The 72,089-nt window shown below is 38.4% G+C and overlaps 1 protein-coding gene across 1 annotated transcript; it reads right to left on the bottom strand.

Annotated features, from left to right (window-relative positions):
- Positions 1 to 28,691: 28,691 nt before the first annotated feature.
- EMC2 (ER membrane protein complex subunit 2) lies at positions 28,692 to 65,584 on the bottom strand. The gene is made up of 11 exons (XM_058832235.1): positions 65,473 to 65,584; positions 58,799 to 58,912; positions 58,083 to 58,147; positions 53,649 to 53,734; positions 50,811 to 50,868; positions 39,898 to 39,983; positions 39,670 to 39,729; positions 37,132 to 37,213; positions 35,875 to 35,985; positions 34,884 to 34,988; positions 28,692 to 29,100 (listed from the first exon to the last, which is right to left on the bottom strand). The coding sequence occupies exons 1-11, from the start codon at positions 65,558 to 65,560 to the stop codon at positions 29,014 to 29,016; spliced, it is 942 nt and encodes a 313-aa protein (XP_058688218.1). The 5' UTR covers positions 65,561 to 65,584; the 3' UTR covers positions 28,692 to 29,013.
- Between the last annotated feature and the right edge of the window lie 6,505 nt (positions 65,585 to 72,089).

Here is a 72,089-nt window from a genome sequence, read left to right as displayed (position 1 = left end):
AAAAATGCAGTGAAGAGACGGCTGGTGATTTGAGTCTGGGTTTAAACAGACAGTGTAAAAAAATAATCCCTGTTTCTTTAAAAAAATTATGTTTGAATTGTCTGGATCTGGCTTTCACACTGTTTCTGAGCCCAGGCGTGACCACTGGAGTTCAGCTGGTTTTTTATGTCATTTCCCACAAATGCACACAGATCTGTGCTACAAAGGCCACCACTGCACTCCTGCCCTGTGCTGCTCTGCTGATACCTATGGAAAAGGTTCTTTCTCAGGTAAATTAACAGAATGAAATCATTAAGGAAAGAGGATGAAGGCTTGATGTGTACCCCGCAACAGACACAAGTTAGAATTCTCCAGAGTATGCTTGGGGGTTGGATCTGACACCCAGGAAGTTAAGGGAAAGACTCTCACATTATTTTAATTAGTTCCACACTAGATCCATAATTGCAATGCTATAAACAGAGACACTTTGCACGGATCAGATGTCAGACCAAAATGGGGAATAGAATCTATGTTTCCTGACTGTACTCTGAACCACCAGAAAATTCTGTTTTTCCTGTGCTGAGTCTCATAGCTCCTTCACCTAGGGACTTGATGGGAGCTCCAGATTTTCCTTAACCATGCCAAGCTGCCATAGGTGGGGCCTTCAATCACAACCCAACATATAGCACTGCTTGCCTAACCGACCTGGGAAAATCTTGCTTCAATTTATGGAGTTATGTGATCCGGCTACACTAGAACTAGGAATTCTAGAAGAACATTGAGGTGTTTGATGTCTCATTTTCCTGCCAACACCAAGAACAATTTATCCACTCATAATTGTTTCATAGCTAGGCTGATAACTGTAAAAAAATAAAAAAAGGTGTGTGTTACTAGTACTGTGTTTTTCCTAAGGTTGTATGAATTTAGGCCAGAATTACAGAAAAAATATTTTAACTTAATTTTGAAAAAAGAAAAAAAAAATTAAAGGGAAAAATGCCTTTTTTATGAACTACTACGAAGTGTAGTTTTCCACAATGTCCACTGGCATTTTTCTCAGCAATTCATTTTAATAGTACACGCTTTCTGGCAGTAAAAAGGGAGATAGCAACTAATATAATTAAGACTGCAAAACAACCTCTAAACTGCAATGTGTCTCTCGGCAGAACAAGCATAGGATTGCTCATTACAGTGCTCTCCAGGAATAACAAAAACAATTCCCAAAAATGCATTATTAATGGACATTCCCAGAATTAATGATAAAACAAACCAGATGTTCCCTTGCATTTGCCTCATAAATGCAAAGTCAATATGCCAAACCCAAAACCCATCTTTGGAAAGCTGTAGGCTATTTATGAAGGTACTTTAACTGTATTTGTCTTTACTATAAGAGACAGAATTCCTTATCTATAGTCTAAAATGACCTAGCTATGATACTATATCTATTAATGAAGAAAGGGCTCATGCCTAAGAGAAAAGTAGGAGAAATGTACAATTTTACATAGCCTGCATTTACTATAGAGCTGTCCATTTTAAATGACACATTTTTTATAAAAGAAAAAAATCAAAATATTCTTACACAAAGAATACTTCACAATGAGAATCACAACTTCCTCCTATAACAAATATTTTCAAAATACGGCTTAAGACTAAAAAATCCTGCATCGAACAAGTTTTATCTATATTTGTAGGTAGCAGTTTGATATTTATCCATCATGAAACATGTTTACTCACATGGAATGTATTTCATCCCCCTGAATAAAGGTTGAAAAAGTCAACTGAAGCTGAAAGAAAATACTACTGATAAAGAAAAGTACAAATAAAATTATACATATGCTAATACCTTAATGTAATAATATCAAACATGGTGGGCCATCTGGTGTCAATCATCTGCTGAAGTCAATGGACCTGCAAAAATTTGCATCAGATTAAGTTCTTGGACTGGTGTACAATATTGCTGCGCACAATATTTCTTAAGAGAAGTTTTTAAGAAAAACATTATTAAGGAAAATTGCTTTTGAAAAGTTACAAGTGTGCATCAGGAGTAAAGAGTGAACAGTAATCAAGAGCAAGGGCTGATATCAGAAGTTTGGTACCTTTAGCTTGCAAATAAAATTAGAAGAAGGTGTAATATTTTCAAGTAAACATTAGGTTCCTATTTTATATAAATACTTGAGTCTAACCACTATTATTTTAAATTATTGAACAGTGTGTGGGTTTTGTTTTCAGTGGCACTTTCAGTTGCCAAGTGACATACAGAAAGAAATGGTAGCATTTGTGCTGAAGGATGCGGGATGCAGTAATGACAGGCTCTCCTGAAATACTGTGTGCAGGAAGACACAGAGCTGAAGCTCCCTTTTCCATTGAGAAAAAGGCAGAGGTGATTTTTACTTTGTGAACTTCACTAACATGCCATAGGTTGCTGAGATTTTTTTCCACAATGTCAATCTAGTCTCTGTCATGATCACGCAGTATGGCCAGGGTCTCATCCAAAGACTCACAGACTTTTAAAGTTCTTTGCATCTCTTGCAAAGCTGCCCTGCAATGAAATGTCATGTGCCCTTCTGCTCCACCTGGCTGAGGCATGGTGTCCCCTCTGTGCTGATACCCATATCAGCCTAACTCACACTGCACACTGACCCTCCCACTAACACTCCACTTGTCAGGTCTGTGGAATGAACCACTAGATAAAGCCTTTCATTACTCCTGGATTGCACTATTGCACCTGAGCAGAGGAACAATCTTCTGACCTTGCAGTGCCATAAATGACCATCTCCATTACCTCTGCTTTGCAGGCTTGGAGACCTAAACAGTTCCAAGCTACAGGGCAGCTCAAACTACATGCTTTTTACTGGGGGCTGAACACCACACAGCCTACTTTTGGGTCCCACTGCAACCAGGATCTAAATATACCATATTTGCTTTCCAGGCCACAGTCTTTCCTTCTAGCAGAGCTGGTTGCAGGAGAGGCACAGGAACATATTTGGGTCTTACCCTGACAAGGGACTGACCTGCTGCCAGATTCCATGCCTGGACTTAGTCATGCACCTATCCCATGGTCTATTGCTCCTCAGAAACCCAGTCTCTTCACTGCAGGCTGGGATAGGCTGCAGGGCAAATGGTCACTTCAGGAGTAGCAGATCCTGCCTAGTGGCTCTGACCTGACACCGAGGTCAGCTGGTTGTCTATTGCTACTGGAGAGGAGCAACATGCTGTGCTTCTGCCCTGCTTCTTTGGCCATGAGGACACACCAAGCACTGAGCCTGCTCAATTTCCCAAAGTATTGACAAGGTGAGGCTGAGGAACATCTGGGACTCCCTGAATACTTTGCAATTCCACTTTTTGAAATAAAACAACTGCAACACTAATGTTTAGCTCTGCAGATGATTAAGTCCTCTTGAACTTTTTTCCTAAGCCTTCTTAAGGTCATGGACCCTCCAACTCCTGTGTGGATCACAAGCAGGAGCTTTCCTAACAAACAGGTCATTTTCAGCCTTCCTCTCCCAAACACTACATGGTACTGTAGATACTCATAACATTCACATGGCCTTTATTCTTATGAGTGGGAACATGGATGGGAAGATGTTTGAAAGTTTGGAAGGACCTATGACAGTCACCTTGTCCAAATTCTTGCTCAGAGGAGGGATTATATATTGGGAAACATGAGTTGAATGTGAGTCTATTCTCCCACATTATAATTGACAGGAAAAGAGGAAACAGCCTCAAGTTGCACCAGAGGAGGTTTACATTGGATATTAGGAATCATTTCTTCACTGAAAGAGTGGTCAAGCTCTGGAACAGGCTGCCCAAGGAAGTAGTGGAATCATCATCACTGAAAGTGTTCAAAAAGCATGGAGATGTGGTGCTTAGGGGCATGGTTTTAGTGGTGGACCTGTCTCCATTAGGTTAATGGTTGGACTCAATGATTTTGTAGGTCTTTCCCAACCTTAATGACTCTATGATTCTCTGTTGATGTATTTTGCTTGCTTTAATAGCCTAATTCTCATTCTCCCAGCTGCATGATCTGTTCTCTCACAGGTGACATTATTCTGGTGCTTTACTTGAATCCCCCAGGCTTAGAGGTAATTAATAACAAATTATTTGGCGGAAGTCCAACTTTTGTGATTAAAAATTAAAATGTCTCAATGATTCTGTATTGAAAAATGTGTAGACAAAACACTTTTGAACAAAAATATGTATTATTCTCCTCAAAAATCTTTGTGAAGTATTTATGTTAATGCCCAGAGGTGCACTGAAGCCTTCCACTAAGCCTTCAATAAGGAAGATGATTTCCTCCTGAGATGAAGAGGGGGAGCAAGTAAGTCTTCATAGGAAGAGAAAATCCACCACAGCTGCTTTGGTGGCCACCACAGAAACCTGGTCTGATCCACAAACTGCCCAACTTCTCCACCTTGGTGAGAACACACAGTGCCCAGTCTAACCCACATGGGGAATGAGCTTCCATGCACTGCTGCCGTGTCCCACAGAGCTACCCAGTAAAGAATGCAATACTGTTTTTTTCTTGTGCTGTTGCTATCTGTAATTTGCGGGCGTAGGGAACTGCAGAAGTAGCGAGGTGTTATTTGTGCTACAGTGATTCCCAACAGCCTGATCAGACCTGCTCTGTCACCCACCTGAGATCCCCCACGATCCTGGCCGGTAGCCAGAGCCCCAGCCACGGCCTGGTCTGCGCCTCAGGAGAAGGGGCAGAGCTGCCTGGGCACCATGCACCCCGCAGTGAGCTCGCTGTCCTTCAGAACATGGGCACCCATTGCAGAGCAGCTGGGGTGGGAAGTCAGGCCCTGAGTCAGGCCCTGCTCCAGCACAGCCGCCTGGAGCTGACTGTGAGCACTGCCAGCTGGGCATCCGGCAGCACAGGCGCTGAGGACATGAGCCCTAGCGGCAGTGTTCGCTTCCCTGCTTTGGGTTACTTTCTAGCAAACACAGAAATCAAAGGTACTAGTTTGCACCTGGTTGGTTTTGAGGCACAGTTTTCATGGTCAGACTTCACATTTTCTGATTGCGGCCTGCCAGCGTATGTTTGATAAACATAGAAGTTGGGAACATTGTGGTTCCAGGGTCAAGCGTCACTGTTCTCTGTAGTGGGCAAACAGGGGCACAGTGGTTTTCAGGTGAAACTCTCTCTGGCCACAGGTAAACTGGAAACCCCTTTTCATCTTTACACAGAGATTACAAACAGAAATTTTGTCGTCTTGATACAGACTCCACTATTTTATCACTGTTGCATGCACTTAAATTCAAGTCTTCAGCATAACATTTGCACTGTCCTGAATATATGATTTCTTCCCCTCTAAAGTGTCAGATAATTCCTCAGTCTCAAGAGTCTGCACATATTACACAACCTTGGACTTTTCAGCTTGATAGAAGTAATCTCCATGCTCATCCAAATATTTCAGAGTTCTGTCAGCAAAGAAAGAGTAAACCTTCCCAGCTTCCATCACCCAGCCCCAAGGCATTAACAAAAGCTCCATCTGTACCTAAAATGGTAGAGCATTTACCAAGATTTCCATGGATTCTCTCCAGCCATTTGCAAACTTCCACTTGAAACATTGTCCCTGTGGCTGGGACTAAGGAGCAGGTATCAGGGACACCTGTCCCTTGGAGGAGGATGTATTCCATCCTGTCATGTCTGCCCCCAGGCCGGTGACACTCCGCTCATGCAGAGGGGTGGGCAGTGCAACACAAAACCCTAAACTGGCAGGAAGTTGCACCACTGGTTCATCCAGTGGCTCCCAGACCAAGCAGTGGCAGGAGGTGCCAGGGCAAGGGTACATGAATGGTGGTACACAGGGTCTACCTCATGTTTGTATTTCTGCTCCTCTCTCTGCCTTACCCTTTTAGTGTCTCATCAGGCACAGTTGGTGGCTGAGCATCTGTCAGGCAGATTGCACACATGGCACATTCCTGAACAACTTCAAACACCGTTCCCAAGCATCTGCAAGAGCTTCTGTGCCATTCCTGGCTGTTGCTGTATCACCCTAGGTGGGCTGCTCAGGGTCTCTCCACGGGTGTTTGGAGATGAAGCATATTCAAAGAAACATCTACATCTAATCTTTACTGCTTCTGTCCTCTTTTTTGTCTGATGCCAAAGACTAAAGAATGCAAAGACTGCAATATAGAAATTATATTTAAAATATCAAGGCATGTTCATGCAGCCATTTGATAAAGCCTGTGATCTGTTGCGGGTCAAAATTCAATAATGTGTATGTTTGCAAAGCAGCATCAGACACAGAAGACATATGACCAACATAGGAGGATACTAAGGGAATTAACAGAGTCAGAGAAACATAAGGGTTAAAATTACCTTCCAGTTTAGTGGCTGGAGATGTTACTTAGAACACTGGAATAAAAAAATTTATGTATCATCTCAAACATCTTAAAGTGTGCAGTTTATGATACAGAACTCCAGAAGGTAAGTAATTGCATGTAATGTGTTAATCTAGATGAGGAATTTTTCAGTACCCATAATTAATGAGAGTGATAGGATGCTAAATATCAGATAAGTAACCTCTGGCAGGGAAGCTTGTTCGTGGAACCTGAGGAACCCAGTGGTGATCCATCTTCTACACACTTTAAAAACAATAGATAGGCTTTAACTTTTCCAGATTCTTGTAATGAAATCTTGCATTACAAAAATTCTCCTTGCAGCATATCCTGCTTTAGCAAAAATCATATTTGTCAGTGCTTTGGAATGGGAGTTAGCACTAGAGTGACCAAAAGGAAGACATTTGAGTATGCAAAACCACTGTATTTGAATAAAACACCAAGGAGAAAAGGAATCTTCAGAAATACCAAAGATTTACCTAAATATTCTCTTTTAGAAGCAAAAAGAAGTGCTTCGGAAGGCTTCACAAAAAATGCCTCATGGCAAGCTGGGTTTTACTGTGTGATTCAAATCAGTCCAGAGGAGACTAAATTGTAATTAAGCTAAACTGAGCCGTAGTTTGATTTGGCTTGTTTTGGGGTTCAGCAGGTTGTCTCTGCAGATACCCCAACTTCTTCTGCAATTGGAGGGTGGGCAAGAATAAACGAGCGTGGGTTTTGGTCCCGAAAGTGGAAGAAGAACCCTAATTATTGCTGTGGATGATAAATGTGGTCCCTGGGGTGAGGTAAGTAGCGGCTAAAACTCTAAGGTAGAAACACTGAATCTTCCAGATGCTTTGCTGTCTGTGACTATCAGTGAATACTGTATATAATGTGATGGCTAATGATGCAAATGTGCCTGGGTGTGCTCTCTGGCAATGAGGCAATTCCACCAGCACCGTCGAATTCTGGGCTGTGCACTGGGAGTGATATCCAGCCTGTGACATCTCCTGCATCAGCTGAAGGGGCCCTCCAAAATTTTCTGAGGCAGGGGGAGCCCTGGCTGCAGCCTACTTCACTTGCATAGAGATACCTGTAGACACTGTGCTGCTCCAGAAACACAGTGTGGTTCCTCTTTGCAGGTGACAGTGGTGTGCACACAGGCACTCAGTGCTGGGCAGCCAAGCCATCCTTGCTCACCAGTGAGTTCCCTCACGGACATACTGGAGATCAGGGAAAACGAAGGCAGGATTTAAGGCAGCATCACATCAAGATTCACACCACAATCTGGGTGTCCACATGCTTTGTCTAAGCCAACAAGTACAATATGATTAAGCGATGTAAAGTATCACTTCAAAATGCGAGTGTCAGAAGACATGGGGCCAGCCAAGGAGCAGCGGAGAGGAGATGCATCACCCCTTCTGTTCCTTCCTCAGTCCTAAGCCCTGTCTCTGTGGGACCCAAAGCAAACACTCTCTACCTGGGGAAATTAAGTCGGGCCAGGAGTCAGGCTCAAGCTCCAGCAGGCAGTTGTCCATGCTGTTCAGCTGTTAGGCTGCTCCCACCCCATGCAGCACTTGCCCAGGCAACATTGGGTCACACTGCAGGGCCAAGGACTCGTCCCAGCAGGCAGGAGTGTGGGGCATGAAAAGAGTCTGCCTGGGCACAGCCTGGAACTCGTGTCTGCCCTTGGGCTTTGGCTTATGAATGTGCTGTGGGGATGGGAGTGCAAGGCACTGTTACAGCCCTGCAATCCTCCCGCCTCTGGGCCCTGAGCATCTTGCAAATCCAGCCCAGAGAAGAGAAAATGTTCATCTCAACATTTATAAGGAAGCTAACTGAATGTCTTCAAATGTTTAAAGCACTTCAACTTAGCTTTGCCAGTTGTGTAGTGCTGGCACAAGGCATTTTTTACAAAGAAACGTGGTTTTATAAAATAGCAATAACCCTATCCAAATTAGTCTTCTTATATTTATTAAGGCCGTTTTCTGAATAAATTGCATTTTAAGCATGACAGAATGTTGGATTTTGGGTGGAAAAATTTTAAATGAACCAAATACCTTGGAAAACCCAGTGATGAATTTTTTTTAGTCTTTGGGAGTAAAAACAACTAAAACCCTTTTCTCCCCTGTTATAAGCCAAAGTTCAAATATTGGAGCAAGGTCACTTTTAAACAGACACATTCCACCCAATCATTGTTTAGGTGAAACAAAATGTGAAAGTCTTTGTAGATTTATGCAGTAGCCACCACTGAAATTCTATTTGATATAAATCAAAGAAATTGGATCTATTCAGATTGATGGGGATAGGGGTCAGGGAAGCATGACCGTTCCTCAGCAGTCAAAGTGACAGATTGTGTAGGTTTTCCACAAATCTGACGTGGTTTCTTAATTAGAAACATAAAGGAAGCAGATATACAAATCCCAGTGGTATCCGGTGGAAATGAGAGGAGAATGCCAAATGATAAACCAATATTTATAGGGATTGTTTCCAAGAATTTATTACATTATTTTTCCATTTAATTACCTTGAACTGGTCCTATAGAAACACTATAAAAAATATAAATGTGCTCTTCTTTTAAAAAAATACCAAAGTCCAGTTTAAAATGAGCTAATTAGTCCTACTAAATATGTTTGAGATCTGCTGTGAAATCCTAAGGCTTAGTCTGCTCACAGCATAATCACCTTAGCTGACATCTCTCAATGAAAAAGTCTAAGCTTACAGGGCACTGGGAAAGACAATCTCATATATTATTCCAACATTTACAAATCTCTAAGGCAACTGGTTCCATTTTTAGCAAAATATCATATATATTGTATGATTTTTGGCTCATTATTTCCATTGAAAAAATTAATTGTAATTGCAAAAGAAGGAAGCAAGAAATCTATTTGCCACAAAAATCACCTTTTCTTTAAGTAACTTTTTCTAAAAGAAATTTTTCTATCAGCATTGAGATGTAAAAAAGAGAAAATATTTCCCCTCAGTCATATCCTTGAACCAGATTCTGGTTTGATTTTAACTTCAGAAAAGACTTCTTGGGAAATTGCTGGAATCAACACCTACTTTCATCAGTAGTAGTAGTCAAATAGTAGTCAAGTCCTTCTATTCCAGACCAACAAAAGTATAACAGCACATACAAAAAACAGACAAACACTGTGCGGCAGCAGAATATAGGTCAATTTCTTGCAGAATGAAGTAGGGTCAGGTATTTTTACAAGTACTATTATTTTTAAAAAATAATCTGTGCTACAGTAACACCTTAGAATATATTCCTAGACCTGTCTGATTTCAATAATATACCAACCCTCCTCTAGAAGAATTTGAACCCAAATTGAGAAAAAAATATAATCTTCATATGCCCTATTAAAATTTATAGTTCTGACAAAGTTAAACATATTTGCAAACCTCATTTTCTCAACCATTAATTTAAAGCCAAAGGCAATGGCTTGATATAGATTGGCAAGGCAGTATAACTATGAGCTATGGATAGTCAGTGCTATTTCACATTCATCTAGTTTTCCATAGGCAACAGGTAAAATGAAGATGTGCATATGGCTGTAAGGAATGGGGATGTGGATAGAGTCCTGCCCCTGCTGCAGTACAGCAAGAGAGAGAGCTTGGCCGTGTCTGGCTGGACACCTTTCACAGGGGTAATCCTTTTTCCTGAACAATGGGCAGTTTGGAAAGGTTTTACAAATTGAGAGAAAGGAGCTTATTTTTTAAATGATAGAGAGGGGCCAGGGAAGGGTTACAGAGACAAGTGTTACAGTCAAAGCAACAAGGCTGAAGGATGACCCATGCAGCAATATGCTCGATGGAAGCAAAGAGCAAGGCTGCATTCATCATACCTAGAAAAAGCGTGTGGATATCAAGACATGAGGTGGTGAAAGATACAGGGTGAGCTTTAGCCATGCAGTTAAATAGGACCAGTCATATCTTAGAGAGGCTAGGCATCTTCAATCCTTCTTTCTCTCTGAAAACTCAGTCCTTTTTCCAGGAGTGAAAACTTCGAAAGATGTGAGGAGGTGATGTGTTGGTTATATGGGTGACAGCCATAAGCTGCTGCTGTCTGCAGAGTGAGAGTCTCAGAGTGGTAGGCTGCTTCGTAGTATAAAGGGAACAAGATATCTCAGCTAAATAGTCTCAATGAACAGAATCAGGTTACAACCAGAAGACAATTTTTTGTCCCTAAATGCACACATATCTGTTGCTTATTTTATTGCATACAATGTGCCAGAGTGCTTTCTGACTTTGCACAGCACAGCCCATGTCAGTGCAGCTGTACCCTGCCCCTCTCTCCTTCCTCCCTCCTCTCATCCCTTCTGGCTTTTGGAATGGTTCCTTGGCTGCCCTGTTCCCCAGACTGTCGGGGATGTCCTTTCCATGGACATGCTTCCATGGAGAAACGATGGTTATCATAGCCCAGGTCGGGCTAGAAAGTGTACTTCCAGTTACACTGCATGACTGCACAGCTGTGTTGTGTCTTGTTTGGTTTACTAGGAGCTGTTCAGACTTATTTAGTTCTCCAAACTAGTGCTATCGTGCTAGAGCCAACCTGAAAGCAGCTCTATAGCTGGGGAGAGTGGAGGTGGTGGAAGGAAACGTGTAGAACAGGGACCTTGCAAAAGAAACCTGCTGAACAGATCCCAAGATTAACTAACATAATATCAAGAAAAGGTTCCCCCATGGCATATGTGCTCCCAGTTGAGAAAACTCTCTAAGAGCCAAGTTTCTGCATTAATCTGTGGGCCTGGATTTCCACCAACTGCAGGCTGGGGGGTTGACCAGATCCTTTTAACCTGTCCTATGACACTTTGTGCGCATTAATCAACCACCTCAGTACTAGGGAGACACATGCAAGCCCATCACCCATTTTACCAGTCAAATTAGGGCCGGCTTGCTTTGCAAAGCTCATTGCATGGGTCCCACCTTAAAGCTCTCCTGACTATTAGTATTTATTATCTGCACCACAGTTCAGCCTGTGCACCCCGAGCCTCAGCATATGAGGTGCTATATACAAAACCAGCACTAAAAGATGTTCCCATGCTCCAATGAGCTTATTCCGATCTGGCTGCTTAGCAATATTTAAATGTTTTGTTGAATATTAAGATTGAATAAGCAGACAAGGTATGTGGCATGTACTCAAATATTTTTTAATGAAAATTTCTGACCCAAATGACCTTTGAAAGGTAGAAGCTGTCATTCCAAGAAATACATAGGGGCAGGCGTCATTTTTTATGGTGCAGAATCTGACACGCTTTCAAAACGCTGGCACCAGAAGGGAGACTTGGGGACAACTTTTGGCATAAACATTAAGAAAAAGTGCCTAAATACTGGAAGAAATAGGAAAGCTCACACCTTTTTGAGAATTTAAACTAATCTATGGTGCTTCAGGGTATTTTCCCCTAGAATTAGTATTTTGTCTTCTATGGTTCTGTACAATACTTACAGCAGGGAATACCACTTTTGAGAAGAAAAATAAGCCTCATGACACAAATCCTGCTCACTGCACTTAAGCAAACATTCTTCATATTGAATCCAATAGGACAACTTATGAAAAGTAGAGGAGAGAATTTGGTCCATTATGTGGCTATCAGATTTAAATTACACCAATAACTGAGATGCATGGGGTATCAGTGACAGGAATACTGGACCCAGAGTGTATGATTACTCAATTACTTCAATGTCTGTTGGATGCTTAAAGGCTAAAACAATTTTGGGTTCCTTCCAGTCAGTGCATATCACTGTCAGCTCTTCAGACAGTTTACCTTTCCCAAGAAGCTTTTGCTTACCTTATCACCTTCCCAGATCTGCTGCCTGCATTCTCCAATTACTGCACTTAACTGCAAGCCACGTTTCATATACTTTACACTTCATCTTTATCTGTTCCATTTCGGTGATGTGATATTAGGCAAACATCTTAAACTTACAGCACTGGGCTTTAAGTCACTGACATCTTAGATTTATTTTTCCCAAAGCTTTCAGTTTTAGCAGGAGCTCAAATGGAGCACTGAGAAAGTGGAGCAGGGAGCTGTAGCCACAAATGTGAAGGCAGTTTGGGAAGTTAATGTATTCTTAAAGTGCAAGACAAAAAGAGGTAAAAATCTTCAGTACTCTGTAATTCTGACTAATGAAGGAGATCACAAAATTTAAAGTTGAAAAGAAAGTTAAAACAAGGTAATATGAATCAAGAAGGAGAAACATGTGAAGCAAGGGGTCTAATTAATGTAGGTTGTAAGAAATCTAAAAGATAATGTATTAGCTGGAAATATTTCTTATAACTGTTATTTCTATTTAAAAATCTTAAAGGAAATAAGCTATTCACAGAGTGAGACAGAAATATCTACTTCCTTCATTAACCATGTTTATTTGATTTAGCTTTACCCGGCAGCACCACTGCTTGAAATGTAATGGATCATTCAGGGAAATAACAGCCAAGACATAGATTACTTTATAAAAGGAACATGCTTAATACTTAATATCAAAATCAAATGTGTTTGTTTATTCTAATTCATCACATGGGTCTTGCATGTGTGCTGATAAAATTAATTCATAACCAAGTGACTGCTGTTTCCATTGATTACACATTTTGAGCATCAGTCATCGCTTTTTACAAATTCTCACTAATATTTTCCTTGGTTTGTTGTTTCTCTGAACTCTTTCTTGATCCAAAACTAAAGGAACAGTTGTGTAAGACAAATAAAAAAAATTCAGCAAAGACAAATGAGATAAATTTATCGCAGTCAATATATGCAGAAAATTCATACCAATAAAGGGAAATACTAAGAAAATCAGCAATGACTACAATATAACTGAACTATTAAACTTCCTATTTTTTTCATATTAAAATATGGTTGTAATATGAGATAATAATCAATACAATTGAAAATACAGTCCAAAGAAAGTGAGGCTCTCCACACAACTTCATATTTCTTATCCTTATGCTTCCAGGGCAAGGTCTGAGGTTTACAAAGCACATACATCCCACAACAGAGGGCTAGAAACCTAAATAGCTCTTTGGAGTCAGGATACAGTCAGAACCAGGGCTTTGAAAGAAACTTTACAGGCACTGAAGGCCCTCATTTAAAACCATCTTTGGGTTACTGACATCTTCAAGGAAGCACTTCAGCATTCATTTGATTATAAACAAATGATTAAACAGGGCTGACTCAAAAAATTTGAGAAACTTTCTTTCTTGAGAAGATTTCATCAGCACTGCCAATTGATTAGCAGGTCTGTAAGTCATATTTTTAAAGTATCAAATCTAAATCATACATGCATACCCCACCCATGTGTACATAAAACAAAATAATATAAATCCATGGACTGTCTTTCTCAATAAGGTCATATAAACACACTCCATTATTTACAATTTAAGAAAAAACCCTCTTTAGGTAATTATATTAATCACTGATTTGAACTTTGCATAATTCAGAGCTAGTAACCCAAAACCTGTCTCAAATTAGAAAAAAAAAAAAAAAATTATATGGTAGTAGTTAATGTTAAGGTGGAATTCTCCTGATTGAACTATATATCTGGTAGTGTTTCAGGTAATTAAACTGAGTTCTAAGTAATATGAAAGGGTACAGTTATGGTCAGTTTTTATCTTCTAGCACTGGAGAGCTGTTGGGACTTAAAAATTATATGCAGGCAGGTTTGGAATGGGTCCAAGGTAGACCACACTGGACTAAGTAACATCTGGTGTATATGGCTTAGGTTTTTCAAAAGTGTGTCTGGACAGCTGTAAAATAGAAATTACATACGTCTCTGACTAAAGGCTACATGTAAAGCTGGCAGAGCTAACTATGTGTTACTTGGAAAGGCACTGTTCTCTTCTCAGAGCTGGGTACAACCATCCTGGAACATGTGCAGAGACATTCCAGTTATGCTGTATTGAACTTATTTTACATCAAGTGTATGAGAAATACTTGTAAAACCTTCATCTTTGACTGACATTTCTCCTACCTCTCTTTCATGTTTAACAAGTTGAAAATAGAACAAAATCAAAACACTTCTAATAGCCTGGTCCAGCCTCAGGACATTACCAACATAGACAACATGCAGGTGACTTCACAAACTGTTTCTGTGGTATAAAGTGCTCCAGAAACTACATCAGCCATCCAGTGCCTTGGCTGTTACTGCAGTGACACTGTGTAAGCAGGAAAGAGCATCTCACCTGGCATAAGCCTAAAAAGGCTTCTCCATTTAAAAAGAGATGGAGGGAACCAAAGAGATGTATCTAAGAAATTAAAGAATTCATGTGTTTGAGTACAAGCCAGAATATTTTTTACATTTTTTTTAAGATAAAGTAAATGGCAGTTCATGATCTTAACAAAAACACCAAAAGCATTTTTCTATCATTTGACATGCAAATTTTTGTTGGGAAAAAAAAAATTTGGGCAGAAAAAATTTAATTGTTCTTCAGTGAAACAAGCAAAAAGCAGGAAAGCAATCATACATCTAAAATCTTAGTCTGTCTTTAAAACAAATTACGTATTCAGATTATTTTTACCAAAGAGGGCTGTTTGTTCTTGGGAGTGGCTGTAAGACATACGAGGTTGTAAGGGATAGCCTAAACTTCAGCTTTCCAAGATAACTTCCACATCCCTGTTCAATGTGCTGAAGCCTCAGACCTCACAACCACATGGTTGGTTGTGTTTGTTTTGTAGTAGAAGCAGCTGAAATGCCTATTGATCAAATTTACCTTGTCTGTGCCAGGATGGGGATCCTGGCTGCTTTGGAGTGACTGTAAGAGTGATGCTGGACTTTGATGGATGAGCTCTCACTCCACCAAATTCTAGTGTTTCAGCCACTTTGCTGCTGTGACTGGAGGTGTGAGCACAGCATGGGATTGAGCTCTTGAGGAGGGAGAGGTAGGGCAGTGTGGTTCACGCACAGGGCTCTACTTCTTCAGTTGTAGGGAAAGGAAAATACAAGAATTTCCTCTAAGGATCACCACAAAAATATGCTTTTTTTTATAATTAAGCTCATAGCTAACCCAAATGCATGTCTGAGACAGTAAGAATAATATATTGTGGGGAGCTCCTGTTGAAAGAAGACCTCCCCTACTAGTCTGGGTGCCCAGCAAAGCTTCAGTTATTGTAACTAAGTCCAGTCAATACTTAAATTAGTTTGGGCCACATACTTTCAACATGCCAAGCCATTATTTGTCCTTGCGCCTATAAGATCTAAATTATTTTTCTTCTTCTTTGTATACTTCAATAATACAACACATTTTTTCCCAAGGGATGTCTGAGTGCTGTCCCCTGCTGCAGCCACCCCCCAGCATGGTGGGCTGGGCAGGTTGGTCACACTCATCTGGGTGTCTGCAACACCAGCAGGTTCAGCTGTCACTCCTGGTTGGCTGGAAGCCACTTTATGAAGGTTTGTGACCTGTTGCTTTCACAAAGAGTCATACTGTAAAACTCCAAGAGACACCCCAGGACAAAGCACCTGCAAAATTCACTTACTCCAGAAATATATTTTTCAGCATCTGAAACCATTAAGTAAGAAAAAATAGTGTTTCTGAAAGTGAAAAAAAAATAAGCCAAACCATTTTCCTTCCAAAGTCTGAAATATAATTCCTAGGCTATGAGTATTGCCAATTTTTATCCCTCAATTGCATTTTTGCTCATTTTAAATCTTAATCTAATGCAAACTGCAACTGAAATTTCACAGTATATCACCTCCATATTTAAAATTCTGTCACTAATTCCAATATGCTGGATTTCTTGCAACAGGTAAAATGGACCTTTAAAAACAAGGGTTTATATTAAAATGGCTTAAATGCTAAGGAACTCTTTACAATATGAATGTTCATTGCAAAGGTAAAGCAGAGAGAAGTTAGAGTGCAAGAGTTATATCATCATGCAAGAAATAGCATGATTTTGTCTTCAGAGCAGAAGGCTGCCTATGCAAATATGCCACTGCCTAGCAAAATGTTTCAAGTGAACAAAGTAAAGGATGAGCAGAATTTTACTATCAGAAATGAGACCTGGTTACTGGTGGATACTGTGGATGCTGAAATGACATCTGAGCAGAGCCCCCTTAGAACCACAAGGGTTTTTTTTTCTTCATCTCTGTCCAAGAGATGAAGAAATGCAGAGACTTGAAGGACTGAAAACATGAAAGACTGGGCACACAAAACTTTTTCTGCAACAGTGTCACTTCAAGTTTTCTTCTGAAAACTCTGCCTTGCTTGAAGCCATGCTTCCACTTTATAAACTGTTTTGCAGCCCTTTCAGTGTAGGAGATGTTCACACCACAGCCACGTAGCTGTGTGAACTGACATGCTGCAGTTATTTGCTGGCATTTTACTCCTGCTTCACCACCTTGCATTGTGTGCTTATGCTTGATACTTTAAATTCAGCCTCAGATCAATCTTTAAGCAGACACAGCAAAATCCACCATGCTTCAGAGTTACCCACCTGCCTGTTGCTGCAGTGCCAGTGCCATAAAATAGCTCTGTTCAAGCTTCCTTGGAAATTGCTGCTGACCTGAGGGGGAAAGTGAATCCCTCCTCTGTGCTCCCCAGATATACACCATGTAAAAGAAGTCACGCTTTAAAATACTAACAGCTCAGTATTTCACTACTTTTCCACCTTCACATGGAAAATACTGTAACTTGCAAATTACTCTCAGGTTTTCTTCTGCATCTGAAAATATTCCTTCTGATTTAAAATACAGGGAGCACAGAAGAGGTCCAGCTGCAAGCTGAAATTCAGACAAGCTTCTAAGTAACACCATGGCCAGGGATGGCTTCACACTGACCTGTAACTCAGTAACAGTTTGATCAATTTTCATAAGGCTCAAATACCTAGAAGGTCAAGGAAAAGGCAAATATGTTTTTTATAATAAATTTTGGAAGTTTACCTACACCCACATTCCAGTGTGACCTATAAGTGGATTCACTCAGGAACTATGTGATACAGCTGTGGACTACTAGAGGGAAAACCAGCAGACCTCTGCAGCACAGGTCCAAGGCTATCTGAACCCACTCATCCACCTGAATTTGCCTCATGTCCATGCTGGGCAGACACAAGCTAAGAGGCAACTTTTGGTTTTGTGACTGAATGCCAGGAGCAAAACCCGGGGTAGTGTGGGTCTAAGCGTACACCAGCATGTACCCACCACACATGGAAACAGCATCAGGCAGGCACTTGTCCCATGCTTTGAGGATCCCTTCATTTGCTGCCCGTGGTAAGACATGTTTTAGATCATATCTCTAACCAGCTTGCATGGAGTAAATGGTTCTGTGTCTTGGTGTTTTTCCAGGGCCTTCCTTGCAGTTCTTGTCCCAGTGCTACTGTTATTCCACCTGACCAAATCTCCCTGTCTCACAAAGGAGAAGGCCAAACATGTTCCTCCTTGGTGGTCACCTGGCCAGAGCAGTACAGGGCAGAGTCCCTGTCATTACAAATTTACCCCTTCCCAAAAGACAAGGGATGGCTGTTGCTACTTCCTACAAGAGGGATTGTGACTACCTGTAGAAAGTTACAGAAGTCACAGCCAAGCACAGCTACCATTCCAGTGCAGACCTCCAGCCACACCGTGTGCTTAACCAAAACCCATTCCTAGTCAACATGAACTGAACTGAAACCCATGCAATAGTTTACTCAATGGAATTAGAGCAGATCAGATTTGATTTCCCACTTAGCTTACCGGCAAGTGCTCAGCACCACCAATACAGGCCCCTCCACTCATGAACAAAGCGCTTTGCTGCTGATTCTTTTCCCAGCACAGCTCTCTGTGTGCAGCTGTGGCTGGAGATTTTCTTAGCTGACATGGCTGCTATATGAACAATCTGACCAGATTACCAGGGTAGCTCTTTCAACACCTGTACTGACAGTGCTGAATAACTACATATAAATTGAAGTCTTGCATATGAGTGTTCAAAAAGCTTTTATTCTCTGCAAACCTGAGTATTATGTTTTCAAATGAGGCACATGGAAAAACCTTGCAGCAGGTGACACAATGATAACCCAGCAACATCTCTGACTGACTTTTGCAGAAATACTCTCCTTAGAATTGAAGCTTGCTATTCAATTCCTGCTAAAGCAATAATCCCAATAAAAAAGCACTGGAAAAGAGGAGGAAGGTAATACAACACCAGAAATAATGCATTGTAGAAACTTATGTTTGTAGCAATATCTACACAATATTCACAATGAGGTGGTGAAGCTTAGCCCAATTTCAGCTTGAAAAGCATTAGGCCTGTGCCACAGTCCTGTCGAGCCCCTCCAGTTCCCAGTGAATCCTCTGAGATACCACAAGCAGGCACAGAGAAACATCCCTAGCCCAGCATGCCATGTCCAGGCCACCACGTGTCCCATGTACTCTGACAGGACCTCTGGGGGACATTTCCCATTGGGTTTGAATGTGGCAGAAGGCTGGCAGTCAAAAGTATCCCCAGTCTCTGCATTTCTCAAATGCACGTGGGATTTGTCCCCCAGACAAAAATCTTCTGTACAGCCTGGCTCTGGGGAGGGCTCTCTCACAATGCAGGCACAGCAAGTTTGGATATATTTTACCTCATCAGGTAGATGGTTTATCAGGACTTAAGCCTGACTATACCTCATAAACATGTCCTTTCAAAGAGTCACTCATAAACTGGAAACAACACATCCTGCGAAGGAGAAAGTGGGGCTTACAGTTAACTTATTTATTCCTATCTAACATACTACAGACGTCCTGATTTTTACAGCATTACATGTTTTGAACCTTTTCAGTGAAGTGGAGGTTTCTCATTTCAGCCTAACTGCTGTTAATCTGTTCCAAATGTTAACATTGCAAATAAGGTCTGGTTACCATCTCTGCCCCAAGTCGATAATAGGAACAGAGCTGATCAGCATCTGGTTTAGTTCAGAGTACAACTTGCTGCCTAATGCTGCAGAATTTGGGTTGGAAGATTGTTGCATTTCATGAACACCACAAAAAAAATTAACTAACAACACTCACATACAGTCATGTGTCATTATTTATTGCTCTATAGGCTTGCTAAAGATGGAATATCACATTACCAATTTTGGCAAATTTCAGCACACATAAACAGGCCAAAACCTCTTAACATAAATTATACCAGAGTTGCCTAATGACAATCAAAAATTTAAAAAAAAAAAAAAAATCAGTCACTTATTTTCAGACTTGTGATGGAAAAATATTTTAAAAATAAGAGAAAAGTTTTGATCGGTTCCTTATTTTATCATGTACTTTAAACACTTGAATTGTCATGTGTCCCATTCATTACAAGGTATTTGGCAGTGCAGCACCTTCAATATAAAGAAACTTATGATTATAAATTAAAATGGTCTAAAAATTATTTATAAAAGTATAAATTAGTATTTTAATGGAATATAATATTTGATCTAAAACTCACAACATCAAGTTCACATTCAGATCAAAATAAAAACTCCTGCTGAGTTAAATCAGAGATGATCAAACTCTCAGTATACAGAATAATTAATTTCAGGACTAGCTGTAACCCCACAAACATTCAGAACCACTTCTCATTTTTTCTTCAATACCTTTTCATTCTTTATTCCACATGCGTTTACTGTGTGATCTATCATTTTTCACTTGATCCTATAAAAAATCTGCATACAACATATTTCAAATATACTTCTCTTGTTAATCTAAATGGCAGATTATCTTTTATATAGTCAATGAATACTACAGGATCAAAAGCTCTTGATAACTATTGAAAATAAACCATGGATAAATAATAAAATTTTTAGGTCAGCAAGACATGCTAATTTATATCCCTCAACCACTCATATTGAAGTTCAGCTTGAGCAGAAAAGCTAATAACCACCTCAAATATTAAAAGACCGTTTTTAAAAGTGAATGCATAGAATGCTTAAAACATCTGGAGCCAGTATAAAATGTACATGAATTCTGCCAAATTTACCCTACACTCTCCTGTCACTCGAAGCACTGACTGGAATGACCCACATGACATAAATTTCTTGTTACCTGTAAGAAATTACTTCTTTCCCCGGACAGATGTAGTTTGTTGATCAGCCAACTAGTAATACAACATTTATGAAGTTAAGCAGGATAAAACTGATAAACACTGTATTAATTTCATAGCAACACCTATGAGCAATGATTTTTTGGGGGACCAAAAGATTTCATTGATTGCATTTTACATTTGAGCAATCTGAAGGAGAAAAACCATAAATTACTGAATTGAGCCATGTTGCAGAGCCAAGTGAGTAACAAAACTCAGGAAGTGGGAGGTTGCCTCATGCTGGTTACAGAACTATACCATTACCCACAAGATCTTTGTCATTAAAAAATATAGAGTAATTCCCACTGCACGAGGGAAAAATAACTAATCAAAGATAATTTCCAGTGAAGTTACAATTTTCTGCATACAGATTTCTCAGAGATATTTTAAACTACCTAGGGAGGGTATAAAAAGGAATAACCCCACAGACTCGAGTGGTAAGACATTATTAATGTGACAAAGAACAGCATTTACAGATGTCTTTTATAGAAAGATCAGCATAATAAGGAACTTTATCTACTTAACCCTGCTAAAATCATACAAAAAATAAAAACCCATCATACTTAAGCAGGTAAGAAAAATGAAGTTATGTTTTAAGATCTGCCTTAGCAATGGCATGTACCTTGCTTGCCAGCACCAGTTATGTCACTTGAGGTCTGTGCCAAGCAATGTGCTAAGTTAAAGATTTGAAGATGCATCTGTATGTTTGAAAAACAATTTACTTTATTCAAGCTCAGTTAACACTTCAGTAGTTTGGTGATACATGAAGTTCACCATGAAAGGAAGGCAAAGTTTGTCTTTTCAAGCTGCCAAGAGAAGTTGTCTTATTACTGAGCTCTCCCTTTTTTCCAACCATCTCAGGGCCGGAGACTTGAATCCACACATGATGGATAGGTCACTTGCTGGGAATACAAGAAAAACAAGTTCAAAGTCTCTTGTAATCAGGTAGACAACATAAACCCTCACCTCCTACCACACAGGGAAATGACTCAGTCAGTAGGTTACTGGTAATCCAGTGTGGAGTAAACCTTGTGGGTATGGCTTTTTCAGTGGTGAAAAGGTTTCTGTTGGCTTTTTCTTTTTTTCTATTATGGAACAAAAGCAGTAGTCAAACCTCAATTTTATTGTAAAATGAAACTCTTGCATGCTAGCCAGTCCTCAGTAGTACAACTTCCCGTCTTCTTTAGTCTTCTTCATTCAGGGTGTTTGTGCTCCTACTCCCATACTGAAACGCTGGTCCCACAGATCTCCTCTGATCAGTGGGGTTGCAACAGCAGACAGACATCCTTCTGGCACTTTTGCTTTCTCTGGCTCATATACCTGAAATGACCAGAAGCAAGTGAACACAGCCAATATATGGCAGTCTTCTGGTATTTCCTGCTCACTGCCAAAGAACATACTCTCAGGTCTTACCCACCACTGAAATGGAAACAGGACAAAACAACCGACAAACCACCACCCAGACATCGTCTCTCCATCCTCATATGTGTCACACTTGGCCACAGCACATGGACAGGGACCTGCCCCAAAGAACCACCACAAAAGATGGAACTGGTGGGAGGCAACAGGCAAGAGACTGTGGGAATGAAGACAAAGGACTATAGGGCTTCTCCAGAACCCAGTAGTGCACAGACTTCATTACACCTTCCATATTTCAAGCAGACCTCTAATCTCACTAACTCCTACAATTTCTTGTACCTGTAGTCTTTTTTGCATTAATTTTGTTTAAAATGTTGATCTTACTGCTTTAGTCAGCAATCACTTTCATTGCTTTCTTTCTCTACCTTAGGTACAGATGGCCATCTATGAAGTTACTCTTCAACTGCTTACAAACACAGAGCCAGGGTAATTCAGACAACTATCTGTTCTGCTTCCACTTAGGAGTCTGGCAAATGAAGGACACAAAATATTTTTTTTTAAAAAAATGGTGCCTAAATTTAAGAATAAAATCCGTGTCTAAGCACTTAAGCACTTAAATATGTGGTCTGATTTAAAAAAAAAAAAAATTTGGAATCAAGAAAGTGCCAGCAAGGCCAACTGGGAGTTGATGACTTGGAGAATTCCAGCCCTAATTTTGTTGTCTAAATAGGAATCCAGGAATAGGGCCCAGGATTTCATTTTGAACAAAATATTTGTATGTATGCTGCCTAGAGCTGGAAGGAATAAATTGGATCACTGATCTTCTCTAAACTGGGAAATCACTGGAGTTTTTTTAAAAAGCACTGTTATATAGGCATTCACAAGACTGAATATGAGAGTTGGCAATTGAAAAAGACACAAGAAAGTCTGTTCTCATCCTCAACACAGATGTTAGAGTGGGGTACCAGGCCCTACTGCCTTGGCACAGAAGGCCCAGGTGTTATCAACCTGGAACCAGTGTAAGACACTGCTCCTTGCACTGACCCCAGCCACCCACCATCCTGTCAGGCTCATACTCCCAAAATTCACTCTTATGTAGTTAGCTGAAACACCAAACTTCATTTTTCTTCAGCAAACTTCACATTAAAAAAAAGGTCTAATGAAAATTGGATGTGAGTCACTTGCCAGGCTTCTCCATCCAGTTCCAATGATGGGATCATGTATTGATTTGCTCTCAAAGATGCTCTCAAATGACCGTATCTACATCTCTACTGAGAAGATGGTTTGTATGCGGAAAAGCCTTGATGTTCTTTGAAACTGCTCTAATAGTTGTAGCTGCTTCTTTCATATGGCTACCTGAATATAGGAGCTTCCCAAGAGGAACAAATTATCTGTATTAGCAAAGGCTCTTTTCTAAGTCTAGGTGGTGCCTACACTTAACTAAATCAAATTTTACTGAAGAGCTTATTAGAGCTTTTGGCTCCATATAGACATCACATTTCTGGGAAGTTTTGATCAAAAAGCTTGGCATGACTACAATTACAATATTGTTACAAGGCACTAAGTGGTATTGATATGTTTAAAACAGAAATTCTGTGTTTATTTTATATACAATTTATCTCAATTGCATAAATACCAGGGTATTTATAGACTTAGAGTTTTCATCCTCTCTTTGAATCTTTCAAACCTAATTCCAGCTTACAATAAAGCCTGCTAATAATGGTCAAGCAGCCCACAGGATAATAATTTAATTTTAAAAAATAATAAAAACACTGATTTCAGAATTGGACAGAAAGCAGCTATTGACTTTTAACAGATCAATTAATAATTTGTTATGGTTTTCATTCTTGACTCTGATTTAAACAGAATAAACTGCAATAGCTATCCAGGGAAAGAGATAAAGTTCTACTGAGTAGTTTTCTTATACTGCTGCCCACCTTGGGATCTATCCACATTTAGATGGTTTTCAATGTCTAAACTGAAACAAACATTCTCAGATGGGCAGTGACAGCTATGAGTGTCATATCTGTACTTAACAGAATAAAAAACACACACTAACTTGTCAGACACACCAGGGTGTCAAGCTCAATTATCTAAATAAACAGAGGCAATGGTTAATTTTACTTGCTGCTCACTCACTTCACTTCTTTGAAACTGCTTCACTGTTGATTTTTGCAGTCTCTTCCTGGGAGGATTACATCTGCATGGTTTAAAGTTTCACTTCCAAACATCATGTCCAAAACCTAAAAGCTTGCTACAGAAAAAAATGTATAAATTTGGGAAAAGATCCTTTCTTCTCTGGTGAAAATCAGCCTGTATCCTAGGAGGAATGTTATTTAAGCAAGCCCCATCTGTGAGACAAGTAATGCAAACAGGTTGTGGCCTTTCATGATGGAAGCACACCAGAAACTTCCCATGCGAGCAGTCACTGTAAATGGGTCTTTCTCCACTGCCTTGAGGCAGATGCCTACATACCATCCAAATGTCATGAGGAACCATAATATCAAGTACACATTGAAAGCAGTTAAAATACACAAGGATGGAGAGAAACATTTTTGTACAATATTCTTTCTTTTTAAACACAACCTAACACCTATCATTATTTTTGGCAATGCACAAGTGTAGATTTTGTCACCTTCTACAGGACAGAAAGATAGTGGATCTCTGCTGACTCATTCAAGCTGAAAGGGTGCCTCATCCTCCCTCCAACCATCCCTTGCCTTGGACAAAGAGCCTCTCACTGGAGCCGTTTTCCTGAAGTGATTCACCCCGTGCTGTTTCACACACACACACACAAAGGCCCAGTGACTGTGAGATCCAAACTGCATAACAGATCTTTCCACTTCCAGGTCATTCAGCATGGATCCAACTCAGATACTCTTTGTAAAGCACCCACAAAGGATATGAGCAGACTCAGTCCAAGGCAAAGGCTTACACACCAACCTTTAGGTGTGCACTGGTCATTCAGTGCACTGATGCCAGTAATGTGCAAAATGTTCACAGAGCCAGGAGGACTCCAGCAAACTGATCCATCTGCACCATCACCTCCACACAGCTCCAAAGCAAAACAGATCTGCAGTATTCCCTAGCTGTGGAGAATGCCAAGGGGAGAAAAGTAAAGCAGAGGACAGGATAGTCCTCAGCAGGAGCAAGGTCCTGTGGGCAGACTCATGGCAAAGCGCAGCCCTAGCGGCAGCGGGCAGAGCTCAGGCGCTGTGCTGGCTCTCCGAGCACACGGCCCTCAGCACCAACTCTGCAGGCCCTGGGCTGTGCCAGGCCCGGCTTATTTAGACTTTTTCACCATGACTGCCCCCTCTGGGATCCCGACTGCAGGTGAATGGAATGCTCTTTGCAATGTGCCAGTGGAAACCCTACTGTGGCACTGGGTTGAACAGGCCTGTGTACCTCTCCAGCCTTTTTTCCTTCCTGATAAGCATTGAAAGGAATGCACTGCTTTGCACAGGGGATGTCGTCATCACGGGCACAAAATAAATTCACCTATGAAGTGCATTGATAAAGGTTTTTCATGTCACATCCAGCAGCTGAAAAACAACTTTACCAGGTGATGTTGGTGGGGTTGGTTCCCTTTTTTCCTTTGTTTTTTTTTTTTTTTTTCTGGATTTTCTTTGTGGCTTCTCAGGATTTTTTTGGTGTGGGGTTTTTTGTTGTTGTTGGGGTTGTTTTTTTTTTTTTTTTAATTGTTTGGATTTTTGTTGTTGTTTTGGTGGGAGTTTTTTTGGTGTGTTTTTTGTGGGGAGGGGTTGGGTTTTCTTGTGTGGGTTGGTTTTTTTCAGTTTATTCTTAAGAGGAATATTAATGACCCATTTATTCCTGGTAACTAGTCTCTAGGTAGACTCAAGTAGTCTGCTGTACATCAGACTACTTGCTGTAGATAAGCAATAGTCCTAACATTCTACTCATACACAGAACAAGTACTAAGCAATATTCTGAGAAATACAAAGCTGCATGAATTTTCTAGACAAAAGCACAGTCAAAAACTGTACTAAGGCTCCTCACTGCTCTCCTCTGACACCAGCTTGAAGGAGGGTGGGTGTAGTCCTTTCATACATATGGGGGTATGTGCACATCACACAGCACTGTTCCACCGGAATCTCTATGGTTTAGATTATAATGGAGTTCTGAGTTTAGAGCTGAATATATAGAAGCTCTTAAATTACAAGAATTATTATTGCAAACCTGACTGCAGCTACAGTTGGTGTTCTTGGAAGATGCGAGTGCAAGTAACAAGAAGCTAACAAATTCATGCCAGTAAGTCAAGTTTAATTTGCTTTCCTTTTCCCCTCCCTTCTAAAGCTGGCTGAAATACAAGTTCCACTGTAAATGCAGTGACTAGCAAACATGGATGCCATTACAAATACAGCACTGCCAAGAGGAAGTCCTCCGTTGACTAATAACAGAGTTTCCAATAGCAACTGCAAGATATTCTGGGCACTGAACTGAAGAGATTTAGGGATATATTCTAAACAAGATGTGCTTTTTGCAGCTACATAATATCAATTGTGTAACATTTGGCCATAAGGTTTGGAAGAAGTCACCAATAACTTGTACCACAAAGGTAGAACTGGATGTTTTGGTGGCTCTTCAATGGCTTTTACCTCATCAGGTAACACTGAGCTCTCCTTGTCAAGCCTATTACCAAAGTACAGTTGAGAAAACAGACACAGTCATTGCTACACGGCCTGGCACTGCAGAGGTCCCAAGCTTTTGATGTCAACTGAAACAATATGAAAACGTGGCCTTTTATTTTGGAAAGAGGAGACTGAATGCTTGATAATATTTTTGCGTAGCATTTGTCACTGTCAGAGCACAATACAGAACATAATGAAATTCATTTGTTAATTAAGTAACCCATTCTCTGAAAACCTATTCTTTAATGCAACAAAGCATCCGTAACATTACAAAACCATTTACTAGAACTGGAAAATTACTTTTACAAAGATCATATTATATGACAACTTGTCAGTAAGTCCTTTCTTGCTGAGAGTGCAGGGCATTGCATGCAGTTACTTCCCATGCAGAGGATTTTTAAACTTTATTTTTAAATCTAAATATGGAAAATACTCTCAATTTCCATTGCTGCAGTTCAATAGTTCTGTCAGAGACTGCCCATGTATTTTCATAGGAGTAATTTATTTAACCTTTGAAGTAAACAAAAATCTGTCAAAAATATTTTCAAGGTTAACTTGTAAGCTCTACTATGTGGAAATTTTGCCAAAATACAAACACAAATCAGAGTGGAAAATACTAATTTCAAAGAGATGGTAAGCAGTAATGAAAATGAGAAGGTGCTAAGCAGCCAAATGATGTGAAAATTGTCATCAAATAACTGAAAACAAGAAACAGAAAAAACTTCCTTACAGAGGAACTGATACACTAAATACCCAATCTGACATCTATATAAAAGCTGCCTCTGAATAAAGCTCTATATACAAACACATTTCAGCTGGAGATGCCTGCTACACAAAAATTCTGCACTGCTGGTTTTTCATACTTCGGAGGTAAAATGTTATGCACCAAGTAATTTTAACCTTCAGTACAACTTCCCATCATTTTTAATTTTAAAATCAACCAAGTTATACGAAATGTAAGCACAACAGAAAAAAACACTGAGGGCTTAAAACTCTAGATGGCACACTCATACAATCAAAGACTACAACAGAAATACACAGGAGCAACTATGATGTTTTCCACTCAAAGCACATATAATCTAGCCACACGTACAGTTCTGAGGCCAGTTTGTGAATTATTGTTATAGAAGGATGTGCACTATTTCCCCAAGTTAGAATTGGATGATTTAATATAATACTATGCAGTATTTGCAGTTTTGTATTTCAACAGCAGTGAATTAAGCTATTTTATGATTCCACATACAATTAATTCTCATGGCGTGGCATCCATTCTGTCACACTCCAACCTACTTCATGAAAAAGAGTCAGATCCTACATGTTTCTTGAAGGCCCAGTGTCATGCAAAAAGCAGCTCAGTTATACAAATGTTCAAGCTCTGAAGGAAGGTTTCGTTGCTGGTTTGTTTTTAAGAAGGAACTCAGCTGTGTTTTATTACATCAAGTCCAGGATCATAATAAATACATTTTAATACACAGATTTTAGCCTATCCATCTATATAGATTAGGCAATAAAAAATCTGAAAGTCTAATAATCTTGGATGGTTGTAATAGCCATGAAAACAACATTGCAATACTGGTATTGGAGTTTGCCAAGGGTAGGTTGCTGTTCTTATGCAATCTTACTGAAGCTGTAGTAAAGCTGTGCAACTGAACAGCCACAGAACACATCTGAACAACATCCAGAATGATCAGAAGTGCAAAATATTTGAATTAGAGTGTTTGACTAATTATCTTAGTAAATGAACAAGTGCCTAAAGACAAAGAGAACAGTTTTACGGTGTGGTAGATGCTTCATGCTGATGGTGTAACAAACACTATCCCCAGTAAGTGCAAGGCAGCTGAACAAGCTCACATGTCACCCTCTCAGTGCATGCACCCTTGCTCCATGTGGAAAAGCCAAAGTGCCACAGCAAAAGGGTGCCCATACCAGGGACACAGAACAGTAGAGACCCGCACAGAGCCCCAGCTGAAATTCATCATGTGAAATACATGTATAAGAAAGGACACAGAGAAGGAAAAAGGGAATATGCATATACTGATCAGAAAATTGTGTGGACATGGAAGCATTTGCCCACAAAGCCACAGAGAATAATGTCTTTGGCCTTAAGCCAGTACAACAGCACCTCTGAAGCAAACTCCACGAGTAAGTTTTCTCCATTTCAACAGTAGTAGATACCAACTCATTAAGAAACCCTTAACAAACCTTTTTCTCCAATAAAGTGTACTCATAATCATTACTTGATGTATTTCCCAGAAAGTGTACCTCTGTAGCATGTTTTTACTCTTAAATATGCAAATAAGAAAAATATTTAGCATGTTATTAATCTACATATATAAATTTCTGATTTCCATTTGCAAGTTCAATAAGTCACTGTATTTTTTTAATCATTTAACAAGTTTATTTCTACAAATTATGGCTTAGAAGCAGGTACTGTACATACAAAAATCTGAGGAGACTGATGTGCAGCACTTCATTTCTTTATGTTGTTTATGTGGATAAGTTATTAATTTCAGTGGGTATTCATCACATTTCTTATAGCAGCAATAAATAGGCATTTTACTTTTCATAAAATGTTATTTTATATAGCACATAATCAATACAAAATTAACTTTTAACAGCACTAGAGTAACATAACCCACAGGTCATTACAGGTTGAGTGTGGTATTGGAAAATTTCATATTAGATCTCTGTGCCAAGCTAAGACTGAGTGATTTGCAGGGTCTCCAACATGTCTTCCACTGCCTTCAAAGAGTATTTAGTTTCTTTCTTACTGCGACCTGCAAACTAAACAGGAAAGAAAGGATTGTTATGTGTTATGTATCTGAAATTCTATGTCTAAATCCTATGAAAATAACAGTTCTATACACCAAATACCAATAATTAACTCTATTTACCACAAACATAAAAGCACAAAATTAAACCTCAGAATTTTAACCAGAATATAAGCTATATATATATATATATATATATACACACACACACCATCTTCTATGAAGCAAAGACAGAATGCTTTCTGTTAAAGCAAGACATAAAAAATTCTACTTATGAAAATTTACTATTAAATAATCCAGACAACATATAATTATATTTTATGGTTCAAAGCAACTATGATGGATGATGTACTTGACTGCAGCCTGCTATTAAAACAGCAGTTTCAGAGAACATTTGAAATAAAGTCTATCTCGATAAGAAAAAAAGATACTGAAAGATAATGAATACTACTAATGGCTTTAGAAAGGAAGGGGTAGAAGGATAAGAAATGTTGACCACCCCATGTTGAACTCAAAAGGGTTTTTCTAATGATGCTGACAATTCCCATCACTCATCAGCCATATGTAACAGAGGGGATTTATTGACCAGGTTGGTCTTCAGTCAAATGAAACTCCTAACCATTTTTAATACACCTGCACTAAAAAGTTTTGCATTTCAGGTTGGGAGAGGTGGTAAAGAAATTACAGAAATAGTAACTAAAACTTGCTTCTACTAAAACAACCTATTCTCTATTTAAATGTTAACATCTAAACACTCAATAAATTTTCAACTTGAAGATTTTTATTTCAAATACTACTGGTGTCTTGCATAGTTAGTCCTTGATTTATAATGTGTCCCTTCTCTCTTGTAATTAACTTAATTTAGCAAACTCTTCATGACCTGTTAAGAAAGATTAAGTCATCAAACTCAGGTAATATCACACCAGCAACAAGCTGCAGGACCTGTTAACCTGCTTTTGACCCCCAGGCTACAATGTAGCATTGTGATTCCCAATCAGCACTGAGTTTTTTTTAAAAATAGTTTTGGCACAGTAAATGATAAGCTATTTCAAATCAAACAGTTAAGAGAAATTTTGTTACTATGACAACACTTTACTGCTTAAAGATGTACTGAAAACACCGTATTTTGATGTTTTATATTTCCAGGTGATGAACTAGTGTACCAGGTTTTCATTCTAGTAATATATATAAAGCCATTCTTCAGGTTGTGCAGTTTCCACAATGATATGTAATAGTCAACTTCAGAGGCAAATCCAAGATTTCTTAACCCACTCCAAGGTGAAAGCAGAAACTTTTGCTTATATCCGACTGAATAAAATATCCTCTTTGTTAACACTAAATAAGCACTCGGAAATTCCAAATCCTTTCACAAAAACAAGTGAGTTTAAAAAACACAAGTCAAAAGTTACAAGGAAAATATTATTTCAAAGTCAAAGCATTCAGAAATGTCAATAAGAAGCACAAAAGCCTAAATATACTGTGGTCAAAATCACACTTGGCAAGACACACAGAAAGTATGCAAAGCTTCAAAATAAGAAAAATTTTACTTATTCTCGTCATGGACACTGGAAGCAAAATTGACATATGACATTAGTTTAAAAACATGCAACTTGCAAATTTCAAGAGCGGTTGCCTTCATGATACTGACATGTAGTTTAAGCTGAACAAATAAAATCAAACTCTGCGTCATAACAACCAGAAGCACACTTGGAAATGTAATCACTTCAAATTTGCCCTGATGAACAATTATTTTGTCTATTCAGCCATTACACTGCAATTTGACTGATTGAGCTGGAATCCATTTCTTAAATCATGACTTAATTTTCTGTTTCCCAAATGGTTAGTAACAAAATCACCTCTCTTGAGCCATAAATAACATGTAGATTGCTAACACAGAAGAGTTTAGCAATGTACCCAAGAAGCATGTATCTGGAAAATTACTATGAGTAGGATCACATTAAAGATTTCTGTGAGCATTAATCAAACTGGCCTGCCTCTGCTGAAATGCTTCTACCAGAGAACATGCTAAACCAATTACCTAATTGAAGAGTACCAGGTAGCCTTATTTTGTTTTGGTGTTGAAGTAACTGTGACTCATGTCCTCAGTTAAAACAGACAGAAGCTCTTCTCAGGGTCTGCACAGATGGAATGATCCAGTTTCCCAGTCATAAGGCAAAAGTAAGCTTATAATACTAATAAACTTAAAACTAATTCTTTGAATAAAGGAGTACTTCACTAACTTCTGAAATAAAATATTAAAATTAAATTTTATTTGGGTCTTTTTTCCACCCAGTGTATTAAATTTAAGAAGCCTGGAGCATAATGACTTTTTTTTTTTTTCCAGAGGATGTGTTAGCAGCCAGGAATTCCAGCTCTGTACAGCAGCCCTAGCTAAAAAACCTTTCTGTCTTCCTGAAGAAGTTTACATTTCTCCTGGATTAGACACAAATGAGAAGTACTAATCAGCATGCATGGTTACATATTTACATCAAAATAAGTATATTAACTAGCTGGAGTGTCAAAAGTATCTGTGCATTTCAGAATTTTTTAACTATTCTTTATCACCATGTTTTCCTGTAAAGAGCTGCAGAGTCTAACTAACACTGGTGAAGTAAGGTTTTCTTTCTTTACTCAAACACTGCTTTCTTTAAATGACAATAAACTAAGAAGTTCCTCTGATTTCATAGAGGAATGCAGAGGAAAAGGAAAAATCAAGTGCCAAAGCACACTGCATGAATGACAGAATAAACTGAAATAAGGGGACCAGTAAAAATATTTCAAGTAAATTGTATATAAAATAAATTTTAAAAATAATTAAAAAACAACTATAGCAGTCATTTGAAAAAATAAAGGCAGCTTTCCAAAGTTACTGAGCAAGCTGCTGGCAATTCAAGTTCAAATCCAAACTGGAAATAGGGAAAGATCTCACTGCGAGACAATTGCTCAAAAGTAACTTTTTGCATTAATTACTTGGAATTTGAAGTCACAAATTCATATAATTTGTATTGACATCCAAATCAGGATTATAAATTCATCTTGCTTTCTAGAACATGACCACCAGAAAAATTTCATTTAGCAGTATGAAAATGTCAAACCAATAGAACAAATCAATGTGAAACCCAACAAGCTTTTAAGGCTCTTACTGCACTTACAGGTGGATAATGAATGGAAAGTGGGAAGGATTTATAGAGATCATATAAATATCCAGCTTAAAACCTGTCTAGACATACCCTCCCACTAAGACTGGAACACTGTAAGGGCTTCTCCTGGCACAATTGACCAAGGTTTCATCCTCAGGTCCAAATGGTGACAATTTCCAACTGCTCAGCTCACGGAAGGAGCACAACAAATCAACACTGACTCATAGGGGGAGCTGCCACCTACTGCATCACGGAACACCACTGGCTGTAGCTGCTGGATGTTCTCAGTCTCTGACACAGAGACTGGAGTAGCTAAATGCTTCTGCAGCCCTGTAACAAGGTCAGGAGGGTTGGGATAGGGATGTCCTCTCCAGCTGTGCTCACTAGAGCTCCTTGTGCTCCTTCTGGGAAGAGGAATGGGGGTATTCACCCCATTTACTTGCCAGATCCTGGCTTGAGCTTGTGCACTTTCATTCCCCTAAGATTCTAATCACACACAGTGTTGTTCACTTTATATCCCAAACAGCTAACAAGAGCAGCTAAAGTAGGCTATATATATATATGTATGTATGTTAGTTGTGTTAACATGTCCTCTTCTGGTATCAACCAAAAATGCTTAATGTAGGATCCAAAAGAACTCCACAGAAACACTAATAAAAATTTCAAAATAAAAGAAAAAAAACAAACTAATCCCCCCCCCCAACCCCATTGCACTTAAAAATGCCCATAGCACCACACCACTCCCAATAAAATTCATGTTTTATTAGAGGCATTATGATGGCAAGAGAAAGCCATGTGGAGAGAAAAGAAGGAAAAAAAAAGATGTGCTTATCTAGATGTGAATCAGTTAACTAGAAACTGTCATAATGAAACATCCACTATATTTAGAACCAGAAGATGCCTATTTCCAGGTATTCTAGGCCAATCCACAGCCAACACTGGATTTAAATTTCTACCCCAATGTACCCTGAAAGGGGCTGTTTCCCAGAAGTGCTAACAAGTCTCTACCAGTACTTTGAACTCCAGTCACAATATTTACTTAAAATATGTGCAAATCCACTCTAATCTAAGCAGTTCATTTTACTAAGATGTAAAACATGGAATACTGGTTTTCACTAAAAATTCGCACATCTTTTAAAACCTGTTTTGTTCTGTCAATTATGAATTTGTGGTGTTTGGTTGTTTTGGTTGGATTTATGTTAGAGGTTTTCTTTTGTTTCTTTGGGGTTTTGTTGTTGCTGTGGGTTTTTTTGGGTTTGTTTTGTTTGGTTTGGTTTTAATCCTGCAATAGTTGAGTTTTCCATCTGCACTGTGCTCACAGGAATGTCAGGCATACTTCAAGTCAAAAGAAGTCCTGGTTAATTATGAAACATCAGACAAAGCAGTTAATTCACACACACCTTACCATCATGAGCAGGTAAATGGTTTATTAATGAAAAGCAGAGTGATTTGAAGAGCAGAAGAGAAATAAACTTTAGGCACAGAAGTATAAAATGCTACACTATGTCCCCAGGGATACAATGTTCTTCACTGTACAGTCAGAAGCTACAGGGCTAATTAGGAGAAATGGAAAATATCTCTAAGTTTGGACATATCAAAAAAACATCAGCCACAAGAAGCTGCATGCTTGGCAAGGAACTGAAATGCAGTATGTATTAAGAAAACTGCACTGGCTGTAAAAGAAAAATCTAATTTAATTCCTTAATAGACGGTGCTTGTAAAAAGGCCATTTGGCAGTATTAACTGTGAAACAGTAGCAACAAAAAAAAATTAAATATTGGGTTCCAATACTGAAATACTGCAGAGAGAAAGAAGTGTTACATGTATACAAAGTCTTTGTGTTTAATATCAATACTTTTGCTCAAAAAAAATGTGGGGAGAATTAGACAGTATGGTGTTGATGTCCAGGATTACTTATATATAAACTTTGCTTGGTAGATCATTATGAATAGCTGTAAGAGAATCAAATGGGAATCAAATAGATATAACGTATTTGGAATACACAGACAGCAGAGCCTGTGAGCTAAACCATGTTCTCATTCATTGTTACAGAAAGAAATAGAGGCTTATAATACAATAGGAAATAGGAAAGTTCACACATAATTTTTCAGAAAGTTGAAAATACTCCCAATGACTTCAGCAAGCTTTGATTATGGCCTAAAAAGTCTACATTTTCACAACTCAATGAGCATTCTTCTACAAAACTACACAAAACCAACTTAAGTCACAAATACTAAGGCAATTAAATATGATTTTGAAAGGTTAGAGTAAACTCAAGGAAAATAATAATTCTAGAATTTTCATTTGTCTTCTAGCAAAACAGAAGTGGATAACAAAATCGCTCTAAGAATTAAGACATACCAAGTTTTACCAAAATAGCTGTAGAACCAAGTCTTGAAGGTCAGTATTACAGTAATGTATATTCAGTTAAAGTTAATAGGAAAAATCTGTTTATGGCTATTAAGTAAATGATAGTAATTAATAACTGTAAAATATCAACCTTATATTAATTAAGGTTTCCAGGAGAATGTTAAAAATACAAGCAGATTATGCTGATTTACATGTCATATTTAACCTCTTGAACAGCAGCTGATAAAAGTCCAGAAAAGAAGTATAGAGCATGTTAAAGACTATCATAAAGCAAAGAAGTACTAACCTGGTATGCTCTGTTTATTTGGTTTGCTGCCCAGCTGGCATATTTCATATTATCTTTTTTCATTTTTGCACTCGCCTTTGGATTGGAAGCAATATGACTGGCAGACTAGGAATACAATAAAATAGAAACAAAGCCCAGCATAATTATAAAATTTATGTGCATGAAATAAGCTGAGAACAATCACCATCCTTACAATCTAAGCCCCATGCACAGTGACAGTGGAAAAAGACAAAAAGAATTTTAAAAGTTACTGGCAAACAGCATTCAGTAAGAATTAGCTAAACATTTTAACTATTGTTTGTCCTCCTTAAAGCTACCTTAGACTTCAGTTCAGTTCCATACTGAGTTAAGAACCAAACCTGGACATGATCAGCTAATCCAATTCGCTATTCCTAAAGTGAGAGTTATGAATTAGTTTTCTACATTCAATTTGTTACCATAGACAATATAAAATCTATCACTTGTATGTCCAAACTGCCATTAAAAACTTGAAATGTTTCCCTGTAGCATCAGAAAACACATTATAAAAGCAGATAAGACTCTACTTAAAATATGTCCACCCTCACCTGAAAGAATAAAAAATATTACTTAAGAACCAAAGAGAGTTTTCTACTTATATAAATAAATCCACTATGCACGGAATCATTGCTACTGTGCTAGTGTTTTTCAGCAGTTCATCATACTCTAGAGGGGAGCATGTCTTTAAATCCTTTTTCAAGAAGTTACTTTCCTGTGCCAATAACTATAATTCTTTTGAAAATACAGGCAAGACTTAAAGGTTAAGAGCACTTCATTAAGGCATAGTTACTAGCACAAAATTATCCATACTCCAAATGTATGTAAAATACTCCATATTTTAAAGCAGTGTTAATAATCTGAGCTATTAAGCTAAAAATCAGGGGGAAAAAAACAAACAGCAAACGGCAAAGGGTAATGTACATACATAAACATATTCAGAATGATAACATGGAAAATATATAATCATGCTTACCATGTAAAGTCCAAACAGAGCTCTCATATTTCTGTTGTTAAGTTTCAGTGCTTGTGCAAAATACTTTCTTGACAGCTCAAGGTTTTCTAGCCCCCCCTGAGTGTATTTAACCTGTAAAAATGGTAAGTGCCTGAAACTTGCATGTCATTCATACTCCAGGCATTTTCTCTGAAGCAATGATATTACAAAAATTCATCCAAGTTTGTTTCACATGACATTTCAAATCAGGCGAGTCCTATCAAAGGCCAAATGCTGGCCTGGGAGAAATCTAAGTTCTTTACAATATATACATTTAAAAATATTTAACTATATGAGGAAAAAACCCCAGCATTAATTTAATTAATGCATAGCTACAAGATTAAAATGTAAATATTTTTCACCTATAAATACTTGAAACCTTGGGATTGCCTCTTATGAAAAGTAACACAAACTTTAAATCTAAATTCTGACTACTAGAAATCCATACTGGCATTATGTTCCCACAGCATGCATGAACAAAGTTCCCAAAACAACACAATGCCTTTTATTATGTATTCAAAATAGCACACAAAGTTTAGAGGATTATTCCATTGTTTTTCTATTCATTTTCCCAGATATTAAATTAACAAAAACAGCGATAAATGCTAGAAGATATGCTTCGAAGTTTTTCTGTGAGAAAGCTACTTAGGCTAAGTTTTAATGTCAACCCAATTTTATCCATGTTAACTAAACAAATTAAACCCATTCTAAGAAGTCAACAATATAATTTAGGGGAAAAAATACAATCTGGAAAAAAAAAATTAATTCAAATGGCTAAAACCTTGAGTTAAAACTTCTAACTTTTACCTCTAGTTTTTTTTAATCTTTCTTCCACCAGTGCTCCTTCAGGCAGAATTTGGTATATGGATTCCAAGATCTGAGTCCATAGTAACAGCCAATATATCATAACCTCCTAGGCAGCATTGCTGTAGAAAGGTTTAACATCTCATGCACTCAATTTGAAAAGTGCATAAAAACTTCAACAAGAAGAGTTAATTTAAAATTAGCTTTATCTTCAATAATTCCTGCCCTCTTATATTTAGCTTAGTCACACTGTGACTGAGTCACTGATTAAGAAAACACAGATTTCAGAACATATTCAGTTCTATGAGATGTTAGCATTCTCTGTGAACTCTTTTAAATCTCCTAGGGAAAAATTAAAGAAACCATTTTCACCACTTATGTAACATAAAAACAGAAAATGTAATCAAACATAATTGATTTTTCTGAAATACCTACTTCAGCATATTGTTGACAATATAAGTGGTTGTGTGGATTAGTCATCATAAGCTCCTCTAAGCAGAAGGCTGCCTTTGCATAGCTGAGGAATACAAAAAAACAGTGATGAAATGAAACACAAGTACACAGCTCTGTGCTCCAGTTTTTTTACAGCACAATGAAAGTCCTACTTCCCCCCCCATAAAATCACATGATCCACAATTAATAAAAATGTTTAATTTTAAAATGTTTAGAATCAAGTTACTATTTTTACATCATAGGGGAAAAAATATACAAAATCTAATGGTCTAGGCATAAATGGAACAGCTCATGAAAAAAAAAAAGCATTTAATACACTAGTCTCGTATTAGTAAGTGCCATTTCTTATCAGCAAGAGTGATGAGTAGAAACAAGTATTAGGTACTATAAACTGAACTGAGACTACAAAATAATTATTTTGTTTCCTAAGAAACTTCAGCTACCTGAGGATTCATAAATGCAGCTCCTGATCACAGCATTTACACTGTCAATTAACTTTACCTACCAATGGTCAACCACAGAACAGAGATAAAAAAAAGACAAAACATACTAAGAAGTTCTAAAATTCAAACAATACAAATCTATGTATGAAAATAGCATCAGACCTCTCCAAATGGGCAAATCCTTATCATTTAAAAAGGCTAGTCCTTGAGTTTTTTTATCAAAAGCTTTCAGAAAGAATTAAGAAGTAAAGCTCAAAATGCAGGTTTATTGAGAAGAATCTTAGCTTCATAATCTTTCAAATAATAGAACTGTCTGCAGAATTTGCATCGTCTAGAGATACGTGATAGCACTACTGCACACTTTATGTGATGAGATTCCAGAATTCAGAGATACAAGGTTTATAATGACAGTGTTGGTAGATATTTAATATCGCAGTAAAAGCAATTTAGAAATTATGAGACCATATTAAACCATATTATCTGTAAAATCTCATATCCTAAAATAAATACATGGTGGTTTTCTCCAGTGGATGTTATGACAGTCATGTATCTGCATAATTTACTGATCTGGAGATTGAAGGGAAGCCACCTCATTCTCCAAAAGCAAAAGCCAGAGTCCCCATTGCAGAGCAGGGTAGAACTGAGGACTGTGTAAACCTTGTACATCTATGTGTGTTTATGAACAACAATGAGAGCATGGTAATTTCACAAGCCCTGTGACTTGTGACCCTGATAAAACATATAAACTGATATATTGCTCTCTTTTTTAGAACTTAACTTTTAGTTGCTTTTAGCCAAGAAGCCAATTTTTCCCTATTATCAAAATAATAATAATGATGCTCATGGAAGTATAGTGAGGACAGTGAATTCTTTCCATGAACTAAAATTCTACATATTACTTTTTATTGGAATTACAGACCAAAACAAATACAAGCAAAAGCAATTTCTTTCTCGAGTTTTATTGCACAATTTCATAATAAAGATTATAGCAAAAAAACCCCAACCCAATAATGGAGTACGTATGTTCGCACCACTCTATCACTCACTTTCGTACTGACAGATTTGACAAGCTTAAATATCTTTCTAGCCATTTTTTTTTTTTTTAGTACCTATTTTCTTGGAAAAGTGGCTGGTGGATTTCCCCAAACAAATGGAAGTCTGAGTATCAGTATTCTAGCTTATTCCTGAAGTCATAATTTAAAAGAGTTTAGTAACTATTTTCTTTGAGAAGGGGGTGCGAGAAGAGGTGACTGGAGAACAATTTTTTTCCTCACAGGGAGAATGGCTATTTCTTCCTTGACAATTTGATTCTTTTACCACCCTCTGAAAAGGAAAGAAGGAAACAATGTGATATAATTCAGGCTGGGCTGAAGAACCAAAGAAAGAGGGAAAAAAAAGATAGGCGTTTGGGTGGAGGTTTGAATTAATGCTGTGATATTAGAAAACTAGCACTAAGGCTTTGAGCTAATCCTCTCACACTGGGATTTCCTCCTGTCACTACAGCAATAAAAAAAGCTAACAAAAACATTAAATATCCAATAAGCAAGTTACTACAACATTCAGCATTCTTGATCGCACTGGGTTTTGTACCCAGGCGACCAGATGCCTCCAACTCTGGATCCATGTTTTGCTTTGTGGGCTTTTTTTTAAAGGTTACTAAAAGTTCTGGGAGAGGTATGCTAAAAGAAAATTGGAATATTGGTTCCTGTGATCAACAGATTTTAGAAGTAAAGAATTTAACATCTCTAACAAGTAAAATACGTAACTTTAACAAAAAATTTTAAGTGCTGTTCTCTGCTGCACTCAAACCACTTCTTTTAAACAGCAGATTTTTAAAAATCACTGAGATATACAGGTAAATAAGTAAACTCTTTTTGTTTGAAAAACAAAAGCCTTCTTAAAAGTATTTGGTAGCTAAATAAGCTTGGTAATTATTTCCAGTTGAGGCCTAGTATATTGGAAATGAGACAGCATACTTTGTAACACGAGTCCTTGAAAAAAAAAATCACTGAGGTTTTTGACTTACACAGTGAGTTTCAAATTAACAGTTTTTCTGTGGACTTAGCAAACAACTTACTCATGTTCATTGATGTAAAGTTCTGCAAGTTCATGCCAAGCTTCTTGGTCACCAACAAATCTATATAGAGAACACAAGATGGAAAAAGGAAAAAAAGAAAGAATGTGCAAAGGATTCTGTAAATGACTAGCACTGAAGCAAAAGCGTAAATTAAATGCAAATTCCACTTTAATTAAAAAGATTTAACAGAATAGCAAAACACAATCTGTATTCTTGTAAGACACTCACTGTTCCAGATACTCATTCAGCTCTCGGATGGCCTCGAGATTTTTCCCCTGGGCTTTTCGAATGGCAATCTTACGCTTTCTTGCTGCCTATGGGTTGACATTAATAAAGGATTAGGCCTCATAATTCCCTGGGTTTTTGTAAGGAAAGCAATTTGACTGTGCAAATTATTATCTCAATACCAGTGGAATTCCACTGCAGAGACACTGCTAGTTGAAGTTTATAAACATACCCTATGACATCCCACTGAGAGACTGAAAACCTTTCTTACAATCACATTATGTATGCTTTTCTTTGGAGGCACAAACTGTATGCATTATTTAATTCAAATAAATGACTGTCCAGATTCTGATAATTACAAAACAGCAGGGGATGCTAATCTTTAGCCATTCAACAACCCCCACCTTGTCATTCACAAGATCCACGATTGTAGAGCAGAAATGGTGACTGAGTCCTAGAGAACCCCACAGATGTATCTTGGTTGTATAAGTAGGGCTTTCAGCTATTATGAAATATTCTTCTTGGAGTGCTGAATGGCACCTTTAACTCATGCTAAATACACACCAATTTCCTAAACAAGGAATCATCTCTCATCATTCTTGGAGCACAAAGTAGGCTCTGCAATGTAACAGGAATACAAAATAGCCATTTCAATGGCAAAAACTGAGCAGTACTTTGATATGTGGGTAAAAAATGTATTTCAACTTATACTACATAAAAATGAGTTGTAAGAATTATAATGGATTTATATTTTGAAGTCCGTGGAAGTTGTCAGATACCAGAAGGGGGAAAGATATAGAGTACTGTAATAGCTGATTATTCTGTACTTTAATCCATTATTCTAGCTTCTGAATGATGCTGGTTACAGTTTTCAGGCCTGTAGGTGTTGCCAGTCTTACAGATTATTCTGAGCTGGAAGGGACCCACAAGGATCTCATTGAGTCCAGCTCTTAAAAGAATGGTCTTTACAGAGATCAGACCTGTGAACTGGTGTTATCAGCACCATGCTCAAACCAACTGAGTATGAACACACACTTGAGGTGTGATTCAAAACAAAGGAATCTTCCCAGCTGGGAGTAAACAGCACACCTCAGCCAACCTGAAAGTCATCAGAGCAGAAATCTGACAGAACGGAAGGAAAACACAACTCCAGCATAGCATAACTCAAAAAAGGAATGCCATCAGCCTCCTTCCTTGCCTGTAAAATCCCTGTGCTCTAGGGTGACCACAACCACTGTGGTCAGATGTGAGACAGCAGACAGTCTGGTGTCCGTGACATCTACATGTACACACACACTCTTGTATGCCATTTCTCCATGAGATATTATTAATTAAAAAAATATAAAGCACACTTCTCTAGTGATTAAGTCTCACTGTTTATCCCCTTCATAGCTCTCACCCTATTTCATATTTTTATAAAGAATTTATACAGTTAGGTATCACCTTTCAAAAGCCTTGACAGGACAACTCTTCAATAAAATCTTAAACAATTTTAATCTTTGAATTTCAGATAGCTCTGAAATCAACATTCTCATGACGTCCCCTAAGTTCACAGTCATATATATCCTGCAAGTTCTTGTATATTTACAGTGTTTTAAACATAACTACTCTCCTAAATATTTTTTTATCCTTTAATCCATTTCAACAAATCAAATGTTTCCAAATCAAGAGAATGGTAAATTAGTTCAAGCAACAAAACATAAAAACTAAAAATGCTTTTGACACTAAATTCATTCTTTCCTTTTAATTCATCCCCTTTATCTCCCTTACAATCACATACTCAATGGAAATTCAGTGAAAACAACTCAACTGAGGGAAAAAAAATGTCACCCTTCTGATTAAATGTAAGACACAGGCAGAGAGAAGACTCATCAGGGGCCAAATTAGAACACAAGCAGCGTGGTTTCCACTGCTTCTTTGTCAAACTGCAACCTGTGAAGTTACATACATCATTCTACTTTTACTGGGAGACATCTGGCTAAAAGTCGTAACTGGAAATTTTAACTGCTGACACTTTTATCACTGTAACAATAACACACGCTCTGTTTTATTTTTGCTTTTATAAAAATAAAGATAACAGCATAATTATTTTCTTTAAATTCAAAAAGAATAATCCCACACGCTTATCATGCTGTTAAAATAAACAAAACCACAAAATAACAACCAAAAAAACCCCAACCAAAACCATTGTTTGCTGTCACGTTTTATGGAGTTCTCAAAGCGCTTGTAAAGCAGGTCACCCCTTTCTATGGTGGGAACACCAGGGCAGTGTTAACCCACTACCCAAAGCTGACATTATACACAGCCCAGTGATCTGCCCACTGAGCCTGAAACATGAAAAGAGGGAAAGTGGGGATAACAGTGTGCACAGCCAAAGGAATGCAGCAAGAAATTACAGCCTAGGAAGACAGAAGGGTTTTTTGCAGGTAACAGATTATGGACTTTATAAATGTACCTTTTAAATGTAACTCTTGGATTAACAACTAGGTTATTTTCAAAATTTAAAGACATCAAGAGCCTAATTAAAGTAAACCCTTGAGAACAAAAATAACCTATTAAATATATAAAATCAATCAATGCATATGACAACTCATTTTGCAATGGCAAACAGGAACAGTCTACATTAACTGACTCTCCTCTCTGTTTCTAATGCAAGTCCTTCAATTGCATCCAAGTCAGTTCTCCAAGAATCTGGAAACAGGTTTTTTCCAGGGCTGCTTTACTTCTTAACCATAGCACTCGGAAGTAACATAAATCACTGGTGCCTCGAGACATTAATTAATGAAAAGTTACAACTATTTCTAGTCACAAATAGAAGCTGATGTTTACCCATAGCAAGCATGTAATCTTATGCAATCAAATAACAAGGACAAAAGCAATAGACATAATTAACATATTCTGGTGGTAGCACTCAAGAATTAAATGAGTTAAATATACATCTGACAGAATTTCCCTGCTGCACCAAATCCCATGAAATTTCTTCAAAGTTACACTTTTACAACTTTTTAAACTTCCTTTTTTTATCTACCTTCCTCATCACCAAAAATATCGCAGCATCTGGGCTTGGAATCTGCACTCTTCACCCTCAAAAATGCTGGGAAATAAGTTTATTTACAGAGAACTCCAAGTTTACAAAAGAGAGGCTCAGCCACTCAAAACAGTGCTGACATACTGAGGAAGAACAAAACGTTGTCTAGCACCACAGAATTTCTGAAAGTCATTTTAAAAGCACTGGAAAGAATTCATTGAGGATGCAGAGTTGTTTTTAAAGCAGTTTCTAACTTTTTCCATCACATGAATAAAATCATAAAGCCAAGAGATATGCACAGAGGTGTTCAGTGGATCTGTGATTCAGAGGAATGATATGACAGGTGAAAAAATAAAGACATGAAAACAAACTACTATTGCTTTTAATGGTATTCATAGACTACTCTGCTATCTGACTTCCTATTCCCAGATTTTCTTTGAATCATAAAGTCTATCCGTTTTTTCAAAAAAAATAAAATTCAGTAATTCCAGAAGTCAGTACGTTAAGAAAAATGTATACAAAAAGCATTACATTTGGCATTACAACCAAAACATGGGCCAGTTTGTGAGCTGTAAACTTCTAATTCTTGTTCTCCTTTATATTGCCCCTGAGTTCACTGTGTGAGTCAGCTCAAGTGCTGCTCTGTGAGCTGGGGCTCACACATTTTCCTGAGACTCCTGAGGACAGAAGCATAACCAACAACAATTTACACTCATAGCATCAATTTTTCTTTATTTACATACAAATTAAACAAAATGCTTCACTGCACAGAACCACTGCCAACACTAATAACCACTTTAGCATACAAAAATAGTGATTTGTTGAGTAAAGCCAGACTCGCACCAATTCTCCAGAAGCTTTACCTAGCATCTATATCATATTTCCAATTTATTACCTGCCTTACAACCAGTCGATAAAAGAAAACCAGGCAATTTCATGTTTTATTATGTTAAAGGCCCTCTTTACCAAAAACTTCACATCTCAAAATACAAACTCATTTTTAGGGGATCTATTGCAAGATACTGAAAAACTGCAAAATATAGAGTATGAGTCTGTTCAATTATTAATTTCAAGTTTAATTATTAATCTAAATTAATAATTAAATTAGTAATTTAATTTCAAGAATAATTTCAATTGTTGTTTTTCAAGAACATTCTTGAGAAATTATTTTTTAAACACAGAGACTTGAAATTATTTTGAAGTCTAAGAAGCCTACTAAAATAGTCACAATTATGTTGATAAAGATGCAAAAAATGGCATTCAAGGGGTACATTTCAGTTCTTCACATCACAGCAGTAAGACTTTCTAGAACAAGCCTCATACAAAAATTAATTCAATCTTCTTCCTTCTTCCACCTTAAGTAAAAAGGAAAATGCAAAACCGCCAGTGCTGTAACAAGATCCGCAGAATTTGACCATGCAGATATGATGACACAGATTTCCCGCTCAATTTTCCAGAGTTTAAAGCAAACCACTAGAATGGATATTGGCTAATTCTGTAAATCCATAATTCGTAATGGAAAGATATATGCATCTTAAAGAAATACTTAAAGAATCAGTAACATATGGACTAAGGTACTTCAATACATACAAATTTTTTAAGGAGTGAACCCTTCTAAGGTATTTCTTTTAAAGACTAATAATCCCCAATCTTGCATGAGAACTCCATTTGTCATGATTCTTTTTAATTAGCATTAAATAGACTCAAAATGAAGTGAGGACTTGAACATTTTTCAGCTTCTTTATTTCAATAGTAAAACATATCAAGAGAGAATTTTTAGGGATTGAGACCGACAGAAGAAGAAGAATTTCTTATCTGTGTAACTACTAAAGCATTAAACACATGATACTTTTCATCTTAAAAATATTTTTTTCTTTCTTTTTAATATTTTAGAAAATGTGTATTTGGTCTAAGAGTTTGATACATTGAAACATTTTCCTTCAGATTACAGTATGCAAATCAAAACAGAAGTGTAAACAACTACAACTAAGATAGAGAGAAAAAATGACACAGATGTCAAAAATAGCACATAATCACAAACGACCACAATAATGAATTTATTCTTACCAGAATTCAGACTTTTTTCAAAGTTAGTCATGCAAGACAGTTAAAGCTTACAAACCTAGGCAGGCACAGAGCTACTGGGTTGAAGCTGCCTTTTTTGGGATAACGTAACAAAACAAAAACATAACTTTTTGGATTCAATAAACAACCTATAAAGTCTAACACCAGCACAGAGCAATTTGACAGGAGCTAAAAAGCTAAAGCATAGGCTGGCTTTGGGTAACATGAAAAATGTTATATACCGACAAAAAGTAAGAACAGTTTATACAGAGGAGAGTAAGTCTTCCCTTATCTAGTGGAGTTCTTCAAGGAATCTCGAAGTGTAGGTGAATAAAAATCCATGTAAAACTCATCTTTGACTTAAGAAATAATTTCAACAAGATGTCTCAACTTGAAGCTAAAAGCTCTGAAGGAAACTAGTTACCACTACCTAATAGGGGAACGCGGTAAGTTGAAAAATATAAAATAGAGAAAAAGAATTCTCTGCACTGAGACTCCCAGAATCACCTGTACTAAAAACTACTGCTCAGCACTCTTGGTAAGAGATCGAACAAGAGAATTAGTAAGTGATGTAAATAGAGATGTAAAGTTAAATGTTGATAAGGACTTATTTAAGAATAAAGAACAAAAGACAACAGCAAAGAATAGCATTCACAATAATGAATCATAATGAATACTTTTACCAGCACAATAAAACAACCCATTAAATTTAATCTACATAAATGGCTGCATATAGGGTCAAACAATACTAATTCAATGTACACAAAAAAACTGTCTGAATTTGTCCAGTTAAGAGGGAGATACTGTATTTGCAATAAAAAGTTCTATAAAACATCAATTCAGTGTTCAGAAACCACCTTAAAAAATCCAAAAACCCTGCCCCAAAACCCCAAACTGAAAATACTGTGATGCTGGAGTTATCAGAAAACAATACAAAAGAGAAACAGCCATGACACCACTTTTTAAGTCCATAATGCTCTTGCATTTCTAATACTGACTGCTGTTCAGTCCTCTCATTTCTCATCCAAATACAGGAAAAAACATAGAAGTGACACAGAGAACAGCAGCAGAGTTTTAAGGCACAGAATGGCAACAAGAACAGCAGCACACTAGGATTTCTTAGCTTAGAGGGAAGAAAAAGTGGAGAAGATCCCTGAAGTAATGAGTATTAATAAAGTGAAAATACCTGCTGACAGTAACAGACAAATTCAGAGGTATTAAATAAAATTGTTAGATTGAAGGTGCGGGAAAGGAAAAAAAACACAAACAGGAGGTTTGCACAATCCATTAAAAAATTACAACATTTTATTTCTCAATTATGTTGTAGATGTAGGCATGGCAAACTTAAGCAAGTTTAAAAATAAATCTGTGCAGAAATTTCATGAAGAGCCATTAAAAACACAGTTATCACTTCTGGTACAGGAAAACTGCAACATGAAGTTGAGCAGAAACTGGCAGAACAAACCTCAGCATACTGTCATTGCCCTGCTCTTACACACTTCTGATATCTGCAGTAAGTCAAAGCCAGACACAGAACAAGTTAAACAGACTTCTGCCACAACTGCAGTACAGTTGCTCTTCTGTTCTCAAATACTTAATTTCAAGATACAAAATCTCCATCAACATTGAAAAGTGCTACACGCATAAAACATGGGAAAAAAAGGTGGAATACACTCTGCTTTCTTACTTCACTGATCATGACTGAACAAGAAACAAAAAAAAAAAACCTGTAATGGTATATGATGCTCTGTCAAAGGCAAAAAAAACATTTTTTAGGACCACATAGTGCATTCCCAGCTTACCCACCAGTTCTCATTGGGAACTAACTGAAGTAGCAGCTTCTGATCTTCACAACTCTCACCAACTCCATCCTGTCAGACAGTGCCAAGCTATCTTTTTTTATCCCCTTTAAAACTACCTCTGTACATACTTTTGTTTAGGTCTAGTTCTGTCTTTCCTGGCAGTACAGCAAATATATTTAAGGAAATATATATGTCACCTCAGAAAATTCTCCCCATTAGTAGATGCTTTATTTGGTGAGCAGTTTTCCCTTCTGCAACTCAGAGCATCCTGTAGATAAATGTACAAAGCTGCAAGATCCTCACAGGAGGTCTCTGTTAAAAATGAATTCACAGCTACTGCAGCAGTTTTAAGGAATTATCACAGTTCAGATGATAAACAGATATCCAGTGCTCAAATTCAGGGCTCATTATTCTCATCTTATTTAGTGGAGACAAGGAGGTAGGGAAAGAAAGGTCACCTATACAGTCAAGATGGTAACAACACAAAGTCACAGAAAGTGATGAACTCAGATATTCATGGTATGTAACTACTGCCTATTTACACAATAGTAAGATTTTGCTCTGAATCCTTCTAGTATTCCCGATTCCCAGAGGTCTTCAACCACTTCCTGTGCCTCTTCTGAAATATGTCCAGCTCATCTACAAAAATAATCTCAAAATAGTAAGAGAAAGGGCAACTTCATGTGACCATATGCATACACTTGTTCCTGTTCACTCCTATAAACAATAGAGTTGATGAGAACACTGTCTTACTATTAAAATTTTAAACTCTTAATTTAGACAGCTATATTTCTAAACCCATGATGGTAATGAGACTATCCACATGTCCTAAGGTAAGGAAGCTTACAGAGTGTCTTGCATAAAAACCTTGGTTGAAAAAGTGGCAAGAAAAACAGCTGAAGAATTATCCTAAAAAAGACTCCATATTTTCTGTGGAATAGAATTAAGGCACAGCTATGTGCCTTATCTCACTTTCCCCTGGTGTTGAGTAAGTGCTCTGCAATCCTCTTGATGGTTGAGCTGAATAATTAGAAGAAACTGCAGGTGCACTAGAATAACAGCAGAGTGGTAGGCACCAGTCTAAGTCTTGAATATGTGAACCCGATTTCCTTTCTCATCAACAGGCTTCTTTGCACTGCTGGACAGACCACCTCAAGAAGAGCCCAACTGGCAAAAAATATTTAGCTTTCTAACTAAAAGGCTTTCCTCCAAAGCAAAACACAGTAATTATTTCTCAATGAAAGACATAAAGAGTAAAAACAAACAAAAAAGCCCTTTCTACCAACACTACTAGAAAACCAGTAACTGTCTTTTATTTTGTTCTGAGAAACAGAATAAGCATTTTATCTGAAGATCTAAAAATGTATCAGTCACTATGCAGCATCACTAGACACATTTTCAATTGAACTATACATGAAATTTTAATTAATAAAAAGTGCCCTGTGATAGAAAATATGATGCAGCCTTAATAAGAGTCATCTGTCAGCTTGACTTCTGACATGTCATCATCTCAAACAAAATAGGTAAGAATGGAAGAGATTCCAATTCTTACCCTATTGAAATGTATGCAAGTTATGCAATTCACAAGAGTCACATTTCACTCATTAAAGTCTTTAGAAAAGAGACTATTACTCAACATCTAGATGCTTTGAAAATTGAAACAAAATCTCTGAGGTGACATTAACACTGTTCCATTGTCAAATGAGTCATCTTTTTCAGCAAGTAAGCATAGAGTGAGACAAAACTTAGTGATGACCATATTTTAAAAATAAAGACTATTTTGAATTCTATCCTAAGAAATTAAGTAACTACTGTTATCTTAATTTCAGCAACAAAACCTCACTTTTACCAAAGTGTAAATGTCCATTACATAATTTGAGTTCAAATTTTATTTTCTGGAATTGAAAATTCTGCTATGTGTCTAAAAGAAATAATTTTTTGGAAAAAACTTTTTCCATGCTACTTTTTGATCAGTCAATGCAAGGTATGATTTTTACACGATTTGTGTGAACAAATATCTATGTTTCACTTAAAGCACTTGCCAAAACATTTAATTCATATAAGCAACTCCATGTGTCAGCAGATCAGAAGAAATTTCTATAAAGTTATGTAAACGCCGAGACAAGCTCAGCAATGGCTGCTTTCCTAAAATCATGAAATATTTATTTTCCTACAGCAGCCACATGTGTGCATGGAAATAATCAGCAGGTAAATGACACAAAGAAATCCACACATGATAATTTATCAAAACTTTTTACTTAACTTTCACTCACGACATGCAAGCCTTACCCAACAAATTCTAGTTATACAGCAAGGAACCTTCCTTTGCATTTAACATTCTCCAATTTTATTATCAGAATTAAGAAATTCAACAACTGTTCTAATATTCACAACTTATGCTTCTAATATTACAAGTTTATGGATCTTTATGATTTGGTTATGGAGAAAATTCAAATAAAGAAATAATCATGCATTTTACTTATTTAAATATATAATTTTGTTTTGTAATTCCATCCAACAAAGAACTCAATGTTAGCTATGTTGAGATAGTGAAGAGTAAAACTGCCAAAAATGCATACTTCAAAGATCTGTGGTCCATAAAAGTCACTGTAATATGGTGCTCCATTTTCCACTGGTGTCAGCAAAAGGTCATAAAACATGCACCAAGGTGACCCATTCTGTGATATCACTGCAAATGGGTTCCATATTGGTCCAACATGACTTAAGATATAGTGTTAAACTCTTTGGGATATACAGTGATAAAACCCACCATTTACTGTGGACACCTATGCATCTTGTGCTCAAAACCTCTTGAGCTCAAGCTCCTACTATTTCAGGGAGAGTGAAGAGTGAAGAACTGAAATAGTTCCTTTTGCCCTTGCACAAATCTGTGAGCTCCATCACTGCTGAAAGACAGACTTTAACCTACCACTGTTTTCCGAGTGCTGGATTTGGTATTGTTTCCAGATGTGCTGCCTCAAAAATAACTTTCTGGTGGTTTGGGATGGTTTTTTACTGTTGTTGCTTGCTTTTTAATTTGTTTGGTGAGGTTTTTTTAATGATTTACTTAGTTTAAGGGATGGCACATGATCTATATCCAGCTCTGGCATACCCTAGTTAATCCCAGTTATCTGTGTTCTGTGGGTTTTCCCCTCCTGAATAGCAGACCACATCAAATAAACTGACCAAGGAAAGGTAGGGGTTCAACACACACCTAGTAAGATTCATGCAAGATTGCCAAAATATCTGCAATAGCCCAAGTATTACATTTACACAGAAGTTTACCCAGTAGACAGTTCCTCAAAACCAAGTAACACTTATAACCTCAATGATTAATAATAATTTTTTGACTTTCCAATAAACATCTATGTCATACAAAAATCTGAAACTCCATAGTTTCTTCATATTTCAAGTTTTATCCTTGTGGGAAAAAAATACCAATGAAAATATATTACTACAAATTTCTCTAGACTTTTATTTTGGCAGCTAATAGCTCACAGTGGCTTTTACAAACAGCATTCAAAAAATGCTTAGAAGAACAGTACAGTCTGTCTCAGACTTTGTTTTATACAACTGGCATGCTTCATGCATTTTGACTGAAGAGCTAGTAAAGTGTCACAGATATAAATCAAAATAACTGCTACTCAATGTATAATGTTAAGTATATCAATTCAATGTATAATCTTAAGATTATGCATTAGGAGCACAGAAGACACATGGCAACTATATTAGTCTTTTGAATACTGAATATTCTGGGAAATGAAAGAGTTGAAAGGCCCACTTCTAACACTACTAAGATTTCTGGAAATATCACTAGTTATAATCTCTCTCTTAAATCAGTGTTTAAGCAGGTATTCCATCACACCTTCCCATCGTGAAATGAAGGTAACATTGGTTATTGTAATAGAAGACTAAAGGAAACAAATACAGTAATACAGACACATTTTTCCACACTGAAATAGAAAATAGTCACAGTTTCAAACAACACATTACTGCAGTTTAGAATTATCTTTTAAACTTACTGTATTAGTTGAATCTTCTTGTAAAATTCTGTCATATAACTGGATAGCATCATCATACCTGTACAAAGAAATCATTCACATTCATTTCTGCTAAGACAGAACTTTTGACTATTTGACTCTCTTTGCAATAGTTAATAACCCTCCTGCATTTTTTATACTGAAATATAATATACATATACTAAGCAAACTGTATTTATACAAAATTCTTTTGAGAGAGTGCTAAGTATCAAAAGCAGTATTTTTTGTCATCAGTTGCTTCATAAAATACCATTTCAGCAGCAACACAGATATTTTACACCCAGACTCTCACTCTCCTGTTCTCTCTTTATCTCTACCCAATAGATTAAACCATCATTCAACCACCACATCCCTACTCACCCTTTCATATCTCCCAAGAAACAGAAACTCCAAAATGATGACATTCCACTTCATTGTTGTAACTTAAAAACTCCATGTAAAGTTCCATCTGCTGTGACTTTAAAAAGTAAAACTGCATACAGCAAACTGGAAAGATAGGAGTCTACCAAAGATTATAACAAAAGTGTCTTCCACCGTTTCCCACTTTTCTTACTTGTTTATCAATTTATTCTGCTATCTAAAGTGTATTTGAAACAGGTTACTTCAGGGTCTATGAGCACTTCAAACCTTCTGGAAAACAGTTCTGTGTGTTCAGTTAGCTGTGTACACAGCCTCAACAAATGAAATAATTCAATTCAAACCACACTTCACTACACAGCTGTTGTGCTATCACCACAGAACTAGGGCATACATTGTGTTTTCATGTGTAGTTTGACAGGTAGTTTGTCAGAGATACTGCTGATCGATTTCTGATGCTCCACATTCCTTAGACATCACCTTAGACACTCATTTACACACTTGCACAGTTCTCCAAGCAGTGCTGACATTACCATAGCTCAGCTGTCCACTCCAGCTACCATAAGGTATAGGAACTAGTGTGAAAGCAAGCACAAAAGCAGAAACGAGTAGAAGGTGACTGCTACAGACCTGAGCAGATGTGCTGTAAAATGCTGTATTTGTGTTCTCTGTTAGTTGCTGCTTCGTCAAATGCATTTTAGAAGACTGAATCTGATAGCCATAATCCCAGCTTTACACAGTGAAGTATTATTTTTATTAGCAAGTGTGTACAGGGATGTGTCAGTCTATGGAGATGTTCTTTACTATTTCCTCTTCCTGTTGGGGAAAGGCGATCCTCCCTAGACCCTACAAGTCACTTGGAATTCAATAAGAAGTTCACTTCAATTGAAGTGAACATGATGCCTGCAGCCTGAATCTTTCTAGCCTTCTTTTACAGACTGGGGAGACAGACAGGTTTCCTCCAGGGCAATGCTTAGGGTACCTGCAGATGGGTTCCTGTTCAAAACAACCCCAAGCTGAAGCCTCTTTCTGCTCTGACTTCTGGAGAAAACCTATGGACATGAAACTTAAGTTTTTGTTAATTTCTCTGCTCCCTGATACTCTAATCTCAAGGATCTGATCTGACAGAGACATTTTGTTAAGAACTGTGACGAGCACTTTCAGAAAGCTCTAGCTCAATAATGCTTCATTGCTGAAACCACACATGATGTTAGTGCAGCAGTCATCTCCCACAAAGATCAGTTTCCATGCAATAACATCTTTAATGTAGTCACATAAGCCTGAAGTGAATTATGATCTATTGTACTTCGGAATAGAGTTAGGAAAAACTTCTGTCATTCTCTGTCTTTCTACCCTATATAAAATAAAGGCAAGAGAGCTAAGTTTAATGGAAATTCTTCAAAAAGATGCATTTTATATAAAGTGCGTGTGAAACATAGAGCATCTGGTTGCCCTGAGACAGCTCCGCTGAGTGGAGTCCATTTATTCATTCTTGTTGATCCAAGCAATGGACATTTATCAGTGTTTCGTATCAAATGCCATTTTCAAAGCTAATTTTGCAAGAATGTATTGGAGTAAGAACATATGCCAAGTGTCTTTTAAAAAAGCATTTAGGGTGTACTTCTAATTCCTTTTTATCATGATGCTCCAAAGGCTCCAAACTCACCAACTCTGTATGCAAAATGTGGCATGGAACAGACTTCCTATCATTCACAGGCACTGGAAGCCATTCTTCACGTCCAAGAAAAGTACTATTGAACAGAATGCTGACAACAAAGATGTATCCAAGGAGAAATGTGTACAATAAAGGTCATCCTCAAATCCTCAGATCACTCATTTGGAAAGTTGTCAAGTTTTAATCTGTTCACTATTTTTAGTAATTTCTGTTGAACGTAGTATGTTATAGCCCTTCTACAGGATATTTCAAAAAGTCAGACTGAATTTTATGTTCTGCCATTCAATTCCATACGTTTTTTGATTTGTTTCTATAACAAACTCTATAGATTTAATCCTTTTTAAGTTAATTTACCCACACTGAGGAAACAAAGAGCAAAGAGTTGCACCCTGCAGTAATCAAGAATACAGTAGAAGAATTAAGGCAAAAAAACCACTGGCACTGATTTTCATACGCTGCCCTAGCTCTCTCAGATGAAACTTACACCACACAAAATTTGCCAAAAAACTGTGCAGTGTTCTACTGCATAATAACTTAGGCTGTAAAGTAAGAGATCCTTCTGATCTATGATCTCTGATGGGAAGATTGCAAAAATGAAACACTGCACAGTACCTGCAAAAATGCAATACCGATGGCTAAAAATCTTAATATGATCATGCACACTGTTACTTGCTATACAGAAACTGCCCAGCATTATTTTGCCGTTTTGTAATGGCTGAATGTTTTTTTACGAAAGAGCAAACATTGTTTTCTGACTGAAAGTACATTTTTTAAAATTCAGGCTTTACCTTTCCATAGCTTCAAATCGCATTCCAGTTAATCGTTTAACTCTGTGGCTCCCAGGAAACTGCCGCCTCAGCTCCTGAAGACAAAACTGTACAAAGAAACCAAAAATACTATTGTGAATATAATTATCTTCACAGAAGCTAGAAGAATAGGAAAAAAAAAGGCCTTAGATCGTAATTCAACTACCTGCCACACCAGTTCTGAGTAAAAGTAAATACTAATTTTTGAAATAAGTAGTATTTCAAAATAAAATCATTAATAAAGAGAAGGTAGGAAACTGAAATTCTGTTGGATGACTAATTTTAAAAAGTATCTTCCATACAGGGCATTAAGATTGTCAGGCCCCCTTGGAAATAGTTATTTGCCCAGAAAATTACACTCACCTACTAAAACAGCTCTGACATTATTAAAACTTGAATTCTGTTTAGTTGCCCCACAATGACACAAGACAGTAAAAATAACAAAGACAGTAAGAGCTTAAGTGATACTTCTTTAATAAATGGGTATTTCACAATGGAACAAACTATGCTAATACAATGCTCTGTGTTTATTTTTAAAACAAAACTTTGAAATCCAAAGAAAATATTTCCCACTGGCTTAGGTACAGCCTGCTGGCAGTAGAGGCATAATTTTAACTCTTGAAATCAATGAGACACCTGGGCTGAATAAAAAGAATTCATCACAGGCAGATTTTTCTGGACTGGCAGAAGATGTTTGGTAGAGGGGCTGAGTCACAACTTCCCCACAGCAAGCTCATAACCCAATCACGAATGCAGCTAAATAGCATTGTAAAGTTCATATCTGAGTCATGACATTGGGAGGCAGGACAGACCATAGGCTCTAAAAACAGACAGATGGTGTGCATCATATTAAAAGCTTCACACTGAATCCTCCTCTTCCAGGCACCTATTTATGTAACTCATTAGAATCTTGTTCTTCAGACCTAAAGGTCTAGCAGATGCCCATCTACATGATCTGGTCCATATCATCAAATCCACTGGTCAAAGGAGAAAGTGTATTTTTCCTTTACAGATCAGCAACAATTAGTAGGATCCCTCTTTGTTTCTGTACATAAACAGGTTGCTAAAGCACATCCAAGAGGAATACTCGCATCTCTCCCAGACGCTAAGAAATAGAAGCGAGAAAAGCAACAGTGACCAAAGCTCTGATGCTTAGCCTCAAGCAAGAAGAGACTATTTTTATCCCAATCAACTTAATTTGCAATGAACCAAGATCTTTACAACAAAATGTCACATAGAAAGGCTCAGGTTTAGCATAGAAATTGTTTAATGGTACTTTGAGTGATATCTAGGTGAACTGCTGTTGCTCTAGTCATAAAAAAATCACACGTATTTAGCAGCTTGTTACAAGATGTCTGAACTAATCTCTGACCATTCTTAAGAGACATGAAAATTTACAAAACACTCCAGAAAAGTAGATTTGCTCCAGCTTTTAAAACCCAGACAACCTTGTAGACTTTAAAAAGAACTTTTGCATACAATAAATCCATCCTGTGGTCCAGTGATCAGTGAAACCTCAAGGATAGTGATTTTTATGAACACATGTACTATTTTTCTCAAAAAAACCCCAAACAAACCAAGTAACAAAAATAGTAACATTTACAATATTAAGTCCACAATCTGTAGATGGACTTTTACATCTAAAAAAATCCTCACTGACAATATGAAAGTAGCTCTAAAGTGCTGGAGAAATGCAAAACCAGAATTGTTCACATTAGATCTCACTACACAACCATTACTCAACCAAACACAGCAGTCTACTCCTGTAGATTAAGCTATCAGACACTATAAAGCGACAGGAAAAGCTGTAATAAAGCATTAACAACTCACTGTAACACCGATAAAACCAAAAGCGCATAAATAAACTACATCAACTATATCTTCAAAATGTTCTGGACTCAGCAGCACTGAATGTCCTCTTTTTAAATGGGACCAGTAACCCTCATAGTAATTTATTTTATTGAGGACTGGTTTTGCCCCATGTCAATAATCTACTTGCGAGGTTCTTTCAGAATTCTCTGTTAACAGTGGCAAACGTAATTTGCATGTGAAACTTCAACATGTACTTAATTTACTTTCTGACTTTTTAAATATCAGACAAAGGCAGAGAAATATAAAGCTGGACTTCAGCAGATAAAACACTAGTAATGCAAGTGCTGTCAACAACAGGTGATAGCACTAAACCACCTGTGTGAACCAACTGGCTGGCTGCAGCAGGGGCATGCATTACACATGGGCTTTTTGAGAAGGACAGAAAGGACAAAATAATAAATAGAGGAAAGAAAAATAAAAAAAAGCCAGAGAAATTACTCTGAAAGCTACCTCAGCTTCTCATTTGGAGCAGATGACATCTATCCCCCTAAGCAAAATGCATCCCAGCTGTCAAAAGCTCACTGTTAAAAAACCAGAAGTGACAAAACTGTTTGTCTGCTTTGGAGCTACAGTTGTAGAAAAATGCCATAGATGATGTTGGCTTGTTTGAATTAACTACCTCCTTATTATAAATCAATTAAATTAAAAAATAAAAAATCCTCTATGTTTCCCCCTATGTTTTTAATCTCATTTCTGAGATGCATATAAAATGTTGCATTCCCTCATCTCAAGCAATATTCCTTGAAGGGCACAGACACTGAAATTCAAACTCCCTGCCAGGGTTAGTAAAAACAAAGACTGTTTCACAACTGATTTTTCAACACTGGCTCCGTCAACAATTTTGTGAAAGTCTTCTTTAAAAGACCCTGAAAAGAAAGACCAAATCTGTTTTACATATAACTCAGGACACAGAGTGTATTTATTTAAACAGTAAGTCTATTTGTTTTTGTTTAAACAAACAGCTATACTACAACAGTATTTTCTTCTGAGGGACAAAAGAGAGGGAAGTTCAGTGGGTTCACTAGTTCAAAGTACTGTACTATGTTTTCCAGCATATTCCATTTCACCATCCATCTATCTATCTATCTATCTATCTATCTATCGATCTATCGATCTATCGATATACATATACATATACACATATATGGGACACCAGATAACCCTGTCTAGTTCTGCCTACTTTAAACCTTCCCATCTCCCAATTTCATCCTCTAATCGGACCCCTTGCATTAAGTTTTACCCAAATGACATCACATGAACCTCAAAGATTTTAGGACATATTTTGTCATCTGACAGAGAACTAGGCACTGGAGAAGTAACTACCATGAAAGACCTGGAGCCCTGAAAATGGCTTTTTACTTAGAATAAGCTCAAGCTTGATGGCTTTCAGGACACAAGGTAAGTCTCTGTTTTCTTCTGACTGTTTTGTGAAGGAGGGGTGTAAAGATGTTTAAAATTTTCCTGTAAGACAAACTTTTGCCTTTTCCTGTTTTTGCCTTTAAAGGATTAGTTAAACTGACTGGGTTGTTTTGTTCACTTGTTTCGGTGGCTTTTTTTTGTTTTTAATCTAACAAACAGGTTACAGTTCAAAATAAGCTAATTCTATCTCAATTGTTATTTATATCATTCAAATAAATTTAAATATAAATTTACAAAACTCATATAAATTGAACACATATAAACTGACAAAACTCGAATATCTATTAACAATATTTTTAACAACAATCCCCAAATAACTTGGATTGCAAGACTTTTGGAGGTCAGCTGCTCCAAATCCTCACTCAAAACAGAGCCAGTTTCCAAGGGAGTGCAGAGCCATATCCCAATCTAATTTTAAAGTATTTCCAAAGGAGATTCCACAGCTTCAATGTGTCACTTGTCATAAAGCATTCACAAAGTTTTTCCTAATATGTAAGTGGAATTTCCTTTGTTGCAGTTTATGTCCCACATTTATCTTTTGTTGCACACCTATGACAATATGTGCCCACCTTCTTTATACCTTCCCTCCCATCAGTATACATTCAAAAATCCCTTCTTGACTTTCCCAAGACTTAACACCAATCTCCCAGACTTTCATTACACGTTATGCTGTCCAGCTCCTTGTTCGTCTTGAAGACCTGCTCCAATATGTCAGTGATTTCTTTGATGGCAGCCAGCATGACATATAATATGATATGTAAAATGGGTCATTTTACCTCAAAACATTCAGAAAACCAATATAATTTGAGAGGTTTTCAATAAACAAACACTCTCTGTACAATATGGCAACTTCAATATTATTCTTGACCTTTAGCCCATACCAGAGTAGCTGTAAATATTTTCATGGCTATTGGAAGAGAAGTGATCTGTCTAAACATAAGTTATGCCTTAGAAGAGGTAGGTGGCGGCAGTTTCTTCATAACTGCATATTTCCTGATAGATATTCTTTCTACCAGTCCAGACTATGGAGTTCAGAATATCCTGTAACTGTCCAAAAAACTATCTGGAAGAGATATCCAGGACAAAAACATACAGTGTGAAAGAAAAGTCAACTCGAAAACTTACCAATGCCAAATCATCTCGACTGCAGTCCAGGGCAGCAATCATCACCTGTTCATAAATTATCCAAACTGGAAACAAAGAGACAATAAACGCAGATAATTGGTTTAGGGTTTGTTTAAGATAATAGGAAGCACCTATCATGTAAACAGGATTAATTAATTCTGTCTGTACATTTTTCCCCTTCTACTTCCATGAATCACGGCTGAAACACAAACAAATTAAGAAACTGCTGGAATTAATCAAAAACTTATTCAAGCAATTTAGTGCTTTTAGTGCCAAAATACTTTCTGACATCTTGAAAGGCAAAAATGCTCTAATTCTCCATTTTTCCCAAAATCATAACTGCCATGTCCTAGACAGATCCCTGTGAGGACTTGCTTCAATTTCTGTCACAGTGTTGAAGAACCATCAAAATTGGGCAGAATAACATCTAAGTAACAGTTTCAAATGAAGTTTTCACATTGCAGTCTAAATACTAATACAGCAAGCTAACAGTTCTATCAGGTAATTTTTATGGCTGTTCTCACTGCAGCCCACATTTGGGAAAGAAATAAACTCTTGGAATTCTGGAAGCCTATTAGACTAAGAAAGTAATATATATTTCATCAACATCAGCATGTAGTGAAAGAGAATATAAAGCCTGTTAAATAAAACAGAAGACTGAAAAAAGAAAACCAGATCAGAAAAGGAAACTTTTAAAATAATGATTGTTTACTAACTGTCATCTCCAAGTTTGGATGCATATTCGTTAATTAACTCTTCTCCAACATCCACTATCTGTTCACTGTTTCGGTAGTTTTCTTCTCTCCATTTCCTCATTTTATCACGCATATCTGTGGGCAAAGGGAAAAAGAAAATGAGATTTTCAGATAGTAATGGAACTTGAATGTTCATATGAGAGATAAGATATACACATCTGAAGAATGGGATTAAAGAGCAACAGAGCTAAGAAAGTGACTTATAGTAATATTAAAAAACTAGTAGAAAACAGATTTCTGAAACTCTATTACCCAAACTGCGTTCATGCTCTAAAGCAATCAATTCAACTTCTAAGTTTGCAGTCTCTCAGGACAACAACGTATGCAGTAAAAAAATGTATACCTAGCTATCCAATAACTAATAAAATTTATGCACTGTTAGGTAAAATAACCTACAAGAGATTTCTCCTGAGTAGTTTCATACATTTACAAACAACACTAAAATTGCATTTCTGCTACAGGTTGATAAATTTTCACTTGAAATTTTAGAAAAACCATTAGAACTTCTACACTGAAAGGAATCAACACATTCCTAGAGAAAGGAGCTTCAATAAAGATAGACATAGATGTGAAAGCTTTCTACATCAGGGAAGTATAAAACGTATTGCTATTTACCTAGGCAAGAGGGAAACAATAGTTTATTCTATTATATAGGATTTTTGTTTCAAGAGTACATTTAAGATCTCCAAGAGAGCAGGCATATTCATCAAGTCAGCTAGAGAATGCTACCTTGCCTGAGCTTTATTTATCCTCTAGATCAGGAAATTGCTAAGAATGTGATTTTATATACACATACATTTATATATGTATAGCTGTTCTATACACAAGAACAAATTTTGAGAAAACTTAAGGAAAATAGTTTTCATTACTAGATAGTGGCTTTACTAATAAGAAGGTACCAAGATAACTGTTGCTAATGTTTTTTTAAAACTTTACAGCAGCTGGAAAAATAAATACAGCAATAGATCTAAACACTGTCAGTTTTTCTTGCACTTCAAAACACAGAGTTAACATAAATGACAGTTAAAAATGAAGCACTGAAAGCTGTTCCATCTACCTGAAGTGATCTCGGATCGCTCATAAGACTGTTATTGTGCTACATTTTGTGTTTTGAAATTCAACCAAAACCACCACAGGGTTACATTTCATGTGCATGGGCAAAGTTAAATGGTTCTAGACATATGATGGTCCCTGGAAATTCAACGTCAGACGGCAAGAATGTGAGTGAACGCAAACATTCACAAAAGCTGACAAGCTAAACGCCTAAAAATAAATAAGCTGTCTGATTTCCACCCACTCATTTACTTGGAAATTATCAATGCCTTCATTCCAGTGTAATTCTAAATGGAATAATGTCTGAATTATATATTAACACAAGGTACATCTACCATTCATCACACAAGTACATTTACAGCAATGGAAAAAACCCCATAGAACAGAGAATAGAACATCCGCTGATGAACTAAAGATTTATTAATTTTAGAAATACTGAATTTTATGTAAAAGAAGAAAGAAAACACTAAGAACTGCAGTAAAATTACACAAGGCTTTTCACAATGTTGTCAAACAATGATTTTTTTACTAAGAAATCTATCAAAAGAGTCAGAAAATAGTAACTTAAGTCTTAGACACAATACAAGGCTGGGCAGAAGCAATTAGGGATTTAAGAAGAAAAAAATAAGTAAGGTAAAGAAATGTCTAAGTTTAATTACAAGTTCTCCTGTCACCTATACGCTGGTGCTGAGCAATGTATGCATTTGTTTTAGACTTGGGTTTTTCTAAATTGGCCCACATGGCACATGTAAATCAAAGTCACAAGTTATAATGAACAGAGGTGCTTGGGACAATGTTTGCTCTTGCCTAAAACCATGCAAGAAGTCTACCACAACCCAAGAGACACAACCTATGTTTCATTTTTCTGTCCAGAAAGGTGTCAGTTCATTTGGCCTGAGCAACCAGATATGAAAAAATCCTCCTATAATTACCTACACTTCCACTTTGCATTGCATCATCGTTTTCAAGTCCTTGATATCTAAAAGCACCTGATGAAATGAAGGAAATTACCACTTTGGGGCAGACAGAAATTGCAAACTCCAAAATATCACCTTGGCATATAGCTGCTATCACGGCAGTCACTCGGGGACCCAGCAGCCATTACATTTCCAGAGCTTACGTGTATATTGATTCTCTGTTACAGATGCCACAATCTGCACCCACAGTCCACATCTGTGCACTCTCATCTGGCAGGTGCAGGCAGAGGCACAGGTGTCACAGCTGGGTGCTGCAGATGCTGCCTGTAGCCCTGGCAACACTTCTGTCAAAAAAGCCTCAATCTGAAAAAATTCCCAGCATCTCACCTTTGCCTGTTGTAATCCCATAAATTCATATAGAAAACCCAGAGTAAACTGATCTGTCTCTTTGATTACAACTGAAAATTAGGAATATCTAAAAGAACATAAAGACAGCACAGAACACAACAAAAGCACATCAAAAACAGTTAATTTGCCCATAGATTATTACAGACATAAAATGTTATGCTGTTTCCTATTTCCTAGAGACTTTCTATACAAACTAAATATGAATTGAGTTTCTAAGCCACAGAAAGAGAGTTTGTCACCTAAAGTGGACTCTGACTGGAGACATTAAAGATAGAAGTGCTCAGTTTCTAAATTCATTTGGCATTTTCTCTTCTCGTATATAATGTGTTCCCAGATACACACATTTGCAATAAATATACACACTGTTAAACTTCATCTTATAAAGCATTTTATGATATTTTCAAAAATGACAAAGGGTTCCTTGAAAAAAGTCTCACCTGGTAATGAAAACTTTTTAAGTGCCACGATTGAAGCAGTGCAATTTTTAATACGGAAAATAGCAATACTAATTTAATGTTACAGAGAACTTAAGCAAGAGGTATTCAGAGCCAATAAAAATCTTAAAAAATACTCCTTGCGCTTTTTCAATTTATATCAAAAGAAAGGTAGTTTAAAGAATACGCCATTCCTTTCTCTTTTTCATTTTGATATCCACTGAGGAGAATTATTGACTGAAACAAGAGTTGCTGTGACTGCACTCAAAGATCCTCAAAAAGCTCAGAAGTCACTGCTTCCCTTTGGTAGGGTGTGATGTGTTTAACACCATTATGCTGCTGTGCAAGGTTAAGAAAAGAAAACCTGGCTTATTCTGTCAAATTCTGACAATATGTCAGATACATTTTCCATGAAAGCTGATTGTTATTTTAATAGCTCTTGAACTGCTGCCTGTTTGCAGATCATACTAATTTTACACTTGTGTACTCCAAAACTGGCTCCTAAAATTAAATTGCACAGATGTTTGCTTTTTTTAATATTTCCACTCACAGGAAATTCATCTACAATGTATCATTGAAAATATGCTAAATGTTTATTCTGCGAAGTTTCTGCATTATTCTACATAGCTTAAGAAAGTCCCAGTAAGAGGCTGCACATCGCCAGGTACCAAGTGATGTGCAAGCCTACTACATCACGCTCCCTGGCTACACCTGCAGTTTCTGGCTTCCTGTCACTCCACATAGTTTCCAATTTTTTTCTATTTTTTTTATTTATGAAGGAAGCAGGAAATATGCCATTTTCTCTAGGATAATTAGTACCAGTATTAAAAAAAAAAACAACCCCCCCCAAAGAAATAAAATTAAAAGCAGCAACATATCACCTTCGTCTCAAGTAAAAAGTTTTACTGTAAAATATGGTATTGGATCATCTAAGGCCATTGAACAAGCCTATGAAGTTAAAAAAGATGTTTTGCTGCTACACAGATTTCCAAATACACTTTAAAGCTTGAGATACAGCAACAAAGTAAAGAAAGAAAACATAAAAACAACACTCCCACACTGGAAAACACAGTTATTTTCAGTTATCTCTCCTAACCACCTGTACCATGCATGTACCTAAAAAAATTTAACCATGGTTAAATTCCTACATCTGTCTCAAAGAACCTGAGTGAAAAGCAAAGCAAGATACAAACTATTTAATTTGCTACATGTTATTCTTCTTTCCTAACTTTAAATCACGTCTTCAAGCAATATGAAAGTATAAAATGTCCTGTTTAGAAAGGCCTGGATATATAAAGGACATATCAACCACAGACCGGGTTTCACATAAATTAGGCACTTTAGAGAGATTCAAAATGAGCTACATAAAATTCCTAGAACTGTGTTCAAGTTCTTTGCTAGGAACTAGATCACAACACTGCTGGAATCACTTAACCCATGAAAAGCTTTGCTGCACCAGGATCTTAAAGTTAATGTGAGCTTTAATGTTAAAGCTCACATAGACAAAAAAAGTTATCTTTTTTAAGAAGAATCCTTGTTGCAGCACCCATTTTTCACTTTACTTTTCATCTCTTGCAACAGAGAAAAAAAATACAGAATTTTTCAAATGCGTGCTTCCAAAGTGGAAACAGTCCCTTGTACCAACACACACCAGCCTTTCATTTGGATGTACACTTGAAGAGACTGAGAAGCTGATATGACAAAACTCATCAGCTGGTCCTCCGAAATTTTTCACTCAATCCCACCCATATGCAAAAGTCTACACCTAGCACTATGCCACAACTTTCAATCAGAACTCTTCTAAACAAAATGTGGAGGTTATTTCTAAGAGTAGGAAGCTCACCTCAGTAAGAATTAGCCAAATTGAAAAGCAGTAAGCTTGAATATCCTACACCTGGCCTCTAGATTAGAGCACAAACATACACTCTGCAAAACAATACACTCCAGGCCAAAACAATCTAGGGCTAAATGTACAGAGACAAGTTCACAGTGCATGTTACCCATCCTGTGAAAAAGCTCATTTCTCTTTTCCATCATCAAGACCCAAGAACAACAGGGAAAAAAACCCAAAAAACTAAATCCCTGCATTTTGTAACAACATCTGCTCAAGAAAAAAAAACAAAAAAAACCAAAAAAAAAAAACCCAAAAAAAAAAACAACTGGAAAATTTTTCAACACAAGGTGGTTTAGGGCAACTTCTGTGAAAATCTAACAATAACACCGGTAATGATCCATATGATCTCCATCCAAGCTGAGCTTCACAAGCACCATACCTTCATTCAAGAGATATAAAAGAACTGTCAATCAAGATTTTCCCATGTAGTCTAATGACATCATGGTGATAACCAAATACCAAAATAAAATTAATTATACAGTGATCTCCAGACACACTGACAAGCAAGCTCACGTCTTCATCCTTTTTAATTCAGTTACAGCAGTATTTTCTTCAACACCAGCTGAATTTTTTTCTGAGAAAAATGAAATTTGAATCAAAGACTCGATGTTTGAAATTCCATTTTGTTTTGCTTCAATCCTAGAGAAAAAGGTGCAGGTAAGACACCACGGGCACTGTTTCAATGGGCAAGTTACTAGCATCTGCTAAAATACATCCCATGCAATGTTCCTCATATGAGCTACAAAACCAAAGTAAGCACTAATTCATGACGGGGTAATTATTCTACTGCTCAATTATTTCTTCACAGATTGGCAGTAAATAAATGAAAACCCAAGATCGCACAGTTTCTCTCTGCATTATCTTCTCTACACTACAATGTTTGCAACTCATGGTACATTGCTAAAGGTTCCCCCTGTACGGACAAAATTATTATTATAAACCATTCATTTATTCTTGATAGGAGACTGAAAAGAGCTTGAGTTCTGTCTTGAGCTCACATGTGAATACCGGTTATAAAAAAAGAACCACTGAGAACGTCAAGTAAAGCTCAGACAGTATTGCTATATGAAAAATAAATCACCATTGTGATCGAGCAGACGTGAAAGCTATAAAGACCCAGAGGGCGGGATTCCCAAAAACTTTTGTGACTTCAAACCTTCTTGGAGTTTCCCCACAAACGCTTATGATCGAGTTTTACTAGACTATTAGATAATTTTCAGCTGACCAAAAGATGAGCTATGACACAAACCGCTGACCCTGCCAAGAGCCCATTTTTGCTGGTAAGCGCTGTACCCAGGGGGAGAAGGCCGGGAAGCGACACAGCGGCCGCCGCTGTGCCCTGGGGATGCGGGGTCTGTCCCCGCGGGGAGGGGAGGGGAGGGGAGGGGAGGGGAGGGGAGGGGAGGGGAGGGGAGGGGAGGGGAGGCGAGGGGAGGGGAGGCGAGGGGAGGCGAGGGGAGGCGAGGGGAGGGGAGGGGAGGGGAGGGGAGGGGAGGGGAGGGGACGGGACGGGAGGGGAGGCGAGGGGAGGGGAGGCGAGGGGAGGGGAGGCGAGGGGAGGGGAGGCGAGGGGAGGGGAGGCGAAGGGAGGGGAGGCGAAGGGAGGGGAGGATGGCCCGCCGCGCACCGGGGCAGCGCGGGGCGCTCCGGACCAGGTGCGCGTCACCGGCGGGGGACCTGCGGGCACCGAGGGGCCGAGGGTTCTGCGAACTTCTGCGGTTCCCCGCCCACAGCCCGAGGAGCCGGGCGGCCGGCAGAACCGCCGCCCCTCGCTGGTGTTTCTCGGGCCTGGGTCCGGCCGCCCGGCGCCGGCCCAAGCCCGCCGCGCTCCGGGGCTCCGGGAGCGCCGCCCCCTCCCCGAGGCCGGGGGCCGGTCGGGCCGGGCACGGTCCCTGCCCCGGGCGGGGACCGCCGGCTGCGCGGCGTTACCTTCCCAAGTCACGTCGTACATCTCCGACACCTTCGCCATCTTGGCGGCCGCCCCGTGACGCAGCGCGGTGACGGCCCCGGCCGTCATTGGCGGGAGGCGGGAAGCGGGGCCGGCCCGCCGGGGCCGAACCCGGGGACGCTCCGGGGCTGCCTGACGCCCACAGCCGCCGCACAGCCCCGCCGGGACCGCGCGGGGCTCCTTCCGTGCCCGTCGCGGCGGCCAGAGAGAGCCTCGCCCCGCTGGAGGGGAGCCTCTGAAGGGCCAGCGCGTCAGGCAGCGGGCACCAGGCCCGCCGGGCCTTTGGGCTCTGTTAGCCCTTGCTCGCGTCGGGAGCGCATGACGGGGACACGCGTGATCCCCAGCCCCCGGCGCTCCGCTCCTATACCGGCCCCGTGCACTAGGGTGAAAACGTCGGAGCCCAAACTGCAGGTGGCACTAAGGGCTCCCGGTAAATTTCCTGTGTTACAGTCCGCATAAACTGTCCAGGACCAGTTCGTATGGTATGAGGTTGTACGCCTTGAACACACGCCAGGCGCAGAGGTGCCCCGTGCGGGTTCAGCATGAGAACTGCCAGTGTTTTTCCTGCCCCTGGCATCCTGGAGAGGGGCATGAACCTTCGAGGTGAACCATCGGTTTCTGTGTGTCGCGGTTTGGCTCTGGCCTATCGCCAGGTACCCACGGGAGTCGCTCGCTCACCCTCCCGTGCCACAGCTGGGCAGCGGAGAGGGGAAAAACAATTAACGAACACTTCATGGGTGAGATAAGGACCGGGAGAACCCTTCAAGGGCAAAACAGGCTCAGCTTAAGGTTGCAAAGTTAGTTTATTACTAACAAAATCAGAGGAGAATATTGTGAAGTAAAATAAGCCCTTAAAACACCTACTTTCCTTTTTCCTTGTCGGGGAAATCCTCCCACCGACAGTGCAGGGAGGCAGGGCGTGGGGGTTTTGGTCAGTTCATCACCGAGATTTTCTTCCACTGCTCCGGTAGAGGAGTCCCTCCCCTGTGAGACCGTGGGGTCCCTCCCACGGGAGACAGTTTTCCGTGAACTTCTCCGGCGTGGCTCCACTTCCACGAGCAGCAGCCCTACCTCACCTGCTGCAACATCAGTCCCTCCGACGGGCACACAGTCCTCCCAAAACCGCTGCAGCATGGGTCACTTTTTCACGGGGTGCAGTCCTCCAAGGACAGGCTGCTCCAGCCTGGAAGCAGAGGGCCCCTCTCTCCACCAGGTCTCCCACTGGATCACAGCCTCCTCCAGGCCTCCACCCGCTGGGCTGCAGCTGCTTCACCACGGTCTCACCACGGGCTGAGCGGAATCTCGGCTCCGGCGCCTGGAGCTCCTCCTCCCCCTTCTTCTCCACTGACCTTGGTGTCGCCGTATTGTTTCCCTCACGTGTTGTCACCTCCTCTTCTTCTCTGATTAGGAGAAGAACCTGACTTTGTTCTGATTTCCTTCTTAAATATATCATCACAGAGCCGTTGCCAACCTCTTTCACTGGCCTGGTTTTGGCCAGCAGCATGTCCATCTCCAGAGCCACTTGGCATTGGCTCCGTTGGACATAGGGGAAGCTTCCAGCAGCTTCCCACAGGAGCCACCTCGACCCCCGCTACCAAAAACCAGGCTGTGCAAAACCAGTACACTCTTCGTGTGCTCCAGACACCCCACGGGCCATGACCTATCACAGGGCTGAATTTCTGACCATGGGTCAGAGAAGCCCTGACAGGCTCTACAGACAGGAGTGGGGCCAGCTATGCCCACCTCTCTGTCCTCTCCACTATTTGCCTTCTGGTATCACAGCTTCTACTGAGGAAATGAAATGTTTCTTAGTAAATAAGGCTCCCAATTTCAATACTGTATAGTTGGTAAGAAATAGATGTAGCTCTGCTGAAGATATTGAAAAAAAACCAAAAAACAATGTTTTTTTAATGGATTTTCAATGGATTTTTAATGTGTAGTAAAGAACTTGGCTTTTAGAAAATAGCACCACAAACTTAATTGTCTGACATTTAATTCTGAAAAGATCTTCTATTTAGACTCCATACTCAAAATTAATCCCTTAGCTCCATCAACAAATGAACCTTAGTATCAAGAATGCTTTCTGTATTTATGTTCCTCCTCTGACTAGAATAAACTACTAATTCTTAATACTCTCTACAGTGTAATTATCTATCACAACTTTGACCTCTAAAAGGCCTCAACTGGAATTAAAATGATGATCTAGAAGGATGGGGGGTGTCTGATTTTTTGTCCCTCTAAAATGGTTTTTGATCTCCTAAGTGACTATATTGTTTAGACCTTGTGTAGCATAGCTGTACTTCCATCTAATTTTAAAATGCCTGTGTCTGTATTATCTGAGCACTTTACAAAAATATTTATACATTTGTGCTCATTTCTCTGAGTAGGGAACTGATATTCTTGTTCTATGTGTAAAGTAATAAATACAGAATGATTATGATCCAGATGCAAAAAGAATTTAGCACACACCTGCTCTGCACATTATGGGTAACACTGAAATAGCTGAGGTAAAAAGAAAAATTAACTTGGAGAGTTCAGTGCTGCTGGAATGCCTAATGTGGGACAGACAGAACTTTAAGGCACATAAATCCAAAGTTTAGATCCTTTTAACTATCAGCTGAAGGAGCTGAAAATTCAGAAATGTGTGTTTGAAGCTTTTGGATGGGGTTTGGACTTTGGTTCCCTGCACATCTAGCTCCACGCTCGTGCACCTGCCCACAGCTCTTGGCAAGAGGCAGGTGATGGTACACCACAGGCACTCAGTCCAGTTACTGTTCTCAGTGATCTCTCTCCTAGCCAGATTTACACAATTCCCCAGTTATGCTGTCTTCACCTGAACTGTAAGAGGAGACCAGGCCCTGAAGTTATGCACTGTAAGTGTTGCCTGCTGCCTTTCTTGGACGTGGTCTCGAATGACTTGCCTAAGATCACATACGCTGTGTTCTGCCAAGCTCAAAGCTGACCCTTCCACTGCATACCTCTGCTCTTACTGTGGAGCAGAAAGCCATCCACACTCACCAAGAGACGGGAATTTCTGTTACAATATCACATTATGCCAGATACTGTTATAGTTGGAAGCAGAAATGTTTTTGGTATTAAGCTTTTTCTTCTTGGACACTAAAATAGTGGTTTTCAAAGCTGTTTTCTAATGCCAAGCAGCTTCATCACTTAATTCAAAGTTTAAAGTGTTTTGTTAAGAAAGCTTAAAATGCTCTAAAAATGGAATAGTCATGTGAAATCTCTTTTCTGAATCTATCATTTTCTGGTCTTTTGTTATTTTCTGACACTTCTATGGGAACCAAGTAGGAAGGTAGGGATCCCAATTTTCCACAGTGAGTTGTAAATGCACAAGTTGTTCGAGGGCATTATTTTAAAGTGCAGACAACTCACCACCTACTTTTTGTAGGTACCACAGCTAGTTATACATTTAACCAAATGAAAATGAAAGAAAAGTAATTTTTTTTGTTTTTTTTTTCTCAGTGTTAACTATTAAAAACCTTTCTCTTTATTGTAAAACCAATCTGTCAGTTCAATAATAATCCAGTCAGAATTACTGTTCAGGCAAGTGATACTTGCTAAGGAAGAAAAACATAATAGTTTAATTTGAAGCTTACCAATATAGCAAAGTATGGAAGTCTGTGTCCTGTGCATGAAATATGTGGCATATAGAAACATTTGGGCTCATCATCTAATAAATTGCATCTAGGACCCATTTTAGTTCAGTAATGTTGGGGCATTTGTTTAGTAATGTAACAATGGTGGCATCCTTCAAGTAAGTGGGACATAGGAGAAAATAACTCCTGGACAGCCATGATGCAAGGAAGAATGTACACACGTAGGAGCCGTGTATGTTGTGAATGAATAAAGGGAGAATTTATGCTCTGTGTCAATCAATGATTCATTTGCTTGTTAAGGTGCAAGTTATGGACAAACTTCATTTTATATGAGAAGCATTTAAAGATATTACTGTCTTGTTTAATGATGCTAAAGATCAGTCCCAGAAGTGGGACTATCCCACTTAAATAAGTGGGATATTTATAAATATTTTATATTTATATAATATAATATTTATAAATAAGGATGGGAAATATAGGGAATTCAAAAAATTTGAATAATGTAACTTAAGGACTTCGTACTTTAATGTAGGTGACTTTGAATCTGATCCTAGTCAGCAGTCATTTATTAATGGTAGAGTTTCAGATATTTTCTTACATCCAACTTAAAACTCACCAAAGTGAAAAAAAGATAGGTAAAAAAATAAATGAATACATTTGCTTTAAGAGAATTACTATGATGAGTAATATATACAGAACATTTAAACATACTTTTAGGTTTTATCACAGCATCACCACAGTAAGAACTGGCAAGCAAAATTTTTCAGTCATCTAGAAAAATCTGAGGCTTTTTCATATTATTTTAACAAACACAAATTATTATATATTGAAAAATACATAACAAAGTGGTATCATTTTGAATTTTTAATCCAGCTAGTATTTACAGACAGTTTAAGATTAATTCCTTGTTTGTGACTCCTAAGCTAACGAACAAGAGGAGAGCATAGCTAAAGGAATTTTTTTAACCTTAGGCTATAAATCTTCCTGGCTATTGACAATCACAAATGGACAACATGTCAGAATCACATCATTCAGTGTGCCATGAGAAAAGGCAAAGGGGAGACAATTTTGGAAAGCTGGGGAAAAGAAATATAAATCAACTTGATGAATCGACAGTGTTAGTGATCCTTAAGCAAGTCAAACAACACTTCCTCTATGGCTTGATACTCTAAACCGTACCCTGAGAGCCTTCTGAGACTGATTCTAAAATGGCAGTGAGGTGAACAAACACAGCAGATCCAAGTTTCGGATTCCAGAGAGTAAGGTAGTGTAATTTCGTGTTTACTAGCGGAGCGTACGGAACCTTGAAATTCCTCTCCTAAAGACACTTATCTGCGTACCTAATGGAGAATTTTTGCGGAGTCTTAACTGTGCCTGTGGTCACTAAAAAGTGTAAGAATTCTTGAATTACAGTATGTTGCCGAGGCTTAAATTTGGAAGCTGTTTTTTCTTATAGCTAAAGTGAGCTACTTAGGAGAAGTCTTTGCGGGGTCAGGCGGGAGCTGAGGAGGGAACATCAGGCAGGGCAGCCCCCTTCCCTGGCGGTGTGTGCCAGGAATGGGGCCAGAGGTGTCCGGAGCGTGGCCCCGGCACGGAGCGCTCCCCGCAGCCGAGGCGGGCGCTCGGAGCAGCCCGGGCACGCTGCGCGCCGCCGCCGCCGAGCGCTCCTCTCCCACCGCCGCGCCGTGCCCTCGCTCCTCACAAGGGCTCGGCAGTCCCTGCTTGCAGGCGGCAGTGCCCCTCTGAGAGAGGGCAGAGCAGAAGAAAGAAATGTTGTGCCTGTGTGGCGGCGGGGCCGAGTTCTCTCCTGCATAAGAAAAGAGGACGAGCGGCGGTGGGACCTGAGAAAGGCCCGCTCCCGGGTCAGCAGACGTGCCAGCTCCCGAGCCGCCAGCTGGGAAGAGACAGAGGAGGGGCTCGGATCTGGGGATCTGCAGCTCCGCACGTCCCATGGATTTCATTCAGGGACGGTGGGGACACAGCAGGCAGCTATCATGGAGAGTCAGATGTTCCGTCCTACATTCACCTCTTTATCTCCCAGCCCAGTCAATCGTCTCCTCATAGCTGCAGTAGTGTGTCATATACATTTGGGATCTTGTTTGACTGACTTGAAATAAATTGTACTGAAGTTAAGAGAATTACAGTACTCTCTCTGGGATGAAGTCTGCTTTCGGAATGTTTCTTAAACGCCCTCTTGACATCCTGACCTTTTGAAAATCTTCTAATTTCTGAACCACATATCTGTCTCACAAAGAATTCTCCTGTGCTTTCCGCTATCCTCATTTATTAACTTTGTTCCCTTTCTCGAGTTCTCTCCTTGTATTCAGCTACATCTCATTATTTTTGTGGTGTCTCTGAGATGATTTTGTCTGGGCAACCACTGGATTTGGAGAGGAAATGATTTCTTTGTAGGGCAGCATGTTTTATCCATGGATAAAGTGATTTGTGTTTTTATCCTGAAAAAGAAAAAGGAATCAGTTATTCTGCCTGCCAAGGCAAAATGATGGTGACAGTTTGTCATTGTTAGATAATCCATTCTTGCTTCAGCAGAGGCAGAAATGACTTCCACACCATTTCTTGAGCAAGGCATCACCCCATACCAATATATAACCAGATTCTGTATATGTTTCTCATCTCAGTATTACAGATGAGAAAATTAAAATATGGGGAGCTCATGTAACTTACCTAAACTCCTAAAGCAAAACAAAGTACTTACTCCCCATTCATGCATAATCTAACTGTCCAAATGGAAAGTCCTTACTCCTGGTTTCAACCATATTGATATTTAGTATTCACACACATTTCTCTTATGTGCTGCTCACATCATGCACTTTCAAAACTGATTTTTCTAGGTATTCCAGTCCTTCTCCAAGTCTTGGCTTTTTAGAAACTTCGTGGCAATGTATACCTCATTATTTGTCATTTAATGCCTCATTTTCCTTACAAACTGCTCGAGGCTGTTTGGCCAACCTTTTTGAGCTTCC

This window comes from Poecile atricapillus, chromosome 2, assembly GCF_030490865.1.
Source record: "Poecile atricapillus isolate bPoeAtr1 chromosome 2, bPoeAtr1.hap1, whole genome shotgun sequence".
NCBI lineage: Eukaryota > Metazoa > Chordata > Aves > Passeriformes > Paridae > Poecile > Poecile atricapillus.
Note: the sequence above shows the minus strand (reverse complement) of the source record. Positions and strands in the feature narration are given on the sequence as shown.

Coding starts and splice junctions, on each gene's coding strand:
- EMC2 (XM_058832235.1), bottom strand. CDS start 65,560: ATGACGGCCGGGGCCGTCACCGCGCTGCGTCACGGGGCGGCCGCCAAG. Junction 58,148..58,798: donor ATCCAAACTTGGAGATGACA/GTTAGTAAACAA, acceptor CTTTGTTTCCAG/TTTGGATAATTTATGAACAG. Junction 53,735..58,082: donor GTCGAGATGATTTGGCATTG/GTAAGTTTTCGA, acceptor TTCTTTGTACAG/TTTTGTCTTCAGGAGCTGAG.